Here is a 56,708-nt window from a genome sequence, read left to right on the forward strand (position 1 = left end):
AATATGTCCGCTTTGGCTTCCTCTTACGTGCTGTCTCTGTGTCCACTGACTTAGAGACCTTATTGTGGATGTACCACACTTACAGGCCCCACCTCTACTGGATGTTTGGCCACTGGGACCACCACTCACCTCGAGCCCAGGATCAATGGGGAGTTATGGGAGAACATGCTTGCCTAGCAGTTTTGATATTGTCCATGACTCTAATGGTGAATAATCACTAATACGTGTATGTTCACTTCTCCAGGAATGAGGACTAGATAGTGATCCCAGTCATTGTACATAGTCTGAGCTGACATGTATTATGTATTTATGGTCAGTATACATAAAAGTGTTTTGTTATGCTGAAATAATAGATGGAAGTTAGCCAGCCCAGCTACTAGGACCATTTCTTTCGAGGACTCGGCACAATGGAACAACTCACAAAAAGCTGATTGTTGCCAGTAAGGACAATGTCATATTTCTTGCATTGCAATGTTTCCGTGCAGCCTTTTCTCCAGTGGTGGCACTGCAGGGAAACTGAGTACTTGATGACGGCTCTTCCCATTGATTACAGCTAATCGGTGGAGCCCCCTTTAAGTCTTATAGCAGCATGAGAATAGCCTTTAAAACATCATCAACCTATGATTAATAATCACACTGGCATATAAGAACTGAGTGCAAATGTGGCCCACCATGCATTTTTGTTCTGCAGTAATGGCCCCCATACACAATGAAAAAAAGTTGGCTGGACTCTCGAATTGTGATGACCTCAGCTAACTAATGTGTATTGAGGTCTCCTGATTCTCCCCGATAGATAATAGAGAAGGATCAGGCATGTTGGATTTCAATTGTCCAATACTTTTGTTCTCTGAGAGATGTGCGGCCATTAGGGCAGTCTGACAGCGGCTTACCTCTCCTCTCCCCAAAACATGAATTCTTGACCAAGCCAAACTTTCATCTCTATGGAGGAATTGGGAGAGAGAGCTGTAGGCCAAACTATTGTATGTCAAAGTATGAGTTTCTTATGCTGTAACTTCTGATTGCACCAGATCTCAATCCTGGGACCCGCTGTGACAGCCAGAGGGAATGTGCGGCACTGCGTTACACTCCTTGGCAGGTAGAGCCAGGTTTGATTGACAGCTGGGGAGTGGAACACATCGCCCTGGATGTATCTTGGGATTACAGTGGGTGTCAGAAATTACTTACCTCTCCTCCCCACATGGCACTGTAATAGAGACCATGTAGATGATCCACCTATCCAAGGAGATATGGTGTCCCCAAATTTTTGGGTCAAGAAAAAAGCTATTTAGCTTTTATGAACTATCCTCGAAGCCAATGCCACCCATTTCTAAATATGGGGATTGTCTAGCATGCTCGAGTGCGATCACTTAGCATTTGATTACATGTGACTGAAGAAGTTGAATGCAGCACTAGCTCTATGCATTGACTTCCTAGGGCTGCATCCAACTGGTATTCAAATGCCGATCAATTGTACTCGAGCATGCTCGGGTCACATTCATCTCTAGTGCCTAATAATTTTAGCAACTCCATGGTTTGCTAGTTTACAGCACTTCAGAGTACAGTACTTGGTTTCCTAACCTTTATCACTCTGTTCATTACTCAACTCTAATCAAAAATGCTATTTACTCTGAACGAAAATTTTACCCACCAAGGTTATTTGGTCACAGACATTGAACATGCTTTATTTATCACACTTTACAAACAACTCACATGTACAAAACAAGAACAAGAGACAATGGTACCTCCATGGGCCCAATCGAGATGACAATTTTTGTAAGACAGAAACCAGCGACCACCTGATTTACCGCTTTGGGCAGATGTTCCACATTTCCTTCTGGTTTTCATGGAGACTTATCCCCCCCAAAAAACACAATACAACTCGGTACAGGAAAGTGGGTGGTATTCTTTATTAGCACCGTGTTATTGGTTCAAGTACCAAAGTTAGCACCTCTGTAAAACCGCTTCCTTTTCTTAGCACCACTTTTTTCATACTTGCTGGAGCCATAGGGAATGAGGTAGCTAAAACCTATGGAAGCCGTGGTTTTAAACTTCCTCCTTGGTAGACAGTTAAAGGCCACAAAGATGCAAGCTTTCACGTTTTTTATTTAAGATTTTTTGAATTTTTTTTCTATTACAAAAAAGCTGACATTTTCTTTCCCCACAACTTGATGTTACGATCGTGAAAGACTTCCGTATCCTCTTTTGGTACGCATCCGATTGCATTGCACGATGCTCCTTTTAACAGTTTTCCTTCTCTTGCCCAGAATTTATGTAAGTAGATTTTAAGAGATGACATAAAATCGGAAGATGTCAGCTTTCGATATTAAAAAAATAGAGCAGGGGCGAAGAGAGGACGTGTCTTAAGTTAGTTTATTTTATATTGTTCATTTATTTGAAACAGACTGGGCCAATGTCCACTCCGAACTCTTGGTCGGCACCACCAATGTCTAAAGGTGCAATGTCCAGGAAGGGTAAGCGTGATGGTTTGTTAGTTCTGTATTCTATGACAGTCTTGCCCCATTCTCCTGTACGTCTCTGTAATGAAAAGATACAATAAATAAATTGCTGTCCTTATATATCAGTATTAACAAGGGTCATTGGATCCCTCCTCGCCAGGTCAGACATAGCGATGCTCCTACTAGTTCAAAAATGATGGCAGGTTTGATCTACTTTTATCCATCAGGTTCCTTTCTAGAGATGAGTGCAACTTGAGCAGGGCTGGCCTTAGGGTAGACGGCGCCCTGTGCGAAACTTTTTTCGGCGCCCCCCACCACCACCAAATCCTACCGCCCAACCCCACTGTCAGCTGCAGTGTTGCATGACCACAACCCCTTCATACCCTATCAGGGTACAAAAATCCAGTAATAGTAGCAAATCCTTGCACTACTTATCCTCACCGTTCATCCAGCCAAGTGTACAGACGCTGGGGCACAGGAAGCTCGTGCAGGTAAATGGTGGTATTACAGTGACGCACAGCGGTGCTCAGTCCATGAGAGGTACTTACAAGAATACGATGTAGAAAATAATAGCGAGACGGCACTCACGGGATTCAGCTGGATGCTGTTTATTTGCAAGGCTTCCCTGTATGCCATTGCATTTTATATTCGGTGATTTTTGCAACTAAACAGCATCCAGCTGAATCCAGTGAGTGCCGTCTCGCTATTATTTTCTACATCATACCCTATCAGGGGATGATGGGGTTGTGTTCATGTAACACAGCAGCTTTTAGGGGATCATGGGGGTTGTAATCATATAACACTGCAGCTATGAGGCTATGATGGGGGTTGTGGTCATGTAACACTGCAGCTATGAGGGGGGTTGTAGTCATGTAACACACACCAGCTACCAGGGTATAATGGGGGTTGTATTCATGTAACACACACCAGCTACCAGGGTATAATGGGGGTTGTATTCATGTAACACACACCAGCTACCAGGGTATAATGGGCGTTGTAATCATGTAACACACACCAGCTACCAGGGTATGATGGGGGTTGTAATCATGTAACACACACCAGCTACCAGGGTATGATGGGAGTTGTAATCATGTAACACACACCAGCTACCAGGGTATGATGGGGGTTGTAATCATGTAACACACACCAGCTACCAGGGGATAATGGGGGTTGTAATCATGTAACACACACCAGCTACCAGGGTATGATGGGGGTTGTAGTCATGTAACACACACCAGCTACCAGGGGATAATGGGAGTTGTAATCATGTAACACACACCAGCTACCAGGGTATAATGGGGGTTGTAATCATGTAACACACACCAGCTACCAGGGGATAATGGGAGTTGTAATCATGTAACACACACCAGCTACCAGGGTATAATGGGGGTTGTAATCATGTAACACACACCAGCTACCAGGGTATAATGGGAGATGATGGGAGTTGCAATCATGTAACACACACCATCTACCAGGGGATAATGGGGGTTGTAGTCATGTAACACACACCAGCTACCAGGGGATAATGGGGGTTGTAGTCATGTAACACACACCAGCTACCAGGGGATAATGGGGGTTGTAGTCATGTAACACACACCAGCTACCAGGCTATGATGGGGGTTGTAGTCATGTAACACACACCAGCTACCAGGGTATAATAGGAGTTGTAGTCATGTAACACACACCAGCTACCAGGGTATAATGGGGGTTGTATTCATGTAACACACACCAGCTACCAGGGTATAATAGGAGTTGTAGTCATGTAACACACACCAGCTACCAGGGTATAATGGGGGTTGTAATCATATAACACACACCAGCTACCAGGGTATAATGGGAGTTGTAATCATGTAACACACACCAGCTACCAGGGTATAATGGGGGTTGTAATCATGTAACACACACCAGCTACCAGGGGATAATGGGGGTTGTAATCATGTAACACACACCAGCTACCAGGGGATAATGGGGGTTGTAATCATGTAACACACACCAGCTACCAGGGGATAATGGGGGTTGTATTCATGTAACACACACCAGCTACCAGGGTATAATGGGGGTTGTATTCATGTAACACACACCAGCTACCAGGGTATAATGGGGGTTGTATTCATGTAACACACACCAGCTACCAGGGTATAATGGGGGTTGTATTCATGTAACACACACCAGCTACCAGGGGATAATGGGAGTTGTAGTCATGTAACACACACCAGCTACCAGGGTATAATAGGAGTTGTAGTCATGTAACACACACCAGCTACCAGGGTATAATAGGAGTTGTAGTCATGTAACACACACCAGCTACCAGGGTATAATGGGAGTTGTATTCATGTAACACACACCAGCTACCAGGGTATAATAGGAGTTGTAGTCATGTAACACACACCAGCTACCAGGGTATAATGGGAGTTGTAGTCATGTAACACACACCATCTACCAGGGTATAATAGGAGTTGTAGTCATGTAACACACACCAGCTACCAGGGTATAATGGGGGTTTGGGAAATACTAGCAGCACTCAGCAGCCTGACAGACAACACATTGATGATGACACTCACTGTCAATGCTGCTGCTCCTTTTCATAGTCCAGTCCCTGGTAGGAGGCCTCCAGCTGCCGCCATCACTCCCCCTTCTCCCTCCTCACACACAGCAGGAGAGGGGGAGGGGCCGTCAGCAGCTCCGTGCAGCATGTGAGTTTAAGGAGAGAACCAGCCAGGCACAGAGGCGGCATCAGGGGGCTGAGAGGGCCGCACTTGCCAGGTACTGATGGTCTGGCAAGTGCCTGTGTGGCCCGAGGGCGCTGTCCGGAAGGCAGGAGAGGGGAAAGGAGAAAACCCCTGCGGAGGAGGAGGGCGCTCCTGCAGACAGAACATCTAACAGCAGGAGCGCCCCTGCTGGCCGGGAGTGATGCTGCGCCCTGTGCAACCGCACTAGCTGCACACCCCTAAGGCCGGCCCTGAACTTGAGCATGCTCGATCATTTGGAAAACCAGTGGCTGAGGTTGAATGCAGCCACCATGACTCCCCAGGAGTGCATCCAACTTCTTCAACCACCAGTAATCAAATACTGAACAACCGAACTCGTACATGCTCGAGTTGAGCTACTCTCTACTTCTTACCATATTGCCACTGCATGGAACCCTACTCTGAACAGGGTAAATAAAAAATATCTGAAAGCTAGGAGACCTTTAAGTGTCATACATGACTTTTGAGGGCAATCAGGACAATTTCTATTTGGGCCAAACTTATTATCGACCCTGAAACAGCTTGGGGTTTTTTCACGTTGATCATGTAGTGCCATGTTGAAAATAAGTATCACTACAGTCCCCCCCTGGACTTACCGTGCAGCCGTCTTCAAGAACGCTGAAAGTGAATCTGCTGTTGCCTTCTGCTCTGAGTTCGACGTCGTTGGATCCTTGCAGCATGATGGCCTTCTTCAGGTTGCCAGTCTCTCCATCCATGTAGGCAATGCTGTTCTTGCAGTGGTAGGTGATGTTCTGGGAGGCATGGTTAGCCAGCAGACGCATGAAGGCGAATTGAGTGGCCATATCCTTGGGAGTGACACCTTCATCGTTGTATTCGAACTAGTGAGATTAAAAAGAAAAAAAATATTGCATTTGCAACATAATGTGAGGAATTTAGGAAGTTTTAAAAATTTTTATATTTAATGTATTTAACAAGGGCCCTGGACACAATAGTCACCTGTGTGCCACCGTTGATGGTTTCTCCGAACCAGATGTGCTTCTTGTCCTTGTTGGATTTGTTGATGTACCAGTTCTTCTGTTCAATGCTGTCTGGGTTGGCGTGGATGCAAGTCTCACCGGTGGAGAAGTCGCAGAATACTCTGATGGCATCAGAAGAGCAGCCTTGGTTGGGGTCAATCCAGTAGAATCCTGTAGTGAAACATAGAGGTCATTATTTTTGGACAGTACCAAGTTTTGCGATATGTTGGCTTTCTACTCAAGAAGATGACCTGATCTCTGAAAAGTGGTTGTCTACAACAGATGGAAGATGCATCGACCACTTCTCTGTCCTTGTACATACCGCTAGTCCAGTCAGGGTGGCTGAGTCTTAAGTCACGACAGGTACGGGCTGGGTTCTTTCTTGAGCCTTCTGGGGTCAGGATGACCTCGATCTGGTTGTTCAGAGATTTCAGAGTAGCATCAACTTCATAATCTTTGGGTCTGCGAGCAGGTTGGTCAGCTCTGTAGTATTCTCCGCCGCCTTCATGTTCATATCCACCACCAGATGGACCAGGGTGGCCAGGAGGACCAGGGGGACCAGGGGGACCCTTTGTAACATTAAAGGTAGTCATTAGTCTAGGCTTAAAATATTTACATGCAAGGAATTAAAATTTTATGAAGGTGCCACTTACAGCGGGACCTGAGAAACCAGGTGGACCACGGGGACCAACGGGACCAATGGAACCTGGGTGTCCAGAACGACCCTCTTTGCCTGGGGGACCTGATGGACCAGAGGGACCCTGAAAGATAGGAATAATTAAGAAATTAGGTATGAAACAAAAAAGGATTTAATTTAATGTTTTTTTTAATTTATGATGCTGATTAAATTTACTTACACGGGGACCAACTGGACCAACAGTACCGGCGGGACCAGTCTCTCCTGGAGTACCCTGAATGGCAAAGGTAAAAAGTGTTACCAGACACAATATATAACACCTTCAGTAACTGTGTATAATGTATATAACTATATGAATGTATAATGCAATATGGAAGGGCGTCTTTACTCACAGCGGGACCGGGAAGACCTTGCAGACCATTGTGTCCTTTGCGACCATCAAGACCTCTGGGTCCTTTCTCACCAGCTTCACCCTTGTCACCACGAGGACCACTGGGACCCTAATAAGTACAGCATGATGTTAGTCAAGCCTACGAAAGCGATGGGACTCTTCTCTTTGCCTCTAGTGTTTAGAATTATTATATATTGTGGGTGAGGGGAAAAGGTGTGGGAAAAGTCCTGTCGATGAGTCCTTAAACAACCAGCTGTAATCTCTAGAGCAGGAAGGGGGAACCTGCCACCCTCCAGCTATTGCAAAACTACAATTCCCATCATGCCTGGACAGTTCTAGGAGAACCTGATAGCAAGTGCTAAATGTTTTTGTAGCACCTCCACTGGGGAAATGAGGTATTACATGGGGCCCATTGAAATCGGGGCTGTCCAAGTAAGGCATTGGTATATTGGGTCCTTAATAGAAAAAGTCGCTCTTTATAGCTACTCGGATCTAACGTAACTCCTTATAACTAGGAATTATAATTCCTAATAGTGTATATTACCCCTTATTTTGCTTCAAACTATTTGATCTTTGCTATGTTTGTACGTCCTCTAGAATTCTAAATACGGTTCTGTAGAATCCTATTATATATTGAGGTACACAAAATGATACTTACAGATGGGCCTCTTGCACCAGCAGGACCAACAGCACCAGCTTGACCAGAGGGACCCTAAAATAGGGCGAAAAAATATTTGCTAAATAAATATCATGAAAATTTTTGTGGGTAATTTGAATAAATCATAACTTTTCTCAAGTGTCTAATAATGTATTCCATGTAATTATAATGAACAAGGAGCCAATCACTAAACAGAATAGATTTACTATCAGGAATAATGATTATAGAACATTACTGAAGCTCACGACAGATGGAAAAGAAAATGTTACTGCAGGATCAGACTACACAGGGTTTGTTTGTAGTCTGTTACCATGGAGACACACAGGTCTGCATAGGAGCAGTAGACACAGTTTGGTAGAAAATTTGTAACCAAAATGATTAGCAAAGTTGCTTTATTTTTTATTTTAGATGCATCAGAAGAAAGTAAGTTATATCTGATGGGATGGGTTAATATTATTATTGGTAATAAATTACTTGCAATAGATCATAAATTCAAGTATATTATCTGCTTTCTTCCAAAAACGGTGCCACACCTGTCCTCAGGCTGTGTGTAGTATTACAACTCAGCTCCACTTCAATGCAAATAAACTGCAATTCCACAGAGCGACTGAAGACAAGGGTGGCGCTTTTTCTGGTAATGAGGAGATAAGGTTTTTTTCATCTTGGATAATCCCTTTAAGGCTGGATTCACAGGTGCAATGTCTTTTGATGTGCTCCCATCATTGGAGCAGAACAATAACAACAAAAATGACATCAGCAGAAATGTTGCACATCGGAGACAAATGATCCCTGATGGATTCCACTGATTTTAAAGGAATTCATTGTGTCTCCATCATTGTATCGGAGTTAAAAGTGCAGCATATGGTATTTTTCTGTTCTGTATTTTTGACATGCACCGGCAAACTCTCCAAGGCAAGTGTTAACCAAACCTATGGCAATACCTATAGTATGTAGACCTACGTTCAGCATTTGGTTGACCTTTTTACATGGGCTGATTTACGGCAATAAACATTCCTAGACAAAATCGTTTGGCTATTAATCCGCCCTTGCTAAAGTGTCAGTGATCACTTATTAAAACATAACGGCCAAGGTTAACCAAGCACCCTCCGCTCAGCCGAGTAGGTGGAACCTGGTAAAATGCTTGAGTCTCCCATTGATTTCCATGGGGCTTGTCCATCAAACACTCAAGTATTGAAAAATATATTGAGCGCTCAAGCATTTTACTACTCGCCCACTCTAGTATCGACCCCACCAGCCAATGTCCTAGCTTAAAGTAGTAAGTCCACCAAATTTCCTTCAACTTACAGTCTCACCACGGTTTCCAGATTTACCAGCAGGACCAGTAGCGCCAATGGCACCGGGAGCACCAGCAAGACCGGCAGGGCCAGTGTTGCCAGGGTAACCACGCTCTCCCTAAAAAACAACAACAAAAGACACCAATGTTTTTCATATTTGTTCAACAGAGGAATTACATTATCTGTCATATCTAAAAATAAGATGCCAGACTTACCTTGGGGCCGGGAAGACCATCACGACCAGGGGGTCCATCGTTACCAGGGTGGCCCTAGAATAAAATAGATGTGTTTAGTTTTCGAGAAGATGCAATAAATTCTGCTACTACTGCAGACATGGCTGTAATACAAATGAAGGTGAATACGGCCTGGCTAGATCCGCAGGGTTGGAATGACTGGGTCATCGTGATATTGTTAAGGAAGTTTTACGGGGGAAAAACACAATGACAAGCTATTCACTGGAGAACCCCTTTAAATCCATTACACTTAGAGAAGCCTTTATATGTCGAGGACTAGAAGCAGCTTGGGGAACCAGTGAGAACATTTAAGGTTAGGGGTGGCTAGGGAACATGAGTTGACCAAGTCTGGTCTGGACTAGATATCACGAGGTCACCTGATATAAGGTAATAATGGACCTAATAGTCTTAACATGGAATGAAGTCATTTACTTACATCGCGACCGGCTTCACCAGCATGGCCGACGGGACCAGGAGCTCCAACAGCACCAGAAGGACCACGAGAACCTGCGGGACCAGCAAGACCAGAGGGGCCAGTCTCACCCTATCCCGAGAAAAGACAAAAATAAAATATTTTAGATGTTATTTTTTGTAATGGGCAATGCTTTCCAGTTCTTCATTGACTCCTTTTGAGCTCAGTCCCATAACGCCATGACTTTATCTGAGTAACGTTGTCTAAGTGCAGGGATGGGGAACGTGTGACTCTCCAGCTGTTGCAAATCTATACTTCCCATCATGCCTAGACAGCCATTGGCTAATGGTGGGATTGGTAGCTCTGCTATAGCTGACTGGTCCCTATCCTGGTCTAGGTTGTCTGAACTCCATCTCATCACAAGCTCCACCTGCTGTTCTTCATACATTTATACTAGGGATGAGGAACCTTCGGCCCTCAAGCTGTTGCAAAACTATAGTTCCCATCATGCCTGGACAGTTTTAGCTGTCCAGGCATGATGGGAACTGTAGTTTTGCAACAGCTTGAGGGCCGAAGGTTCCCCTTCCCTGCTTTATACTGTAGCTCTAGTCATTGCACAAGCCCACTACCTAGCCACTGCATTTGGTGGTGATCTCCATTACATGCACGGACTGTAGGGTCACCCCCTTACTTCTGCGGTGTCACGTTATTCTGTACCCAAATATTAATCAAATACGACTACTTTATCTTCCATATCAGGTCACTTACATTGTTACCAGGTCCACCAGGAAGACCGCGCTCTCCTCTTGTACCGGGAAGACCAACAATACCACGAGCACCAAGAACACCAGAGGGACCGGAAGCACCGGGTGGACCCTATGATTTAAGATAAAGAGGTGAAGAATATATTATATAACACACTAACGCCCTGCACGGTATAAATGTAGAATAGTGGACAATATAAACTGGATGGTACTAAATGTGCTAAAGGTTAAAATAAGGAAAATGTTAAAATTTGAAAAAAAATTACATAAATATATAGACTTATAATCATCATATACTATGCTGCAACTGCCGGTCTATAAACTTTTAAAATATTTTTTTTGTCACGTTCCTTTAAACTTATGAGAATAAAAATGATGTAGCTGCTTACATGGGCACCAGCTTCGCCAGAAGGACCTTTGTCTCCAGCCAGACCTTGTGGGCCACCATGACCTTGCTCACCAGGACGGCCTACTGGGCCACTGTCACCACGTGGACCTCTTGGACCATCTTTGCCAGGGTGTCCAGTTGGGCCAGGAGGGCCACCAATACCCTATAGGGGGGAAAAATAGAGAATTGTAAATATAGAGATACAAAAGGGCAGATTACGTATACACGTAATATATGTATATATATATGCGATCATACAATTAAATATGGCGTCATTGAACTAGGATTGTCTGTGGCCATGCAAAGTCTATGAAATGTACCGTAACGATGGGGGAGAAGGGTGCTGAAACTTTTTGGAAAACTGTATTTGTTCTTTACTCTTTATTTTATTACGCCTTCATCTTGTATGGAGTTGGTCTAAAGCTAAGGCTTACAAAGATGACCAACGCCGCCATACAGATTGGGCCGATCATGTACCAGCCCAGCACATTTCAGTCCGGACAAGTCTATATGATGCCTACACTGTACTATGTGCACCAATGTTCACTACATTCACCAGCCAGGAGCTCTCCAAATGACAATGTCTGTGGGGGTATTATTTTTACCTTGGGGAGACCTCTAGCTGGCACAGGGAGTCTTATAGGCGAAGCCATGCTCCCTTGGGAAAAGACATATGCAATTTAGGTCCTATCCATCTTTTTGGAGAAGATCTGCATTGTGTCATCCCACTCCTGTCCGGGCTCATCAATAGTCAATTCTAGTTTCTTATAGTTACAACAAGTATCTCTAGAAGAGGTATTGAACACTTACAGGGGGTCCGGGGGCACCAACTCTTCCAGCGGGGCCGGGGAATCCAGTTTGACCCTATAGTTGAGAAGGAAACATATTGATAAAGTTAATTCTATCTCATAGGGTTGATGGTCATCGTAATATATTGTATCAATAACGTTGACTTACAGTGGGACCAGCATCACCACGGGCACCAGGGGCTCCAGCAGGTCCATTGGGTCCCTAAGTAGAAGACAAGTTGAAGTTATCTTTTTGAATGATATCCTATCCAGAACTAAAAGTTTGGTGAGCAACTTGAACTCTTCGATATTATAGCTTGACTACAGATTATAGATGTGGTCTACGGCAATAATAACCAGTCTTTAAGCTGTTATTATACTGCTCTTACTATATATATATATATACAATAAGTTACTTACAGCAGGGCCATGAGATCCAGCAGGTCCGATTGCACCGGGAGCACCAAGTTCTCCTTTGGGTCCCTTGGGACCTCTTTCTCCCTTAGCACCAGAATGACCAGCAGCACCCTAAGGGGATAGCACATTATAGCATTATATCAGTCCATTTTACTGACAACCTATGGACAGTATATAACAAGATCAATAACTTACAGGAGGTCCAGCGAAACCAGTAGCACCAGCGGGACCAGCTTCACCACGTTCACCCTACAAATGAAGGAAGACCATCAGTCATTGCTTCTTCCCTTATTTCAGTTTATTACTACATGGATCATAATAGATTTGACTTACAGGAGCACCACGTGGGCCAGCGAGTCCAGAGGGACCAGCGGGTCCAGATTCACCCTAAAAGAAGTAACTAGATATTAAAGCCAGAAGAGATACGGACTGTTAGATTCTTGTATTGTATCCAGATCACATCCTTACTCTGTCACCGGGACCTCCGGCTGGACCTGGGGCACCAGCAGCACCGGCGGGACCCTACAAAGAGACAAATAGGAAAATAATGTTAGAACAATAGGATCAGATATATGTAATAGGAAAAAAAGGAAAAAGTAATAGATGTTTGTTTGTTTTTTATGATGTTGATGGGATCAGTCATGGTCAAATGCAGTATGGCCAATATTTATGGTAAAAGTCTCTGTACATAAGTGGTTGTTGGTGTTATAGTTATCCTACTGTATATGCAGGTTGACTTCTACAATGTGGACGCCTCTGCACAAGGGGGAGCATTTCCCAGTTACTATTACTGTTATCCATTACTCCCAGTTTCCCATTACTGCCCGATTATTGTCCCCTGCCCCTCTACCAATGACCAGTGCAGGCTAGCAGAATTGGGAAGGGATACACGTCACTACATATTAGTTTAAAGTCAAGATAGGGTGTAAATAACATATCGTATGATATATGATGGGCTGCATATGATATATGATGAGGTGCATATGATAAATGATGGGATCTGTATGATAGATGGTGGGCTACACATGATAGATGATGCAGTGCATATGATAGATGATATAGTGCATATGATACATGATGGGCTGCATATGATGTATGATGGGGTGCATATCATAGATGATATGGTGCATATGATAGATGATTAGTTGCATATAATATATGATGTGGTGCATATGATAGATAATGGGGTGGTACTGATAAATGATGGGGTGTATATGATAGATGATGGGGTGCTAATGATAAATGATGGGATGTATATTATATATGATGGGCTACATAGGATATATGATGAGGTTCATATGATAGATGATGGGCTGCACATAATAAATGATGGGCTGCATATGATTGAAGATGATGCAGTGCATATGATAGATGATATGGTGCATATGATACATGATGGGATGTATATGATATATGTTGGGCTTCATATCATAAATGATATGGTGCATATTATATGGGCTGCATATGATAGATGCTGGGGTGCTAATGATAAATGATGGGATGTATATGATGTATAATGGGCTGCATATGATAAATGATTATAAATAGATGATGTGGTGCAGATGATGCATATGATGGGATGTATATGATACATGATAGGGTGCATATAATAGATGATATAGTGCATATGATATATGATGGGCTGTATATGATAGATGATTAAGTGTGTATGATACATGATGTGGTGCATATGATATATGAATGGTTGCATATGATACATGATGGGCTGCATATGACAGAATGTATATATGCACATTATATATAATGAGGTGCATAGGATAGCTGATGGGCTGTATATGATAGATGATCGAGTGTATATGATACATGATGTGTTGCATATGACAGGAGCATGATGGGATGCATATGGCATATGATATTATAGAGTGGTGTAAGCTGGGAAATGTTCCATACTAGTTCAGAGCTGTATATAGAGTTGGGAAGGTGTACATTTTATAAAGCATAGTGGGGGGATATACTTACACGAGCACCATCTCTTCCGGGGTTACCATAATCTCCAGAATTGCCAGCATCACCCTGTGGATTAAAAAGATCAAAAATATTGAAGGATATTCCCCAGTCATGGCCATAACTGGGTGCTGTGTAACAAGCTGGGCCTCATTCATATGGCAATAATGTAGAACAAGTCACCTTCTCTCCCTTGGGTCCTGGGATTCCAGCTGTTCCTCTCTCTCCTGGGATTCCAGCAGGGCCTTGGGGTCCAAGAGTTCCAGCCAGACCAGCAGCACCAGGTTCTCCCTAAAGTCACAGAAATCTCATTACCAATGGGGAATACATGGTATCATCAATGAAAAAGGGCAAAACCAATGCTATGTCTAGTGTAGGGCCTAAGGGCGTGGAGCACAGCACAGGCCCCGCCCATTGGTGTTCTGTACATCCCCTTTAAAACTTGCACTAGGCACATCACCATACACATCTATGGATCATGAGCCCGGCAACAACTATTATAACTTGTTCCTAACCCCAATAACGTTATTGTAACTTCAACTTCCCCATTAAGGTTTTGCCCTTGAATAATTAACCCTTGTTGTGTTACCTCCATCTCTATGATCATATGGCCACCAATGGGCATTAGATCTGTCCCCTATGATTATACTACTTTACTAACACCTATCTTCATGGCCATGCGACTACGACTTGCAGGGTTCTCTTCCCATATCGCTATTGATCCTTGTGAACTGCGTAATTCTCTGGATTTACAGATACTTGTCTATGACTTTGAATGGCTTACATTGTATTACATTTCCCCCCAAAAAGTTGCAGCTGACCCATTTTTGTTAAAAAAAAATAAAAAAAATTACTTTGTTTCCATCAGTTCCGGGGGCACCAGTTGGTCCACGGGGTCCGATAGGTCCATGGGGACCAGCTGCACCGCTCTCGCCAGGGGCACCACGCTCACCCTGAAAAGCAGAATTTTTTTTATGAATATTAATTTTTAAACATTTGATCCAATGTGGATGGTATATATACCGATACAGGGTGGGTATATAGCTGAATTTAATGTAATACTTACTCTTGCACCAGCAACACCAGCAGGGCCAAAGTCACCAGGGGCACCCTAGAAGCATACATGAAGAAATATTATTAGATATGGTATCAAAGGTCCTGCAAGAAACAATGGGGCACTAAACTAGAGCGTGAAACTTTCCAAGGGACTGTAAGCTACAATATATATAGCACTGGCCATAGAGGAAACTACTACACAGACTGGACAACTGTTCTGAGGTCACTTGGTGGCCAGCATGGTGGTTCAGTGGTTGGCACTTGGGTCTCGGGTGTGGACACCATCTATATCAGGGATGAGGAACCTTTGCCCTTCTAGCTCTTGTAAAACTACAATTCCCATCATGCCTGGACAGACAAAGCTTTAGCTTTGGCTGTCCAGGCTTGATAGGAACTGTAATTTTGCAACAGCTGGAGGGCCGAAGCTTCCCCATCCCTGATCTACATGGAGTATGTATGTACTACTCATGTTCCCATGGGTTTTCCCCCATACTGATAGGTAATAAACTTCCTATGAAATCTAACCTAGCGTGTACAAGTCTTGGACAGGAAACTTAGATTGTGAGCCCCATTGTGGATGGGGACAATTTTGATGGGGATATCTTGCTGCCATATAAGCAAGGGAAACGAATAATAATATCTAAATTTAACAAGAAAGATGAGCTAGATGTTACCAAACCCAAATCAATTGGCTACTTACTCTTTCACCGGGTTTGCCAACTTCTCCTGGAGGACCACCGGGACCTGGAAGACCCTTTTAAAACACAACACATAATGGTTAATATCCAGGTTCTAGGCCTCTAGGCTTCTTTATATTGGACTTTACCAAAAGTGAACAATTCTTACCTGGAAACCTGGGGCACCAGCGGGACCTTGTTCACCCTTTTCTCCTTGAGAACCCTACAGATCAAAAACAAGAAATTTGCCTCATCTTAGAATCCTAGGCAGAAAGAAGTTTTGTATTATGAAGAATTTCTGGGTGAATAATATAAGTATTAACTTACAGTAAGACCAGCAGGACCTTGAGCACCGTTGTTTCCATCAGGGCCTGGGGCTCCCTAAAAAAACAATACATTTTTTTAATTAAAGCAAAAAAGCTCAAACAAACTTGAATTCTAGACTTGTTCCTCAATAAGAACCTAGGACTCCGTATAGAGTCCATGAGAGGAAACTAGCAAGTGGTTCTTCTGTTGCCGGCAAATTATTTAGAATTGAGAATTGAAGTCTACACTATCCGTAAAACCACCAGCCTCTAGTTCCATGTATGTCTACATAAGATTTATCACTTTAGTATTTAACAATGTACTTACTCTGTTTCCAGCAGGTCCTTGGTTTCCCTTGTCTCCATTCTTTCCGGGCTCACCCTGAATGGAGAAGACAGCATGTCAGGTATGGTTCTACCATCTTCATTGACTCTTATGCTAAAGATTGTATTTTCATGTAATACTTACATTTGGACCTTTGGGTCCAGGGAATCCAATGCTACCAGGTTCACCTCTGGGTCCAGATGGACCAGCAGCTCCGGGACGACCCTCAATACCTTGAAGACCCTTCAATATAAGACAAATAGAGCTCAACGTAGAATAATCAATGGTAAATCTTTCTGATGATGATCTGTATCACAGGATGCTACAATGTCTTCATCTCAACTGTGGTTACCCAACTATGATGAACCAAGCATCAGTATAAACCCTACAAAGTGGTCTACATAACAAGACTATGCCCCACCTAATCCTTAGTGTGTTTCTTCTTTCCCCCTGTGTCTCTCACCAAATATCCAGGACTGATAGATATGTTGATAAGGGCCAAATTACCTGCTAGAACGTAAGGTCTCTAATCGTCAATGGCTAACCAATATCTGGCAGTATATAGGTGCATTTAATAAACTTACAGCAAGACCTTCTTTGCCTTGAGGACCAGTGCTTCCACTGAATCCAGGAAGACCCTACAACAAGAATAATTGTTATTAGAACATTTCCAATATCCTAAGAACAGGCGTAAGGATTATTGATGTGTACAAAGATTAACTTACTCTTGCTCCAAGATGACCGGGCTCTCCGGGGCGCCCAGCATCTCCATTGGGACCTCTTGCTCCAGGAGGACCAGAAGCACCACGGTTACCAGCTGGGCCCTAAATACAATAAATTTATATATTACACAGGTTTTTTAAGGGTAAAATTATTAAGTATTAATATAAAACTGAAGCGGAATTAACTTACAATGCCGCCAGCTCTACCATCAGGGCCAGGCAGACCACGGGTTCCAGGAACACCCTAAAAGATAGCCAAGGCACAAGTTAGAAATTGATGATACAATTATATAAATGCCTTAATAGGGAGACAGTAACACCATATAGATGATATATATGTATATATATATGTCTAATAACAAAAAGTCCAATGGGTTGGCTGATCAATGCTTTGCTATTGATAACAGATTTGTGCATTATGTGTGTGTAAAGATGAATATGTATCACATAATGAAATACGTCATCAACGTATCGTTGACCAATCTCATAGTAAATATTTAAATGGGTCAGATAACCTATAATGTTATCAACATATTTGTGATTTATATGTTTAACTTAACTTACTCAATGTAATCACGAGACGTATATGGATTTATAAGGATTAGCAAATAAAAAATGTCGTCTATGTATCGATGACCATTCGCATAGTTAATATTTAAATGACCTAAAAGGTTTCATTACAAATATATTTGTGTATTTTATGTTTAAGGATTCATATGGAATGTAATCTGGAGAAGTATAAGGATATATATGTATCGCACAATGAAAAATATCATTTATGTTTTGTTGACCAATGTCCTAGTAAATCTATAAATGGGCCAGAGGACCTATAAGGTTTTATATCGAACATATTTGTGTATTATATGTTAACTATACATATCATATGTAATCTGAAGGAGTATATAGATGCATATGTATTGTAGAATGGAAAATGTCATCAGTGTATCATACCCAACCTATGACAAGTCTAGATGTCACATCTGGAACTCCACTATTTTGTCAATGTAATAAGGTCAGTAATAAAATACTTACTCTAATTCCAGCGTTTCCAGCAGGGCCAGAAGATCCAGCCTCTCCATTGGGTCCTCTCTTTCCTTCCTCACCTGGTGGACCAGCGGGGCCAGCATTTCCAGCAATACCCTGCATTGGAAGACACATTGTGATCAGCATGAAGAACTAGCTATAGATGGAATTATTCAGAAGTTAATCTGATTGGGAAAATAATTGTTATGATGGATGAAAAAGGCCAAATTCGATTTTTGATACTTACAGGTTCACCCTTGGCTCCAGTATCTCCTTTAGAACCAGCAACACCGGGATCTCCCTGTAATAAACATATTATCATGAGTATATGTGATAGAAGTATAGATGGAATCTTACTATTGAACCATATGGCACTATATACATAATTGCGTAACTTACCACAAGACCTCTGGGTCCAGCGGGTCCAGCAGGTCCAGGAGGTCCATTAATACCACGGCCTCCAGGCAGACCAGGAGCACCAGCTACACCAGGAAGACCCTAAAGAGAAATAAGAATGGCTATAATAATGCATAGTGTCATCTACCCACATTTCCATCCTCATCCCAACTATGTATCCGCCATTTTGTCCACTAACATATAAGTCAGCACTGGCTTGTTACAAGTAAGGAGAAAATCTAGAAGCTCCACGATATAATACTAGACATAGACCAGAGACAGTCCTGAACGACCCCTTTAACAGATAAGCCAAATCTATACAGTACTTACAGCGGCACCCTTTGCTCCATTGACACCATTGTTACCGGGGTTGCCCTAGGGAAATAAAAATAAAAAGGGGTTAACCATGTTGTGATCGTTAATACATGATATCTTCAATTGTCAAAGTCCAACTAATACTTACATGTGGTCCAGCAGGGCCGACAGCACCAGGGGGTCCGGGCTCACCTCTTCCTCCGGCAGCACCAGCTGGGCCAGTGTTACCTGAAGGTCCTATTTCACCCTGTTAAAAAATGGCCAACCATTATAAAGCGGCACCCAATAAAGACCTTCCCCAGTCATATCATATCATGACTTGACCAACTTACCTTAGCACCGGGGGCACCAGGGAGACCAGGGGAGCCAGCTGAACCAATAGGGCCCTAAAATACAGAAAAATTAAAAATTTATTTAAAAAATTAAATTAAAGAATAATCTACCAATGACAAGTGTTTTACAGAGTATTCACTATTTCCATTGTCTTGTTAAGAATGCTAATTGTAACCCTAGTTAGTTCCTATGAGAGTTTTTTCTTCTTACAAATTTTTTTATTCAATTTCTTCTAGTATGTCGGCCCACTAACACTCCGAAAATGGGGTAAGAGAAGATAAGGATAACAGGTGTACCATCTGGCTTGTTCCTTACGGTTGTCTCCTATTGCTATTCCTACATGGCACTACACCATAGCCTCTAATAAGTAATATTACATGACCCCGCTTCTACTATTTAGAATCAGGAGAATATTAAATGCCTATACTTACAGCAGGTCCGACTGGGCCAGCGCTACCGTCACTTCCGCGGGCACCCTGGTGAAAGAAGACACAAGTTAAACACAAGTAAAGCAATGAACTGTATGTATCTAAGTTTAAGCCATGACCAGTTCCTTTACGAGTACTGAATGTTGGGGTGTAATGGGAAGGACAAATGTTTTTGTTTTTTTTACTGCCCTCTCTGATCTACATATGTTATTGATAGTAACCAATATTTATTGGTGGCCAATGGTGTGGCGCATGCTACATTTGTATGGTTCCCAATATAAAACAGATACCAGAGCCAACCAACCACTATGTTCCGTATGTAATACTTATAATTGCTCTACTGTGTGGAGTCCTTTGGGTCTAATCAGACACAAGGGCCTAGATCTGACCCACCAGAAATATCTATCTTCCTTATTTCTCTGGACCGCCGAATATGTGGAATCCGAAAACCCCAGTAAGCACAGTAAGCATGCGTCAAATAGTCAACAGATATGTCTCTCTATTCATGAACACTCAGCAAGGCAGAGTAGTCATGAGTTCGGAATAGAGAAGGGATGAGCCACTGCCAGACACCATGGGTGGATTATCTTGCAAAGAACTGAAAAAATGGGGAGTTAAAAGTCAACATATCTGATCCTTCTATCCCCCAACATCATCTGTGGGTCTTGGCCGCCATACACATTATGTGGTTGGCTGGTCCTGCCAAATTGTTGGCCAACGCAAGACTATTGTGTATGGCCAACTATACGTGGCGTGTGTGGCCCAATATTTACCACACATATAGGAAAATTAGCTTATGTTGTTATGATCAGTGGGGGAGGCCCTCCTGAAGGGGGAACTCCCAACGATTACAAGTTTAATAGCTATCTGATCAATATGGGAGAGGGTAAGGTAAGGGTCGGAGAGTGAACACTCCTGCAGTCCCATAGGCCAACATGGGGGCCACCATAATTTCTAATTGACAATATTTCTTGCAATATCAATACGTATTAAGGTAATTTCAGTCATCGATGGGGATGTTATCATCAGCTACTTACAGCGGGGCCTGGGGATCCAATGCGACCTCTCTCACCGGGGAGACCACGAGCACCCTGTATGAGAACACAGAGAAAACATATTAGGATTTTTATTCATTTATCATATTAACATGAATTTCCATTAAGATAATATTTCTACCAATAATTTTAATTCGAATTGATATATAATAATTGAAATGAAGTATAAACAAAAAAAATGAATAATAATTTAGTTGAATACTTACAGCTTGACCTGCAGATCCATGTTCACCATTGGCACCAGTCTCACCCTATAGATAAAATATAAACATAAAATGATTAGGTGCTACTGAAGAGACTTTAGTGTAGTCGTAGTCAGCAAAAAATCTCGTAACATCACTTCCTGCCTTTTTGGAGATATATAGTCAATGGCATGGAGTTACATCTGACCCATAAAGCAGACTAAAAGGAGTTGTACAGGTTGAGAAAAATATCCTTTTTTATCCACACAACTCACCACACTTAGGTTAAGTCGGCTATTGAAATGGCTGTAACCGAGTTGCAATACCACAGACAACCTGTGGATGGGTATGGCATTGTTTTTTTAGAATTATGCAGCCAATACTGTACAAGCCCTTTAAGGAATAAATTAGGTATACAGATCCCAAACCTCGTACAATGTGTAAGAGTTGAGCCTAACTAGACCAGCTAGGGTATGATCACGGCCACCATATTGGTTTGTATAATATGAATCTATTGGTTCTGGACTTGTCTACTAAATCTTTACTGAAATTAATCCTTACTTTGTAGTTATTTTATCCTTTTTTAATCTTTTTACTATTGTTACTACATGTGTTGTCATAGCTCTGTGTATGGTCCCATTCTAAAAAAAAAATGTTGTTGCTTTGGGGGGGGGGGGGGGGTCAAATATTTGACTATTCTTCTACGACTACACCTAAATCCTGAAGTGTGGGTGGGTAAAGCCTTTAAAAGTAGGTGTTCAGTGTTGATGATGAGAGTCGATACCTTGACACCAGGGGCACCGGGAGCTCCCTTCTGTCCATCGCTGCCAGCATGACCCTGAAATAAAACAATAATAGGTCAATTACTTTGTTTATTGAGCCAAAAAATTTCACTGATTGAGTGATCATTCGATTGTGTCTTGGTGTGCCAAGCAGGGCCGGATCATATGGAGGGTAAATGGGGCAATGGGCCCATCTGGGCCTCATTCACCACTGAGTTTGTCCATGACCCAGCCACTCTTTGGGTCAAGGGTACCATGGTACCAACACCAGCACCATATCTCCACAAATCACAGGACACAAATACCATATACTACTATGTACAGCATGACAAGTGAGATTGAAAACATAATCAAAATGATAGAGGTTATTAAGTTTTCTTTTCTACAAAAAGTGGAGTGGCCAGTACACAATGTCAATTGTTTACAGGCCTCCAGCATCATGGATCTTGCACAGCACCAGTCTACGTATAGGTTAGAATACAATGGAGGTGAAATACCTTGTGTACGTTCACCTATATTACCTATATGTCCTATACTTACTCTAATGCCTTTGAATCCGGGGAGACCAGGAGTTCCGGGGAAGCCACGAGCACCCTAAAAGATCATAAAAGTTAAACATTAGTGGATGAGGGTCTCGAAAATAGTTTTCATGGTCTACAAATATAAGACCATGATGCCTTGGAGGAAGGGGATGGTTGGAACTAACAGGAATAACTTCATGGGGAAGGGTGGCCACCATCATGTCACTAACCAGGGGTGATAACCCAACTGGTTCCATTCATAGGGTACAATATGAACCTTCTTAGGGACGATATCATGCTTTATAGTTGGATATGTGGTGGGGAAGTTTATTTTACTTTCATTATAGTTGTTTAAGCCATAGGTATAAATAAGGAGAACCATACCTGAGGTCCAACTGGGCCTCTCTCACCAGGTCTTCCAGCTTTGCCGGGATGACCCTAAAAATGACAAGGAACATAGGGCTTTGGTTAAGACATCATACAAGTAGTAGTGTTGATACGATAACATGGCGTCTTGTAGCTTTGGCCTCTATACTTACATCTTCACCTTGTTTTCCAGCGGGGCCAGCGGGACCTCTTGAACCTAGGGGACCCTGAAAATACATAAAGTTGTGTCTTTAATGAGAATGTTCTTCTTTAACTTGAAGATGTTAAGTATTTTTATTTGTTGTGGAGGAACTTACAGTCTGACCGGGTTCACCGGGCTCTCCTGGAAGTCCTTGGAAACCTTGAGAACCCTACAGAGAAACAGATGATATCATAGTTATAAAAGGACATCTTTTCCCTACTCCGATCCTACATTATATGAAGCCAAGTATATATAGTTCCTTATACAGGAGCTGTATCACCCCCATCTCATAGACTCCCATAGACATCATTCCGTTAGCCATAGTTATAGTTTGATCCTAGAGTTTCATTCCCTTACCCCAGTACCACAGGATCCTTATCCGAGAAATGACGTAACTTTCTCCAAGAACTTTATTGCTCTCCTTCATTCCCCACATCCTGATCCCTGTATTCCCCTAATCCCAATGACACATGATCCTCATCCATAAGATTTATCATCTTTCCGTCTCTTCTTCCCTCATTTATCCAGGTTCTCCATTATTCTTGTGAAAGAGCTTTATTGCATTGTTTTTTGAACAGTTTGTGACCGTCACCCTTACCCCAGAGCTTTATTACCCCTCTGCAACAGCTGCATTAAGTTACTCCAGAGCTTTATTACCAAACAGCTAGATCCACCCCAAGAGCTTTATTAGACTTCTCCTGCATCACTGTTACTATAGAGCTTTATTACCCTTATACAAAAGCTACATCACCCCCACCACAGAGCTTTATTACCCCTATCCAACAGCTAGATCACCCCCACCACAGAGCTTTATTACCCCTATCCAACAGCTAGATCACCCCTACCACAGAGCTTTATTACCCTCTATCCAACAGCTAGATCACCCCTACCACAGAGCTTTATTACCCTCTATCCAACAGCTAGATCACCCCTACCACAGAGCTTTATTACCCCTATCCAACAGCTACATCCCCCTTACCACAGAGCTTTATTACCCCCTATCCAACAGCTAGATCACCCTTACCACAGAGCTTTATTACTCCCATCCAACAGCTAGATTACCCCTACCACAGAGCTTTATTACCCCTACCTAACAGTTAGATCACCCCTACCACAGAGCTTTATTACCCCATCCAACAGTTAGATCAAGCCTACCACAGAGCTTTATTACCCCCATCCAACAGCTAGATCACCCCCACCACAGAGCTTTATTACCCCCATCCAACAGCTAGATCACCCCCACCACAGAGCTTTATTACCCCTATTCAACAGCTAGATCACCCCTACCACAGAGCTTTATTACCCCTACCCAACAGCTAGATCACCCCTACCACAGAGCTTTATTACCCTCTATCCAACAGCTAGATCACCCCTACCACAGAGCTTTATTACCCCCAATCCAACAGCTAGATCACCCTTACCACAGCGCTTTATTACCCTACTCCTATCCAACAACTAGATCACCCCTACAACAGCGCTTTATTACCCCCGATCCAACAACTAGATCACCCTTCCCACAGGGCTTTATTACTCCCATCCAACAGCTAGATCACCCCTACCACAGAGCTTTATTACCCCCATCCAACAGCTACATCACCCCCACCACAGAGCTTTATTACCCTCTATCCAACAGCTAGATCACCCCTACCACAGAGCTTTATTACCCCCGATCCAACAGCTAGATCACCCCTACCACAGAGCTTTATTACCCCTCTCATGTTTCCCCCATACCTTAGAACATGACACCCCCTTAGCCAATTCTTCTACCTGGGCTACCACCCCTGTATGAATTCCCCCAGAACGGGGAACTGAGGTTACAGGGGTGTGAGGAACCTAATGGCCATATTGGTACATCACCAGTAGCCCATATCCCAGTCACCGATAAGGTACTACCCTTCATCTAAGAGGCCAGAACCTTTTCCAAAACTTGCTTTACCCTCAACATAGAGCTTTTTTCTCTACATCCTGGAGCATCTCCCCAGAGCTACATGACTCCCTGACCTGACAACTACATCACTCCCTGACCTCGCAGGTGTAGCTTCCATTATTCTGTATACACCCAATCCCATATGCATAACTACGAGAATTTATTTCCGAGCTTTATCGCCTCTTATTCTTTTTATTTCCCATCTGCTCCTGATCTTACAGACACATCGTGATTATATAAGGGGCCCATTATGGTCCATTAGTGGGTGATATACTTACAGGGGGTCCAGGGGGTCCTGGGGGGCCTCTTGGTCCCATGATACCCTAAAGAGAATGAAAATGCCTTCATTGTTACAAAGCTTTAGTAATATCACATCCGACTTTTCTTCTGTGTTTTCCATGATATTGGCCAAACAATAGTTGGTTCCTCACCTGAGGTCCGGGGTCACCGCCTGCTTTGGATGGGTCATATTGAGCTGCAAAATTCTAGAAGAAAACAAAAAAATTTTAATAAGGAAAACAAATATTCCATCTTACCATGATAGTCATATAATAAAATGCTGATGTCTTACTCCGCCAAGTCCAGGGGGTCCGGGAGGGCCTGGGGGTCCGGGTAAGCCTGGGAGTCCATCATCGCCGTCTCTTCCTGGTTTTCCTGGAAGTCCCTATAAGACAGATATCATGGATTAAAAACATGGAAAAGATGATGGGGTAAGTAAGTAGCCCATAGGGGTGCTGTTCAAGGCCTCCAGTAGAGGTTTACTATTGAGGTAACATACAACCATGGGCCCAGCAAGTTGAGCTGGCCATCATTTGACCGAGTTCTTTAACACAATGGGTCAGCTGCTGATCTGAGATTTGTAATGGGTCTAATAGCTTGTGTGGGAGTAAAAAACTTTTTCGTTAACCGTCCCCAACGTGGAAAACGCATGACATTCCTAAGGGATGCCAACATGGTCTTCAGGCCTGAATAGAAGTTGGGGAGAAACCTTTAGAGGAGTTTGCAGTCTACATATACTGGGCCGAACCATAGAACCTGGAGGCCAAATTTGCCATGAAGTGTATTACATAAAGTGTATGCACTTTGTATGCTGGGGGCAATGACCCTTAGTATCAAAGTCAATTCAACTGGTAACATAATAGAGAGATAAAATCATCAATATATCCATCACTTATAGATACATATATGGAAGATCTATCTCACTGATGTGTAACCATTGACCCTCCAACTGTTCAGAAACTACAACTCCCAGCATGTAGAGCATACTAGTACAGGTAACTGGTATTATAATATATAGAGAAAATACATCATCAATATACCCATCCCTATAGATACATACATATATAGAAAGTGTATCTCACTGATGTGCAACCACTAACTCTCCAGCTGTTCAGAAACTACAAGTCCCAGCATGTAATATAATAATAATAATAATAATAATAATAATAATATATATATATATATATATATATATATATATTACATCGTCAATATACCCATCCTTATAGATACATATATGGAAGGTCCATCCCACTGATGTGCAACTAACTCTCCAGCTGTTCAGAAACTACAAGTCTCAGCATGTGATATAATAATAATAATAATTATATATATATATATATATATATATATATATATATATATATATATATATTACATCGTCAATATACCCATCCTTATAGATACAGACCAGCTGTTTAAAAACTACAACACACAGCCCATAGATCATACCAGGATGTAGTACTACACAGAAATCATGATTTATTCCATTATATTTATGTTTAATAGTTAAAAAAAACTGCAAAGAAATGAAAAAAAAATAAAATAAAAAAACAACAAAAAGTAAAAATAAATAAACCCTAAAGTTGTAAATTGAGTTTTTCAATAAAAATAAAAAATTCTGAATAATATTTTTTTATTTCTATAAGTAGAATGTTAAGAATGGTGGAGTGGGTTTTGCTCCTTACCTGCTCTCCTCTTGGGCCTCTATCTCCTCTTGGGCCCTGCAGATAAGAACAGGCGGGAACACGTCATCATGTTGAGTAATCACAAGTGTCTGCAGTTGCAGCCAAGACCATAAGATGCTGCGCGCTGTGCTCTCCACAGTGCCAGCCGTAGCCTTATCTTAGCCATTAGGCTGCATTCACACACACATACTGCTGCAGTTTTTCATGCAGTTTTCCCAACAAAGCTAGAAACGGATGGAGCAGGAATTATGATTGCTTCCTTCCTTTATACCTCCCATTCCTATATATATCATTCCTTCTATTATTTTTTCAATTTCCTTTCAATCCATTTCTGGTTGTGCCTCAAAAAACAGCATCAAAAACTGCATGTGTGACTTGAGCCTTAGATGGTTAAGCATTGCTGCCCCTCCTGAACCGGATCCGACCTCCACCATCAAAGCCATTGCCATAGCATATAAGTATATACATGATGATGTGTAACCCAGCAGCAGTTACAGATGTAGCAGAGCTGAATGTGTCAGACACAGCAGAGCTGAGTTTGTAGTCGGTTTAGTTCATTGTCATTTATCACAATGTGTAGCTGATACAACAAACTCTGCAATATAAGCTCTTCAACAATACAATTGTTTTATCCACACCCTAATGTAACACTCAGCTCCAGTGCATAGACAAATACAGCTCTGCTACATCATGTATATAATTCACATTGTCACCAGAATGTCAGTCAAAGCAAAGCACCTACATCTAATAAAATAGCCCCCCCCGGCCATATTCTATTACCAAGCGCTGCCCTGACCTGCCCACACCTGTCACCTCAGGCACCAGCATTCCACAAGGCTCCCACCATGGACCGCAAACAAGCTCAACCTAAACTATGGATGTATAGCAGAGCTGTATTTGTCATTCACTTTGCATTCTGCTATAATTTCGTGATAGGTTTAACCTGAAGTGTAGTAGATTTAGCTGCAGTCCCATGCATTATGGGAAGATAATGCATAAGGTCTACCTGCAGTCCTATGTAAAATCTACTATCACAGTACGTTTTGGCAAATGACACACTCAGCTCTGCTACATCTTTATCTATTGATACAATGGTGGAAGAGAAGTGTTCTTACCCCTTGTACCTAGAAGGAAGAAACAAAAAAAGAAACAAAAAAAATCAAAAATCTGAAAAAAAATATATGCAACCCCCATCAATACATTCCAGCGCAGCCCACAGATGGTTCCTCTTAGTTTTACGACTTTTCCTTAATACAGATCACCTGTTCCCATGGCGACTAAGAACAGGATACAAGCAATGAAGCAAATGGATTTCCAATATGAGGAATCTGGAAACTGGCAAATCACTCAAATAGGGGGGGAAAAAATTCCAAAAAGTTGTAACTTTGTATCAGCACCTGAGCTCGTCCACAGTAAAGGTGCAAAATCCAATAAATCCACTGAAGAGATATACAGCTCCAGTCCCAGATTCTCCATCAGAGTTACAGGGACTGTGCCATGTTGCCCCCTATATGAGTGAAGCCCACCGAGAAAGCCAACCCACACCAGAGATCTGGGTGGGCTCATTCAAGCCATCATGTTGGCCCTCCATGAAGTACCCAACACCCGGCCGGCAGACGGCCCTCCCATTGGTCTAATCTAAGCAAACATACAAGTGCATGGGAACGGAAATAGGGAAAGTCGAATTTACTGACCTGATCTGTGAGGAAGGAACATAAAGAGAAGCGGGAAAAAAAGGAGAAAAATACAGAATTAAAATCCAAATAAAATGGTGTTATTACTTGAATATATTCACAAAGTGGTCACATGTTACATGGAAGAGGAGAGGGGAGGGTAAGAGGAGCGGTCACAGGCTATGAAATAATAATAATAATAATAATAATATAAAATATATTTTGTCAAATTGTGAAATTGTCATAAAAGAGCAATAATAGTGTAATAAAAACATAAGAAAATATAAAATAAAAATAATTATATAGTAATAAAATAGTATTAATAAAACAATAAAAAATGATATATATATAAAAAATAATAATAATACTTATAAAATAGGACTAAAAAAAAGGGTCCAAAAACAATATGGGAAATGCAATAAGATGAGATATAAAATTGTAAATAATAATAATAATAGTAAGAATAATTAATCGATAAATATAATAAAAGTTTTGCTAATGAAAATAATTATTAATGATGATGATGATAATAATAATAAGTTATAATAGTTATTATTATTAATATTATTATTACAAAATAATATAAAAAAAAATAATTCCACCCATGTATTATAATATACACTAATTGTGTTTATTAGTATAGACTGTAACGACAAGAGATGATAATAATAATAATAATAATAATAATAATAATAATAATAGTACTGGACTGCCAACCTGGCGTCTTAAAGCTGTAGGAGAACTACAAGGCCCAGCATGCTTTGCCACGTTAACTGCTGGCAGAAGATTTTGGCATGGGAGCTTCCAACTCAGCAGCAGAGTCCTGGCCTTATCAGGGGTGTAGCTATAACATATGTCTGTGGGTGGGCAGAGGGTTGCTCTGGTACCAGGTGCCAACGTGCCCGAATAATTTTGCCAATAGATATAGTACTAGGGCAAAAATCTCTCCCCCTAGTGGAGGAAAGCCTGGCCACAGCTCTGGGTCTAGTCACTTACTAGAGGTCTTTCTGCAGCTTTTATGCTTTCAGAACAGATACATATCCAGCCATTGTGTAATGGCTGGATGGCCTTTTCTTGTGTTTTTCAACCTGTTGCAAAACTACAACTCCCAGCATGCCCTTCCCGCCACAGGCCATTAGAGCATGCTGGGAGTTGTTGTTTTGGGGAGCCACAGGTTGGGGAATCCTGATGGATAAATTAAACTCCTTGCATCTTAGGACAGACCATACAGATGTAGCAGAGCTTGGTGTATATTTATAGTTCTCTGCCATCAACTGTTACATGTTTAGAAGCAAATATATGTAAAACTATACCAAAAAGTGCAATAAGGTGTGCCACATGACAAACTAAACTCTGCTACACCTCAACAGGTCCTCTATTTGCTAGCTTAAAAATACTGAGGTGTGTAATATTGTATAGTGGACACTAGATGGCGCAGGTATTCACAAGTCTATGCATTCCTAAGGGGACCAGTCTGTACTTGGTGATGCCTGGAGGCAACTGGGAAAAGTCAAAGATCATGTGGATTAACTCTTCATCTGCCTAGTGCTATTTTAGCAATAAAGTCTGTAACCTACAGGTCATGTGGAAGTAAATATTCCAGATATATCTATATTATAGCACAAGTATTATATAGCTGCGATGCCCATTGTGCACTATGGCACATAACAAAATGTCTTTTAGAGTAATGTGCACATTTTCCTGAATAAATATGGCATTTTCTATTCATTATGATAATTCTGTTAATATAATGTCAGCCCCAGTATCAGCCTATAGGAACGGCAGGGATTTAAGAAATCAGCGTTGCATTAAACGCTTTGGCCACTAGATGGCGCAGACGCACAGTCTTTCACCTGCAGACAATACAATCCAACGCCCTTGACTTCCAGATGTGCCAAGTACCAAAAAACTTTTGTCTTTTCCATCTCTATCTCCTACACAAAGAACATGAAGCCAGGCTGCAGCTCAGTATACTTTATTTCTCCTTTCAGATAGCTGTGATATAACCCCAGACATGAGAGTCCCTTTAAGCCCATTCTTGGCTCCTTGCCTTGTGATCTGCAGACATGAAGCATCTGCTGCAGTGCATGGAGCCAGATACAAGCTACTAAGAGAAAGAAGCTACAAACTTGTAAGTATCCCCCCAACCCCATCAGCCAAACCCGATCCCTGGAGGACTGGAGGAGAAGAGAAGATGAAGGCACTTACTTTGACATGTTACTAGGTAGGCAGTCACTGCAAGCAGCAACAAAGTCCGTATATCCACAAAGCTGAGCATGGCTAATGGCTAGTCATGCAGACTCCTTGTGAGAAGGTGGTGCTGCTTAGATCCTGTGGGTTGCTGACATGCAGTGTGGTTGAGTTACTCCAAACTTAGCAGAAACCTGCTGCCTTGATGCTAAGACAATGCCGCCTGGTCCTCCCCATATATACGGCAGGAGGTTCCCAGTGCTCGGAGTCATCAGCAGCCGGCGGACCAATGGGGAGCGAGCTCAGCTGCTGCATCTCCTGCCTTCCCCAACCACTTTTGGCAACAAAGGAGAGGTGGTGATGAAGGCAAAAGCTCTTGTTAAATTACTTCCATTCTTTTGAGGACGTGGACAGTCGGGAAAAAAAGTTTTAGAAAACTTTTTTTTAACTTTTTTTTTTTAAAACTTGGAAATTGCAGGTTGTGTCTTCTTCAGCGACAGATGGAAAGTCGTCGCCTACTGATCGCAGCTAAGGAGCCCATGGCGGTTACCTGGGTCAGGTGGCGTCAGGTGGACGCTGCTTATCTGGTCACCTAGGGATCCAAACCAAAAAGTTATGGGTCGTGTTCTTATCTGGTCACCTACAAGGGGGCAGGCTTTGTCTTCTCTATCACTTAGAGGGGCTCTGGGGGCATCAGATAGAGGGTGCTTATCAGGTCACTATAAGGGTATAAGCACAAGGTGGGTGCTCTTAGTTGGTCACACCATTACAAGGGTCTTTATAGGATCACTACTAGGGTGCAGGCATTGTCTTCCCTTTCACCATCAGAAAGAGGATCCTGATCTGGTCACTTACTGATCTCACTTGAAGGATCTTTATGGGATCACTACGAGGGTGTTAGTACAAAGTAGATAGTCCTTAGCCGGTCATGTACCTCACTACAAAGGTCTTTGAGAGTCACTAGAAGGGTTTAGTTTGGGTTCCTGTTGGGCTCTTTATCTGGTCACCTACTGATTATTAGAAGGGTTTATTGGGATCACTGTAAGTATGCAGGTAAAAGGTAGATAGTCCCTAACTGGTCATCTACGGATCACTACAAAGGTCCTGAGGGTCACTACAAGGGTTCAGGTTGTGTCTTCACGACTAAAGTGGGTTCCTGTTGGGCTCTTTATCTGGTCACGTACTGATTATTAGAAGGGTTTTATGTGATCACTTTAAGGATACAGTCTATGTTTTCTCCACCTCTAAAGATGGAATAAAGTAGTGGGTGCTTATCTGGTCACCTACTGGACACTAGAAGGGTCGTCTCCATTCTCCTTATCTGGCCACAACAATGGTCCCTACAAGGACAAGCTTCTGTCCTCACCATTAAGTGATTGTTGGGATCATTAGGTAGAAGGTCGATATCTGGTCACTTACTGATCGCTATAAGGACAGGCTGATCTCTGATCCTTGGTGGCAGAAGGTTGAAGGTCTTTATCTGACCACCTGTATATATATCCGGTCCCCTCTATCCTTATCCGGTCCCCTCTATCCATATCCGGTCCCCTCTATCCATATCCGGTCCCCTCTATCCTTATCCGGTCCCCTCTATCCATATCCGGTCCCCTCTATCCCTATCCGGTCCCCTGTATCCATATCCGGTCCCCTTTATACTTATCCGGTCCCCTGTATCCATATCAGGCCCCCTTTATCCTTATCCGGTCCCCTCTATCCTTATCTGGTCCCTTCTATCCATATCTGGTCCCCTCTATCCCTATCCGGTCCCCTCTATCCATATCTGGTCCCCTCTATCCTTATACGGTCCCCTCTATCCTTATCCGGTCCCCTGTATCCATATCCGGTCCCCTCTATCCTTATCCGGTCCCCTGTATCCATATCTGGTCCCCTCTATCCCTATCCGGTCGCCTGTATCCATATCCGGTCCCCTTTATACTTATCCGGTCCCCTCTATCCTTATCTGGTCCCCTCTATCCATATCTGGTCCCCTCTATCCCTATCCGGTCCCCTCTATCCTTATCTGGTCCCCTCTATATTCCTATCCGGTCCCCTCTATCCATATCCGGTCCCATCTATCCATATTTGGTCCCCTCTATCCATATCTGGTCCCCTCTATCCCTATCCGGTCCCCTCTATCCATATCCGGTCCCATCTATCCATATCCGATCCCATCTATCCATATCTGGTCCCCTCTATCCCTATCTTGTTTCCTCTATCCCTCTGGTCCCCTGTATCCATATCCGGTCCCATCTATCCATATCTGGTCCCCTCTATCCATATCCGGTCCCATCTATCCATATTTGGTCCCCTCTATCCATATCTGGTCCCCTCTATCCCTATCCGGTCCCCTCTATCCATATCCGGTCCCATCTATCCATATCCGATCCCATCTATCCATATCTGGTCCCCTCTATCCCTATCTTGTTTCCTCTATCCCTCTGGTCCCCTGTATCCATATCCTGTCCCATCTATCCATATCTGGTCCCCTCTATCCATATCCGGTCCCCTCTATCCTTATTCGGTCCCCTCTATCCATATCTGGTCCCCTCTATCCATATCTGGTCCCCTCTATCCATATCTGGTCCCCTCTATCCATATCTGGTCCCCTCTATCCTTATCCGGTCCCCTCTATCCATATCTGGTCCCCTCTATCCTTATCCGGTCCCCTCTATCCATATCTGGTCCCCTCTATCTTAATCCGGTCCCCTCTATCCATATCTGGTCCCCTCTATCTTTATCCGGTCCCCTCTATCCATATCTGGTCCCCTCTATCTTTATCCGGTCCCCTCTATCCATATCTGGTCCCCTCTATCCATATCTGGTCCCCTCTATCCATATCTGGTCCCCTCTATCTTTATCCGGTCCCCTCTATCCATATCTGGTCCCCTCTATCCATATCCGGTCCCCTCTATCCTTATCTGGTCACCTCCTATAACTACAATAGGGGTTTAGGTTGAGATGGTCCCTGGTGGGATCAGCTAGATGGTTTCTAATATTCTAAACATCTCTAATAGAACATGCTGGGCATTATAGTCCGTCACCAAGTGAAAAATGGCAAACGTTACACCGAGCGGTCAGGATTCATGGAGAAATGTAAGAACAGGCAAGAGTTAAATTCTTCTGGGTCGGTGAAGTCTCTATAATACTTATAATACTCTGGGACCAACCACAACGCCGGGAGGGAGGATGAGACTTGGCCGCTGAGGCAAATTTTTCCAGTTTGATGATGTGTTAGATTGTTTAACCATTTATTGTCCTGGGGGGGAGGTCTATAACCTATCCTGCTTCTTCCTACACAGCTGATAGGAACCAGGTGTGCTATGTCTTACAGATCCAGGTTACAGATCCCCCCTCCCGTATCCATACCCCCCTCCTGTATCCATACCCCCCCCCCTCCCGTATCCATACCCCCCTCCTGTATCCATACCCCTCCCTCCCGTATCCATACCCCCCTCCTGTATCCATACCCCCCCCCCTCCCGTATCCATACCCCCCTCCTGTATCCATACCCCCCCCTCCCGTATCCATACCCCCCTCCTGTATCCATACCCCCCCCTCCCGTATCCATACCCCCCTCCTGTATCCATACCCCCCCCCCCCGTATCCATACCCCCCTCCTGTATCCATACCCCCCCCTCCCGTATCCATACCCCCCCCCTCCCGTATCCATACCCCCCTCCCTGTATCCATTCCCCCCCCCCCCCCCCAGACCCAAATCACCCTCCCTGGAACCATAACCTGCCCGGATTCCCCCGCCCCCAGATCCATCCCCCCCCCCCTCTCCTGGATCCACCCCCCCCCCCCCCCCTGGATCTATTCCCCCCTTATCCATTCCCATCCCCCCAAGACCCAAATCCCCCTCTCTGGAACCATAACCTACCCGGATCCGCGCCCCCGAATCCATTCCGCCCCCTCGTATATATCCTCTCCTGTATCCATACGCCCCCTTGTATACATACCCCCTCTCCTGTATCCCCCCCCCTCGTATATATCCCCCCCTCCTGTATCCATACCCGCCCATCTATACCCCCTCCTCTCCGCTGGGTCAGATTCTGATACAAATTTGTGATGTTACATGGAGAATCTGAAGACGTATACACATACGATACTTACCTCCCCTGCTGCCAGAGGGTCGGCTGTTATTGGGGAACTACAAGTAGCAGCATAGACTAACATGGGTGAGATCATAAATCCCACAACGTGTCATTTGTACAGAGTCCTCCATATGAAGCTGATGGACTACAAATCCCAGCATCCTATCAGCGCCCTATTATTCCAAGTACAGAATATACAGTATGACTTGTACAGTCTTCGACTCCTATAGAAGAACTACAGATCCCACACACCCTGCAGCAGCTTCCTATGGCTTTCCCTCTGACTCTACTCATCTGTGGGACTACAAGTCTCAGCGTTATCTCTGGTTATGATTGCACTTGTAGTTCGCCACCTCTGCCGCACACTTTGAACTTGCTGCCTCTCAGGAATGTCTTTAGGGAGATGATCATTCCTTTATATGACAGGGAGGGGAGGACCGAGGAGGAGGAAGAAGGGGGGCCAATCCCAGAGATCAGGAGTCTCCCTCCAGCTAGAAGTATCACACATTCCTGTCCGGACGGGCCGGCCTGCAGCAACATGTCCCCTGCTCCCCCTGTAGCATCCCGGCCCCTAGGACGTGGCTCCTGCCTGGATCTCTAATACCTTCTCTAATCATACTCAGCACATAGACCACAAAGAAAGACATTTACTTCTATAAAAAAAAAAAAAATCTCCAGTCTTCCAGTACTTATCAGCTGCTGTATGTCCTGCAGGAAGTGGCGTATTCTTTCCAACCTGACACAGTGCTCTCTGCTGCCACCTCTGTCCATGTCAGGAACTGTCCAGAGCAGCAGCAAATCCCCATAGAATCCATGACATGGATAGTAACTAGTAAATGGGTTGATACAGTATGGCTCCATTCACACGTGACAGCAATGTTGCAGATTTTATTTGCAAATTGGTGCATGGAAATTCCGCAGCTGGTTATAGTATCATGCACAAGGATCAGATGCTACAAATGCCCCGCATGCTGCAATTTTTTTTCTCCATGGAAATTGCGGACGCTGAGGGTGCGGCCCTACATGGGGGATACGTGATGATTTTATTATACATGGAATTTCCACACAAAAAATCTGCAACCTTTACAGTACAAACAGTGCGGAGGAGATCGGGAGACGTTTCATCCATTGCTGCAGAAATCAACATGTAAAATTTCCCCCGTTAACTTCAATGGAGGAGTCATATCCCCAATAAATTGACAGTGTTGCTGATTTGGCTGTAGATTCTCAAAGGCCACAGGGGGAACCTGGAAATTTTGCCACTTGAGCAGCTGGGAGGTGGTCCGGTGGTCTGGTGAGGGGGGGGGGGGGAGGCTTTTTATTTTAAACCAGATCAGATGAGGGGAAATCAGCATCACAATCTGGAGGGATTTTGACTCCTCTTCCCCAAAGTGACACATTTTACTGCAGCAAATCATTTCTTTCCCATCTGTGAGACTGGTGAGGTGCACATTGCCTATAGATGCCATTTGTCTCATGTGCCATTCCTATTATCAGTAAAACCAGCAATGTATCTGTATAGTGTATAAATAACACCGCCATATATTGGCTATATACCACTACCATAAAACTGACTCAGTAAGAATGCTATACAGTGTCACTGAATATGCTATACAGTGCCTAATAGCAATCCCCCTTTCTTTCCTTTTTTAGCCATGCAGTATGTGGCAGTATTATATTCAGGAGCACAGTGTGTGGCAGTATTATATTAAGGAGCACAGTGTGTGGCAGTATTATATTAAGGAGCACAGTGTGTGGCAGTATTATATTCAGGAGCACAGTGTGTGGCAGTATTATATTCAGGGGCATGGTGTGTGGCAGTATTACATTTAGGACCACATTGTGTAGCAGTATTATATTCAGGAGCACAGTGTGTAGCAGTATTATATTCAGGAGCATAGTGTGTGGCAGTATTATACTCAGGAGCACAGTATGGGGCAGTATTATACTCAGGAGCATAGTGTGTGGCAGTATTATACTCAGGAGCATAGTGTGTGGCAGTATTATATTCATGAGCACAGTGTATGGCAGTATTATATTTAGGAGCACAGTGTGTGGCAGTATTATACTCAGGAGCACAGTGTGTGGCAGTATTATACTCAGGAGCATAGTGTGTGGCAGTATTATACTCAGGAGCACAGTGTGTGGCAGTATTATATTCAGAAGCATAGTGTGTGGCAGTATTATATTCAGAAGCATAGTGTGTGGCAGTATTATATTCAGGAGCATAGTGTGAGGCAGTATTATATTCAGGAGCATAGTGTTTGGCAGTATTATATTCAGGAGGACAGTGTGTGGCAGTATTATATTCAGGAGCACAGTGTGTGGCAGTATTATATTCAGAAGCATAGTGTGTGGCAGTATTATATTCAGGAGCATAGTGTGTGGCAGTATTATATTCAGAAGCATAGTGTGTGGCAGTATTATATTCAGGAGGACAGTGTGTGGCAGTATAATATTCAGAAGCATGGAGCAGTATTATTGTGGTGACCCCCGATGTGGAGGTACGGCCAGTCACTTGCCAGATGGTTAAGCGTGACGCCAGTCCTATGGTGGCTGGCCAAGATATAGCCTTGCCCGGTGGTATGTTGTTGTGACGCCAGTGCTGGTTGGGCACACAGGTATGGTGGCAGAGAGATGTCGAGAGAGTCCCAACCCAAGTAGTACTGTGCTCTGCCAAGACGTCAGAGGTAGAAATAGAAGAATACTTGAGAAGAGAGAGAATACTTGTGCCTGTGTTTGGACTCTTTGGTCTTTGCACCACCTATTGCCCACCAGTGTCAAAAGTTCCATCCTAGAGGGTGACACAAGCCCCAGACCTTGTTACCTAGGATGAGCGATATGCTAAGGGTTTCCTGCTTACACCTGCGCTGCAAGATAGAGTTCATAGCCTTCTAGCAACTTTGCTCTATCCAGATCAGTTCCTTACTTCTTTATGGATACTGTCCTGCACTGTGTTCCTCTGGTCCACGGCGTGGGTTAGGGTGATCCCTGACTTGTTCTTTCTAGTGGAAGCTTAACACTGCAAAGTGTGGAGAGAGGTTGCTTGAGATGCAACTGTGTCTAGATACATGTGCTCTTCGTCTAGACCACAACTCAGACTAGGGACCTGGCAGGAGCCAGGACCCAACTGGACCACTGTAGAGAGCGTTCTGGCTTGTGTCCTTCCTCTACAGAATCCAAAGACAAAAGACCCTACACTTCTACCCATGTGACTTCTCTCTTACAGCGCATGCAAGGTGCGCTGTGAGTGGGTGAGGAGCACGTATGTGAAAGTAAAGGGAGAGATGATAGGTAAGAAGAAGAAAGAACCCTCAACAAAAACCCTTTGAGTACTACAGCTGTGCAATAACTGAGTATACTTACTTGCAATAACGACATCTTGTGGCAAAACTCCGGTACCACTACATCACCACTTACTCTTAAAAGTACAGGCTTTTACGAAGGGTTTAACCAATAGCAACACCTGTGGTGGGACACCACGTTAATTCCATGCGGCATATTGTGTGGCAGTATTATATTCAGGAGCACAGTGTGTGGCAGTACTATATTCAGGACCATAGTGTGTGGCAGCATTATATTTAGGAGCACAGTGTGCGGCAGTGTTATAATCAGGAGCACAGTGTGCGGCAGTGTTAAGATCAGGAGCACAGTGTGTGGCAGTATTATATTCAGGGGCATAGTGTTATGCAGTATTATGTTCAGGAGCATTTTGTGTGGCAGTATTATATTTAGGGAGCGCAGTGTGTGGCAGTATCATATTCAGGAGTACAGTAAGTGGCAGTTTTATATTTAGTTTGTAGCAGTATTGCTCTCAGGGAATAGCGTGTGGCAGTATTACTGTATACTCAGGCGGAACATTGTAGTTACATTTAGGAGCATAATGTGTGGCAGTATTATATTCAGGAGGGCACAGTGTGTGGCAGTATTATATTTAGGAGCATATTATGAAGCAGTACTATTTTCAGGAGCACAGTGTATGGCAGTATTATATTCAGGCAAACAGTGTGTGGTAGTATGAATTCAACAGGACATACATCTTTGTAGAAGTCCCTTTGGCCCCAAACAGTCCTTGGTATAGGATTGGGACCCTATTACACAGGACGATTATCGTGCAAATTATCAACATATTGTTTGAAATTAATTGATACACCACAACACCCAACCAACAGGCCCACCTGTATTTTCTCACCTAAAAAAATAGACCATGCGGGGATGCTGCTCCATTAATTTACTGAACTGGGCTGTGCTGAACTGGGCTATATTTGAGAGTCCCATAGACAATCAATACAGTGGTGTGGAAAATGAGATTTTTTTTTTAAAATCAACTGGTGTCAGAAAAAATCTCCAGCCCTCCAGTACTTATCAGCTGCTGTATGTCCTGCAGGAAGTGGTGTATTCTCTCCAGTCTTCCACAGTGCTCTCTGCTGCCACCTCTGTCCATGTCAGGAACTGTCCAGAGCAGGAGAGGTTTTCTATGAATATTTGCTGCTGCTCTGGACAGTTCCTGACATGGACAGAGGTGGCAGCAGAGAGCACTGTGTCAGACTGGAGAGAATACACCATTTCCTGCAGGACATTCAGCAGCTGATAAGTACTGGAGGGCTGGACATTTTTAAATAGAAGTAAATTATAAATCTATATAACTTTCTGCATCCAGTTGAAAGAAAAAGATTTTCGCTGGATAACCCCTTAAATGGTTTTCTGGGAATGTTTTGCCATGTCCAATGCACTTTGACACAAAAATCATTAAGCTCTACTACTGGTCGGTGATGTCCCAGATGTGCTGCAGGCCCGGCATTGTTGTGGCTGTACCACTGTTTCCATGACCGACTAACCAACTGTAAGTGTACCTGGGATGGAAAATAGAGGAGTCCAGCTGGCGGACATTATACCACCCAATACCATAACATATGCTACATCTAACATCCTCAGCTCTGCTATATCCGTGCACCAAATTTCATGTATAAGACATGCTTAAGATAACATGAAATATGGTACTAGAGGCAGAAATGGTAAGTGTTCTGCATCCTGGATGGAGAATAGTTACGACCCTCTGATTCCTGACTTTACCCTCCCACCACATCCACCCTGTTGTATTCTCTGCAGCCAGCAACAAAAGCCCCCGCCCTGAGCAGCTGGAATAGAGGTTAGGTGACTCATACTCCCCCCTCACCCTCCTCTAAATCTACAGTCAGGGGGGGGCTACACCAGAGGTTCTTTAACTACATCCTCCCTGAACCCGAGTCTTCACACTTTAAGTCACATGTTGTAATGTTGTGTAGACACATTAGTTTATGGCCCATTTACCCTGTTTGTGTAAACTAAAGTAAACTATTAGTGACGGATACTTAGCAAAACAAGTAGTCATTATGGTAACAGGGATGGGGCTGGTCCTGCTGAATTGTTTATCCGTACCTATACATTAAATTGGGGCTATACAGATGATACATGATAATAATCCATACTCATATTATAAAGTGAGTGTGACCCAAAAGAAACACACATTACAGAATAAAACCAAATGACTAAATACACACACCTTGTTACCTTTGTAAACATAAATACATGTATATACACAGAAACCATATAGACACGTTTTTCCAAATTTACCTTTCCTAAAGCTAAAATACTGCTCTCTACATACAAGAATATACTACTATAATACTCCTATATACAGGAATATAACTACTATAATACTGCTCTCTATATACAAGAATATAACTACTATAATACTGCTAAATATAAGAATATAACTACTATAATACTGCTCCTATATACAGGAAAATAACTACTATAATACTGCTCCTATATACAGGAATATAACTACTATAATACTGCTCCCTATATACAGGAATATAACTACTATAATACTGCTCCTATATATAAGAATATAACTACTATAATACTGCTCCCTATATATAGGAATATAACTACTATAATACTGCTCCTATATTTAAGAATATGACTATTATAATACTGCTCCCTATATACAAGAATATAACTACTATAATACTGCTCCTATATATAAGAATATAACTACTATAATACTGCTCCTATATACAGGAATATAACTACTATAATACTGCTCTTATATACAGGAATATAACTACTATAATACTGCTCCTATATACAGGAATATAACTACTATAATACTGCTCCTATATACAGGGATATAACTACTATAATACTGCTCCTATATACAGGAATATAACTACTATAATACTGCCTCCTATATACAGGAATATAACTACAATAATACTGTTCCTATATACAGGGATATAACTACTATAATACTGCCCCCTATGTGTAAGAATACAGCTGCTATATGTAATGTGAGTATATATATATGACACTGCCCTGTACACACATGTCTCTGCATGCAGTAAAGTCTTTCTCTGGTCGTTGCTCAGTGATAATATTTTCCACAGCTGCTTCCAAGTCCGGAGCTCCTGTAGTTTACAGCGCTGCATACCACATGATGTGTAAACCATATTGGCTCAGCAGAATTTCGCCTGATTCCTTCCTCCTCTCTTATACGTCTTGCGTTGCCTTAGGCCTCATAAACACAAAGCTATTTAGGATGGATAAATCACACTAAGCCGGAGTATAATGTTACTGCATTGCAATGGGATCCATACCATGGTGTATTATGGTGGTAATTCTTACAAATACAAGCGGATCCCCGCAGACTCTTTATATGTTCTATTCCAGTTTATCCTCTGAAGCAATAAGATCGGTGTTTCTAGCCCGGTTCTGGATGTCCATGAGTCACTCGAGTACAGAATCTGCTATAATTGTTTCTCTCATAGACTATGTGCTCATTTAACTCAGTGCCGTTCAGCTCCGTGTTGGAAAAAGGTGGGTCCAGTCCTGGGAAACTGGGAGAAGTTTCCCAGGACTGGATCCAGCTTTTCCAGGCACTCAGCATGGAGCAGCACAGAGAGTGAAAAGGCAGGCAGCTGATGAGCAGATTACCGAGATAACAAAGCGATTCATCTAGTTATTACTATAAATTTGCTCATTTCTAGTCCCAGGGAACACATAAAAAAATTGAATTAAAATTTAATTCATCAATTCATCATCATTGACCATTTTTTGTACATTTTTGCAGTCACTCGGTAAACCGATACTGAAGCGAAAGTATTGGATCAGATTAGTTATAGATCATATCTCATCGATGCCTCAATCAGGTGGCCATATTTCAGAGGGAGTTTAGAGGGGGAGTATGTAGTGGATTTTTTGGCGTCAAAATAGGAATGTGCAGTGGCCCCATGTGATGTGCCTATAGAACTGCTATGGCCTGAAAGAGAAGGCCTGGTCCTGTCCTTTAGGAATGTGTGTTAGCAGGAGGCTTTAGAGACAAATCTATCCTAAGGGAGCTGGTGGGACAGAGGTCGAAGCAAGTGACAAGTGCACAAGGAGCAGCCGGTCATCTGAAAGTGTAAGTAACATATTTTGAATTTAGATCCATGCATGCCGAAACATCCACACCAAGGAAAGTTGGACCACTGTGTTCTGGCGCTATATCTTTATATGGATGACATGTACTTGATAAATATAAAGTGCAGTGAGGTCACTAAACAAATGTATGTACCAAACTCTTTCTAAGACATGTGCACACTGGAATCCTAGAAGGTAAAAGTGTAGATTGCCATATAAAGGTGCTGGGATTTTTTGCTCCATTCTGTACATACAAATATTAGATAAGGTTACACTATAACATAAAGATTTATAAAATACAGAAAACTCCCAATAGTAAAAACAATCCATACAATTATATATAAAAATCACAACTTCAATTTCTAGAAATGTCTACAATGTAAATGGTAATGATATGATTGGTCGGAGCAGTTGTCACTCAGAATCGTCTTTCTAATTAGCTCAATACTATAAATTATTATAAATCTCTATATAGATGTTTATGTCTTCACCAATATGTCACGCTGTGTTAGAATAAGAAAAGTATAGCGCATACCCAAACACTTATCCATAAGTCTGGTATTAAAGGGGTTGTTTACATTTTTTTTTCTTTCAAATCAACTGGTCCCAGACAGTGTTTAGAAATTTGTAATTTACTTCTAATAAAAAATCTTAGTCTTTTAATTACTTATCAGCTGCTGTATGTCCTGCAGGAAGTAGTGTATTCTTTCCAATCTGACACAGGGCTCTCTGCTGCCACCTCTGTCCATGTCAGGAACTGTCCAGAGCAGCAGCAAATCCCCATAGAAAACCTCTCCTGCTCTGGACAGTTCCTGACATGGACATAGGTGGCAGCAGAGAGCACTGTGTCAGGCTGGAGAGAATACACCACTTCCTGCAGGGCATACAGCAGCTGATAAGTACTGGAAGACTGGAGAATTTTTTATTTTTTTTTCAATAGAAGAAAATTACAAATGGCACTTTCTGGGACCAGCTGATTTGAAAGATTTTTTTTTACCCCTTTAAAGGGGTACTCCAAGCTGGGGGGCTTTTTTGTCTATGGCTTACCTCCCCGGTTCCAGGGCCGTACCCCGGATCGCGTTGCACTGGTCCGCACTGGAACCGGGGAGGTAAGTGGACGTCATTGCCCTCATCCACCTCCTCCCTGGCCATAGACAAAAAAGTCCCCCAGCCCGGAGTACCCCTTTAAAGAGCACCTAAGGGCCCTATTCCACTGGACGATTATCGTTCAGATTATCGTTAAATCGTTCGAATCTAAACGATAATCGTTCGGTTGAAATGCAGTTAACGATTAACGACCGAACGAGAAATCGTTGATCGCTTTATAAGACCTGGACCTATTTTTATCGTTGCTCGTTCGCAAATCGTTCGCGTTGAATAAGACATCGTTCGGTCGTTTGCAATAGATACGAATGCAATAGCGAATAAATAGCGAAGAAAAAACGATCGCAATTACGATCATAAGTAACGATTATCGTTCAATGGAAATGAGTGAACGTTTTCAGGTCTTTCGCAATAGTGGTCGTTTGCGATCGTTAATCGTTAATGATATGCAAACGATAATCGTCCAGTGGAATAGGGCCCTAACGGTCACAGTCTGAACAATCAGTCTGACAATCTGATGGCTCTCTCTTTGGGTCTTCGGGCGCCTGTGCTGGGGGCGGCCATGATGTAGTAACGGACGTTCCATGTTGCAGAATCAGACGCCATAGGATTTATTAGACAGCTCCTGCGGCAGCCGCGTCCCCGCTGTGTCAGGCGTAAGTTGTGTTTAGCAGTAAGATGGTTTAAAGGAGACTCCAGGGAGCTGGAAGAGATCCAGAACTAACAGTGATCTCAGCCGAGCCGAGACGTTACCGCCGGCAGAGGAAGAGGCTATTAGTAGCCGGCAGGAGGGAGGCTGCGCAGGTGCTGAACACAGAGAGGGATGTAACACGGAAAGCTTACCCTGAAGAGCGGCAAGTGGCTGCATGTAACACAGAGAGGCGGAAGGCGAAAAGAGAGGGAAAAGTGTAGTCACTATAAGGCTATGGTCACACAACGCATTTTTTATGACAAGAACGGACATTGTTTCAAATTAAAACAATCATAGAGAAATGTGTTGCATTGAAGTCATTGTGTTTCTCACTGGTTCTTCATTGGTGGGCCCCCAGGATCATTTCCTCTTCTGGGCCCCAGATACCCGTTGGCCGTTGTTCAATACATTGTGTGAAACGTTGTTTGCACTGACTTCAATGCAAACCATTGCAATATGAAAAGATTTTTCATAAAAAAGTACATTGTGTGAACATAGCTTTAGGCTAGGTTCACACTACGTTTTTGCAATCTGTTTTTGTATTGACTTCCGTTTTTAAAAAACAATCAGAACGCATCCGGTTTTTTTAATGTACACAAAAACCGAACTAACCTTATTTTTGTGTACGTTCAAAAAATGGATGCGTTTTAATCCGACTCTTTTTTTTTTTTTTATGGAAGTCAATGGAAAAAAAGGAACAAAATGGGTGCGCACAAATACATCTGTTTTTTTTGCAAAAATGGATAATAAAAAGAATTGCAAAAACGTAGCTGTAATAAATTTTAACAGGAACCCCTAACGTGTAAGAGAACATTATACCACTATAGCGTTTAAAAATAAATAAAAAAAATTCTATATATATAAAATAGGGTGAGTGGAGATGGCCTAAAATGCGTTTCCTGAGGGTCACATGACCCTTTCTTCATTGCTCACATTCAGTCCTGCAAAACAAGAGATTAACCTGTTATTGTGAGAATGAGCGGCGGGGGCAGGGCAATTGGTGAATTCGGTCGGGCTCCATAGACTTACATTAGGATGAGCCTGACTCTTCCCAGGACATAGGGCGGGATGTGTTTAGCGCGGTCTTCTCCTGGCTCATTCTCACAATTGGTACAGGTGTGAACACTCAGGTCCGTTTTTTTTATGATGACAGTGACACTTTCAAGGTACAAACACACACACCGTATACGCAGCAGATCTGCAGCAGATTTGATGCTGTGTTCAGTTATGTAGATCTAATCTGCTGCGTATCTGCTGCATATCGCAGCAGAAAATACGCTGCGGTACGGTGTGTGTTTGTTTGTCCTCTAAGGCTATGTTCACACTACGTAAGTCTCCGGACGTAGCTCGTTCCGTGAATAAGCGGCCGGAGACTTACGTAGTTTGCGTATAATGGAAAGTATACGATGTACGGCTGCACAGTTCACACTACGTAAGAACTTACGCCCGGATCGTACGCGGCGTAAAAAATGAACCAGACCATTGTTTGAGGACGAAAATGCCGTAACTTACGCCCCTAGCGTTACATGCGGTCCCGTACGTAGTGGTGATTTATTCATTTTTGCAGCTTTTTGTGCCGATCCAAAAGGTTCTGTGGGGTGTTCGGGGCTAGGCGAAGATTTCCAAGTAAAAGACCGCTGTCAGATCGCTACGTAGGGCGCTCGGGAAGCGTAAGTAGACTACGGGCGTAAGTTCGCGGTCCGTACGTAGCCGGCCGCAACTTGCGTAAATTCCCGGCCGGAGCTTAACACGTATATGTCCGGACATATACATACGTATCCGGCCGGACATATACATAGTGTGAACATAGCCTAAGGGTGCGTACACATGTACAGGATCCGCAGTGGATTTTTCTGCTGCGGATCTGCAGCAGATCCGCAGCAGATCCCATCTAAATAACTGAACACAGCATCAAATCTGCACGATCAAATCTGCTGCGGATCCTGTATGTGTGAACGCACCCATAAGGGAATCTGTCAGCAGCAATTCACTTCCCAACTGCTGACACTGTTAGGTGAAGGAGACATGTCGTACCTGTCATATATCTGTCTGTGCTTCCAGAATTACTTTTATTCTCAGTGTAAAGTGTCAGAGAGGTGGTCCCAAGCTCCTCATCTTCTCAGGACCATACCTTCATCTCTCCTTCCTGACCCCGTTTGCAGCTAACTGTCATCTATGAGAGCGTTGTCAATGGGAGGGTCATCTATGAGAGGGTCATCTATGGGAGGGTCGTCTATGGGAGGGTCGTCTATGGGAGGGGTAATCTATGGGAGGGTCGTCTATGGGAGGGGTAATCTATGGGAGGGTCATCTATGAGAGGGTCATCTATGAGAGGGTCATCTATGGAAGGGTCGTCTATGGGAGGGGTCGTCTATGGGAGGGTCATCTATGGGAGGGGTCGTCTATGGGAGGGTCATCTATGGGAGGGTCATCTATGGGAGGGTCATCTATGAGAGGGTCATCTATGGGAGGGTCATCTATGGGAGGGTCATCTATGGGAGGGTCGTGTATGAGAGGGTCATCTATGGGAGGGTCATCTATGGGAGGGTCATCTATAGGAGGGGTCATCTATGGGAGGGGTCATCTATGGGAGGGTCATCTATGGGAGGGTCATCTATGAGAGGGATCATCTATGGGAGGGTCATCTATGGGAGGGGTCATCTATGGGAGGGGTCATCTATGAGAGGGTCATCTATGGGAGGGGTCATCTATGAGAGGGTCATCTATGGGAGGGGTCATCTATGAGAGGGTCATCTATGGGAGGGGTCATCTATGGGAGGGGTCATCTATGAGAGGGTCATCTATAGGAGGGTCATCTATGAGAGGGGTTCTTATTACAGCTTGCTGCCGATCAGGACACTTTGCACTTGAGTGTAATAGCATTTTTCTTTGTTCTGGAAGCACAGACAGATATATGACAGGTACCACGTGTCTCCTTGTCCTAACAACATCTAACAGTGCCAGCAGTCTGGAATGTGAATGACAGCTGACAGATTTATTTTAACCCTTTATTCCCTGCCTTTTCTAATATGCATAACTGCACAACTGCAACTTTCTAGGTCGAACTCCTTCCCCAAGTCCCCCCTATACCCTGCCCTCCCACAAGTCCCCCCTATACCCTGCCCTCCCACAAGTCCCCCTATACCCTGCCCTCCCACAAGTCCCCCCTATACCCTGCCCTCCCACAATTCCCTCTATACCCTGCCCTCCCACAAGTCCCCCCTATACCCTGCCCTCCCACAAGTCCCCCTATACCCTGCCCTCCCACAAGTCCCTCTATACCCTGCCCTCCCACAAGTCCCCCTATACCCTGCCCTCCCACAAGTCCCCCTATACCCTGCCCTCCCACAAGTCCCCCTATACCCTGCCCTCCCACAAGTCCCCCCTATACCCTGCCCTCCCCAAGTCTCCCTATACCCTGCCCTCCCACAAGTCCCCCCTATACCCTGCCCTCCCCAAGTCTCCCTATACCCTGCCCTCCCACAAGTCCCCCCTATACCCTGCCCTCCCACAAGTCCCCCCTATACCCTGCCCTCCCACAAGTCCCCCCTATACCCTGCCCTCCCACAAGTCCCCCTATACCCTGCCCTCCCACAAGTCCCCCCTATACCCTGCCCTCCCCAAGTCTCCCTATACCCTGCCCTCCCACAAGTCCCCCCTATACCCTGCCCTCCCCAAGTCTCCCTATACCCTGCCCTCCCACAAGTCCCCCCTATACCCTGCCCTCCCACAAGTCCCCCCTATACCCTGCCCTCCCACAAGTCCCCCCTATACCCTGCCCTCCCACAAGTCCCCCCTATACCCTCTCCTTCCTTTGCCTCACCAGTACACGTGCAGTTCATCCTCCACTGGCTGGGTCATACTGGGTTGGGGGGTAGAGATCCCCCATTTTGTGCCACCAAGGGCATTCAGGTAGAAAAACATGGCCACTTCTCCGCTCCCCCCTGATCCAGTCCAAGAGCCCCTGACCAGTGACCGGCTGCCCAGTATGGGGATGTCACTTTCCCTGGTCAGTCTGGACTGGTGGCCGCCCTGGACTAAGAGTGGATGTTATATGCCCCTCCACACGATTGTCAGAGGACCCCTTTAAGTAATTTTTAAATTGTGAAAAAAAAAAATCTTTCCATCCCCACAGAAATGTGAAAAAAGAGGAGAAGAAGTGGGAGTTCTGGTGACCGGAACCTCTGGCCGCCATTGGCCACCACTGTGGGGAGATAATGAGAAGGTCGGCGCAATCCAAGGGAGGAGAGTAACAATTTGGGAAAATTATAAGTAGAGAGAACAGAAAGCGAGAGCTCGGGGAGGCCTGATGTCTGTGACCTGTCATCTGTAACGTGCTGTCAGTGCTGATGTGGCAGCCGGAATTCCTAACACAATGTGCTGCAACGTAGCAAGAATTCACTGTACCTGCCGGAACACACAGACCGGGGCAACGGGGCAAGAATACACCGTACCTGCCGGAACACACAGACCGGGGCAACGGGGCAAGAATCCACTGTACCTGCCGGAACACACAGAGGGGGGCAACAGGGCAAGAATACACCATACCTGCCGGAGCACACAGAGCGGGGCAACAGGGCAAGAATACACCATACCTGCCGGAACACACAGACTGGGGCAACAGGGGCAAGAGTACACCGTACCTGCCGGAACACACAGACTGGGGCAACAGGGCAAGAATACACCGTACCTGCCGGAGCACACAGAGCGGGGCAACAGGGGCAAGAATAGACCGTACCTGCTGGAACACACAGAGCGGGGCAACAGGGCAAGAATACACCGTACCTGCCGGAACACACAGACTGGGGCAACAGGGGCAAGAATACACCGTACCTGCCGGAACACACAGACTGGGGCAACAGGGGCAAGAATACACCGTACCTGCCGGAACACACAGACTGGGGCAACAGGGCAAGAATACACCGTACCTGCCGGAGCACACAGAGCGGGGCAACAGGGGCAAGAATAGACCGTACCTGCCGGAGCACACAGAGCGGGGCAACAGGGGCAAGAATACACCGTACCTGCCGGAGCACACAGAGCGGGGCAACAGGGCAAGAATACACCGTACCTGCCGGAACACACAGACTGGGGCAACAGGGCAAGAATACACCGTACCTGCCGGAGCACACAGAGCGGGGCAACAGGGGCAAGAATAGACCGTACCTGCCGGAGCACACAGAGCGGGGCAACAGGGCAAGAATAGACCGTACCTGCCGGAGCACACAGAGTGGGGCAACAGGGGCAAGAATACACCGTACCTGCCGGAACACACAGACTGGGGCAACAGGGGCAAGAATACACCGTACCTGCCGGAACACACAGACTGGGGCAACAGGGCAAGAATACACCGTACCTGCCGGAGCACACAGAGCGGGGCAACAGGGGCAAGAATAGACCGTACCTGCCGGAGCACACAGAGCGGGGCAACAGGGGCAAGAATACACCGTACCTGCCGGAGCACACAGAGCGGGGCAACAGGGCAAGAATACACCGTACCTGCCGGAACACACAGACTGGGGCAACAGGGCAAGAATACACCGTACCTGCCGGAGCACACAGAGCGGGGCAACAGGGGCAAGAATACACCGTACTTGCCGGAACACACAGAGCGGGGCAACAGGGGCAAATCCGATACAGTATCAGGGAAGATGAACTCCATCGGGGACCCCTCCTCAGTGACAATGCCATAGACATAAACATATTGCAGTGACCTCATACAGATATTACAGATAATTGCCTACAATGCAATGTCTATGGAAAGCAGGATCAACAGGTGGATCAGCACTCAGCTTTCCTAGGGACCAAACAACTAAGAAAAGGCTTAAAGGGTTTCTCTGGAAAAACTAATTCTTTCAAACCAACTAGTGTCATAGATTTGTAAGTTATGTAGATTTGTAATTTACTTCTGTTTAAAAATATCCAGCCTCCCAGTACTTATCAGCTGCTGTATGTCCTGCGGGAAGTGGTGTATTCTCTCCAGTGTGACATGGGCATAGGTGGCAACAGAGAGCACTGTGTCAGACTGGGGAGAATACACCACTTCCTACAGGACATACAGCAGCTGATAAGTACTGGAAGACTGGAGATTTTTAAATAAAAGTAAATTACAAATCTATATAACTTTCTGACACCAGTTGATGACCCCATGACCCCAATGTGATCAGTGATCAGTACCTGACCTGCTTGTTGATGGTTTCCACATATCAATACATTTAGAACTCACAAAGTAAATGAATGTTGAACTAATAAAATAATAAAAGTAACAAAAATCAATTAGACAGAAAGTGTAAGAAGAAGAGAAGTTCTAGCAGATTGTCATGTTTCCTATCCTGCAAAACTACAACTCCCAGCATGCCCTGGCAGTCAAACCTCAGTTTTCATCGCTCTGCTCTATTCTGTAACATGTGAAGACCGACTTCAGATCTACGTCAATGACAAAGCGCCATATAGGAGCCGAACACACAGAGCGGAGCCTATAGGACCTATATAAAGCTATAGCCTCCCCTTTGAAGGTCGAGCAGATTTCTTTGGATTATTGGTTGCAGAATTCTGTAGCTTCATGTGTAAAACAGATGCAGATCTAGTGGAATGTGATAGCGAAACACAAGAATATTGGACGTCTGAGCTGGATGTGTCGGCAGCTGGTGACGTGTCCATATAGTATAATGGTCTAAGGTGCACCATGTGTGTATACAGCTGTATACAGCCGCAGCCAGTGCACCATGTGTGTATACAGCTGTATACAGCCATAACCAGTGCACCATGTGTGTATACAGCCACAACCAGTGCACCATGTGTGTATATAGCTGCTTACAGCCGCAACCAGTGCACCATGTGTGTATACAGCCACAGCTAGTGCACCATGTGTGTATACAGCTGTATACAGCCATAACCAGTGCACCATGTGTGTATATAGCTGTATACAGCCACAACCAGTGCACCATGTGTGTATATAGCTGTATACAGCCATAACCAGTGCACCATGTGTGTATATAGCTGTATACAGCCACAACCAGTGCACCATGTGTGTATACAGCCACAACCAGTGCACCATGTGTGTATATAGCTGTATACAGCCACAGCCAGTGCACCATGTGTGACTGTGTATATATCTGTATACAGCCACAGCCAGTGCACCATGTGTGTATATAGCTGTATACAGCCACAGCCAGTGCACCATGTGTGACTGTGTATATATCTGTATACAGCCACAGCCAGTGCACCATGTGTGTATATAGCTGTATACAGCCGCAACCAGTGCACCATGTGTGTATATAGCTGTATACAGCCACAACCAGTGCACCATGTGTGTATATAGCTGTATACAGTCGCAACCAGTGCACCATGTGTGTATATAGCTGTATACAGCCGCAACCAGTGCACCATGTGTGTATATAGCTGTATACAGTCGCAACCAGTGCACCATGTGTGTATATAGCTGTATACAGCCGCAACTAGTGCACCATGTGTGTATATAGCTGTATACAGTCGCAACCAGTGCACCATGTGTGTATATAGCTGTATACAGCCACAAACAGGACCTATTATTGATACATACAGCAGCCTTAATAATCCAATTGCTTTCACTGTGTGCCAATATTGAGAACTGTAATAATCTGATGCATGTGGACACTATATGGCGGTGCACAGAGCGTCTATGGATTCATAGTAAAGAACTATAAGGACTGACGTCCCACCATACGAGCTCCGTGTGCCCTTTCATTTCTCCCTCCTTTTCCCTTCCCTTTCCTTCCCCCTTCTTTTCTGTTCCTTAACATTCTTTTTCTCTCTTTCCTTCTTTCTCTTCCTCTATCAGCAATACAGGGGAAGGATCGGCACCACATATCAGCAATACAGGGGAAGGATCGGCACCACATATCAGCAATACAGGGGAAGGATTGGCACCACATATCAGCAATACAGGGGAAGGATCGGCACCACATACCAGCAATACAGGGGAAGGATCGGCACCACATATCAGCAATACAGGGGAAGGATCGGCACCAAATATCAGCAATACAGGGGAAGGATAGGCACCACATATCAGCAATACAGGGGAAGGATCGGCACCACATATCAGCAATACAGGGGAAGGATCGGCACCACATATCAGCAATACAGGGGAAGGATCGGCACCACATATCAGCAATACAGGGGAAGGATCGGCACCACATATCAGCAATACAGGGGAAGGATCGGCACCACATATCAGCAATACAGGGGAAGGATCGGCACCACATATCAGCAATACAGGGGAAGGATCGGCACCACATATCAGCAATACAGGGGAAGGATCGGCACCACATATCAGCAATACAGGGGAAGGATCGGCACCACATATCAGCAATACAGGGGAAGGATCGGCACCACATATCAGCAATACAGGGGAAGGATCGGCACCACATATCAGCAATACAGGGGAAGGATCGGCACCACATATCAGCAATACAGGGGAAGGATCGGCACCACATATCAGCAATACAGGGGAAGGATCGGCACCACATATCAGCAATACAGGGGAAGGATCGGCACCACATATCAGCAATACAGGGGAAGGATCGGCACCACATATCAGCAATACAGGGGAAGGATTGGCACCACATATCAGCAATACAGGGGAAGGATCGGCACCAAATATCAGCAATACAGGGGAAGGATCGGCACCACATATCAGCAATACAGGGGAAGGATCGGCACCACATATCAGCAATACAGGGGAAGGATCGGCACCGCATATCAGCAATACAGGGGAAGGATCGGCACCACATATCAGCAATACAGGGGAAGGATCGGCACCACATATCCGCAATACAGGGGAAGGATCGGCACCACATATTACTCCTGTATTGCTGATACATGGTGCTGCATTTGAGGGTTTATACATATTTTAAATATGAATTATATATTTTTATATTATATATTTTTAACCCTGTATACGTGGTTCTACAGAAGATGTACAATAATTAATTTTTTTATGCCAGCTGGATTTGCCATCTGTTTGGTTAGGTGGATCTTCCTCTTTCCAGCTCACTGGTGGAGCCATTCATTACCCTGGTATTGGATACTAACCATGATCCATTCATATAGATAACCCATAATAATTTATCAGACAGTATTAAAATATTTGTGAAGATAAATACATGAACTGAATGATATTACTATACATGGCAGTAATAAATAATATTATACAGTGTCCAACACACTATACATGGCACAAACACTGAAACAACAGAGACTATATAATACTACTAAACCAGTGCCCCAAAATAAATGTGCCATACAATACCCATATAATAGTATAATATTTATAGGATACCCTGTGCAAATAATACTGCCATGTAAATTATACAGTATCCTAAATAATACTACCGAACCTTATGAAATATAAATAATAACACCATATGTGTCCAAATAATACTACCGAATCTTATAAAATATCAATAAAAACCATACTGTGTCCTAATAATACTACTATCGAACCTTAATAAATAGAAATAATAGTCCCATACCTTGTCCTAATAATACTACTGAACCTTATACAATATAAATAAAAATATCCTATCTCCAAATCATACTGCTATACAGTGTTCAAATAACAGCACTGTACATTGGTTACCACAGGACAAAGGAAGATAAAATATTGAAGGGGTTATCTCACCTCAACAACCACTTTATAGGTTGAAGCCACGTTGGTTATCAGCAACTGATGAAGAAGCTGAGGATGTAGCATTATGTAGTATCATAGCATGAATACTGTATAGGTGCACATAAATTACATCATCAGGTGCTGTATGTGCTGCAAGACCGCTACAAACTGGTGACATAACTAAAGCTGCCAGTAACGTGAATGTATAGCAAGCACAGGCAGCAGGTTGAAGCCATGTATATAAGGTAAGTGAATTGAAGGTTGAAGCCATGTATATAAGGTAAGTGAATTGGAGGTTGAAGCCATGTATATAAGGTAAGTGAATTGAAGGTTGAAGCCATGTATATAAGGTAAGTGAATTGGAGGTTGAAGCCATGTATATAAGGTAAGTGAATTGAAGGTTGAAGTCATGTATATAAGGTGAGTGAATTGAAGGTTGAAGCCATGTATATAAGGTAAGTGAATTGGAGGTTGAAGCCATGTATATAAGGTAAGTGAATTGAAGGTTGAAGCCATGTATATAAGGTGAGTGAATTGAAGGTTGAAGCCATGTATATAAGGTGAGTGTATAGCCAGTGGCAATGGATTGACGCCATGTATATAATATTCGGCCGTTATAGTCATACAGACCGGCCCCTTAGATGTGATATACGTGCACTACATATTATACAGCTCCGTGAGGGTCTGGTTTTTGTTACTCTGCGTGGGATTTTGTTTCCAGCATTTCACTAAACTCATCCAACATTTAGTCGGTGAGCTCTGCCAGAAGTGAGACATAAAAGGCCAGCAGCTGGGAAACATTAAGGAAGGAGGGAGAAAGGAGGGAGGGACTCAAGGTTTTTTTTTTTTTTTTTTGCTGTAAATGGAATCTATTTTTATTATGTGCACTTACAGTTTTAAAACTTACAGAAAAAAATAGCTGAGTTAGTTAGTTGTAAAAATGTATAAACATGTAAATACTTCCCTTTTCTTTATTTTTTCTATTTTAAATCTATCTATCTATCTATCTATCTATCTATCTATCTATCTATCTATCTATCTATCTATCTCCTATCTATCTATCTATCTATCTATCTCCTATCTATCTATCTCCTATCTATCTATCTATCTATCTATCTATCTATCTATCTATCTATTATCTATCATCTATCTATCTATCATCTATCTATCTATCTATCTCATATCTATCTATCTATCTATCTCATATCTATCTATCTATCTATCTATCTATCTATCTATCTATCTATCTCCTATCTATCTATCTATCTATCTATCTATCTATCTATCTATCTATCTCCTATCTCATATCTATCTATCTATCTCCTATCTATCTATCTATCTATCTATCTATCTATCTATCTATCTATCTCCTATCTATCTATCTATCTATCTATCTCCTATCTATCTATCTATCTATCTATCTATCTATCTATCTCCTATCTATCTATCTATCTATCTATCTATCTATCTATCTATCTATCGATCTACCTACCTACCTATCTACCTATCTATATATCTCCTATCTCCTATCTATCCATCTATCTATCTCCTATCTCCTATCTATCCATCTATCTATCTCCTATCTATCTATCTATCCATCTATCTATCTCCTATCTATCTATCTATCTATCTATCTATCTATCTATCTATCTATCTCCTATCTATCTATCTCCTATCTATCTATCTATCTATCTATCTATCTATCTATCTCCTATCTATCTATCTCCTATCTATCTATCTATCTGTCTGTCTGTCTGTCGGTCGGTCTGTCTATCTATCTATCTATCTATCTATCTATCTCCTATCTATCTATCTATCTATCTATCTATCTATCTATCTATCATCTATCTATCTATCTATCTATCTCATATCTATCTATCTATCTATCTATCTATCTCCTATCTATCTATCTATCTATCTATCTATCTCCTATCTATCTCCTATCTATCTATCTATCTATCTATCTATCTCCTATCTATCTATCTATCTATCTCCTATCTATCTATCTATCTATCTATCTATCTATCTATCTATCTATCTCCTATCTATCTATCTATCTCCTATCTCATATCTATCTATCGATCTATCTATCTATCTATCTATCTATCTATCTATCTATCTATCTCTCTCCTATCTATCTATCTATCTATCTATCTCCTATCTATCTATCTCCTATCTATCTATCTATCTATCTATCTATCTATCTATCTATTATCTATCATCTATCTATCTATCATCTATCTATCTATCTATCTCATATCTATCTATCTATCTATCTCATATCTATCTATCTATCTATCTATCTATCTATCTATCTATCTCCTATCTCATATCTATCTATCTATCTCCTATCTATCTATCTATCTATCTATCTATCTATCTCCTATCTATCTATCTATCTATCTATCTATCTCCTATCTATCTATCTATCTATCTATCTATCTCCTATCTATCTATCTATCTATCTATCTATCTATCTATCTATCTATCTATCTATCGATCTACCTACCTACCTATCTACCTATCTATATATCTCCTATCTCCTATCTATCCATCTATCTATCTCCTATCTCCTATCTATCCATCTATCTATCTCCTATCTATCTATCTATCCATCTATCTATCTCCTATCTATCTATCTATCTATCTATCTCCTATCTATCTATCTCCTATCTATCTATCTATCTATCTATCTATCTATCTATCTATCTCCTATCTATCTATCTCCTATCTATCTATCTATCTGTCTGTCTGTCGGTCGGTCTGTCTATCTATCTATCTATCTATCTATCTATCTATCTATCTATCTATCTCCTATCTATCTATCTATCTATCTATCTATCTATCATCTATCTATCTATCTATCTATCTCATATCTATCTATCTATCTATCTATCTATCTCCTATCTATCTATCTATCTATCTATCTCCTATCTATCTCCTATCTATCTATCTATCTATCTATCTATCTATCTATCTCCTATCTATCTATCTATCTATCTCCTATCTATCTATCTATCTATCTATCTATCTCCTATCTATCTATCTATCTCCTATCTCATATCTATCTATCTATCTATCTATCTATCTATCTATCTATCTATCTATCTCTCTCCTATCTATCTATCTATCTATCTATCTATCTATCTATCTA

General features: G+C 43.2%; 1 protein-coding gene across 1 annotated transcript; it reads right to left on the reverse strand.

Annotated features, from left to right (window-relative positions):
- Positions 1 to 2,085: 2,085 nt before the first annotated feature.
- COL1A2 (collagen type I alpha 2 chain) lies at positions 2,086 to 30,792 on the reverse strand. Its single transcript, XM_069959413.1, has 51 exons — positions 30,588 to 30,792; positions 29,101 to 29,107; positions 26,711 to 26,746; positions 25,315 to 25,407; positions 25,175 to 25,228; positions 25,022 to 25,066; positions 22,932 to 22,985; positions 22,788 to 22,841; positions 22,633 to 22,686; positions 22,268 to 22,321; positions 21,730 to 21,783; positions 20,970 to 21,014; positions 20,746 to 20,799; positions 19,712 to 19,756; positions 19,280 to 19,333; positions 19,096 to 19,194; positions 18,963 to 19,007; positions 18,636 to 18,734; positions 18,484 to 18,537; positions 18,246 to 18,353; positions 17,404 to 17,457; positions 17,217 to 17,315; positions 17,076 to 17,129; positions 16,636 to 16,734; positions 16,495 to 16,548; positions 16,189 to 16,242; positions 16,031 to 16,084; positions 15,885 to 15,938; positions 15,195 to 15,239; positions 14,983 to 15,081; positions 14,312 to 14,419; positions 14,144 to 14,197; positions 12,632 to 12,685; positions 12,497 to 12,550; positions 12,359 to 12,412; positions 12,167 to 12,274; positions 11,916 to 11,969; positions 11,769 to 11,822; positions 10,960 to 11,121; positions 10,575 to 10,682; positions 9,831 to 9,938; positions 9,377 to 9,430; positions 9,172 to 9,279; positions 7,867 to 7,920; positions 7,210 to 7,317; positions 7,038 to 7,091; positions 6,834 to 6,941; positions 6,503 to 6,749; positions 6,161 to 6,351; positions 5,800 to 6,042; positions 2,086 to 2,535 (listed from the first exon to the last, which is right to left on the reverse strand). Exons 1-51 carry the CDS (start codon positions 30,659 to 30,661, stop codon positions 2,389 to 2,391), a joined length of 4,080 nt encoding a protein of 1,359 aa, XP_069815514.1. The 5' UTR covers positions 30,662 to 30,792; the 3' UTR covers positions 2,086 to 2,388.
- Between the last annotated feature and the right edge of the window lie 25,916 nt (positions 30,793 to 56,708).

This window comes from Dendropsophus ebraccatus, chromosome 2 (assembly GCF_027789765.1).
Source record: "Dendropsophus ebraccatus isolate aDenEbr1 chromosome 2, aDenEbr1.pat, whole genome shotgun sequence".
In the NCBI taxonomy this organism is placed as follows: Eukaryota; Metazoa; Chordata; class Amphibia; order Anura; family Hylidae; genus Dendropsophus; species Dendropsophus ebraccatus.

Excerpts from the sequence above, each read along its gene's own strand:
- COL1A2 (XM_069959413.1), bottom strand. The coding sequence starts at position 30,661 with ATGCTCAGCTTTGTGGATATACGGACTTTGTTGCTGCTTGCAGTGACT. Across the intron at positions 12,551-12,631 it reads CCGGAGGTCCCGGTGACAGA|GGTGAATCTGGACCCGCTGG; the intron begins GTAAGGATGTGA and ends TACTTCTTTTAG. Across the intron at positions 10,683-10,959 it reads CTGGCGAAGCTGGTGCCCAT|GGTCCACCCGGTGCTTCCGG; the intron begins GTAAGCAGCTAC and ends CTTAAATCATAG.